Source organism: Prionailurus bengalensis, chromosome A2 (assembly GCF_016509475.1).
Source record: "Prionailurus bengalensis isolate Pbe53 chromosome A2, Fcat_Pben_1.1_paternal_pri, whole genome shotgun sequence".
NCBI classification, from domain to species: domain Eukaryota; kingdom Metazoa; phylum Chordata; class Mammalia; order Carnivora; family Felidae; genus Prionailurus; species Prionailurus bengalensis.
Window position 1 is genome coordinate 89579725 of NC_057348.1, and position 72089 is coordinate 89651813.

At 36.6% G+C, this 72089-nt stretch overlaps 1 pseudogene; it reads right to left on the minus strand.

The window, feature by feature from the left end:
- Positions 1 to 4389: 4389 nt before the first annotated feature.
- On the minus strand, positions 4390 to 30903 carry LOC122488250 (annotated as a pseudogene).
- Positions 30904 to 72089: the final 41186 nt, after the last annotated feature.

Genomic DNA, 72089 nt, shown 5'->3' on the forward strand with positions numbered 1-72089 from the left:
TTTAAAAAGCTTCAGGTCTATGGTATGAATTAAATTAATGGAAACCCTGTATTAAATCATCCAGTTTTTGGAATAAATCCTACTTGAACATGATGTATTTTTTAACGTGATTTTAGATTCTTCTGCAGTTATTTTACTCATGATTAAACAGGACTGATCTGTACTTTTTTTATTGTGTATCTCTTATGCCAGTATATCTTTAACATCCTTCTAAACTGAAATGACAATCTTGATTGGGTTTAATATCAACGTCTTCTTTCATAAGAAAAATGTGGAATGTTTTCCAGTACTTCTTAATCTTTGTAACGATTTAACTGGCATGAGAATTAACTGCTTTGGAATGTTTGATAGAATTTTCCAGTGAAATTCAATCTGATTCTTTTTGGAAGGTAGCACTTTGAAACTGTTTTTTTATTTGCTTTTTCTGACATGCATTTTTAAAATATGAAAGGCAGTAGGTATACGCATGTTTCGTTGATTCATTTTTTATTACAGAAGTTAAAAATAACATTTTTGAAATGGACATTATTCATTCTGCCACTGCTTTTTGTTTAGAAGGCATCTCTTTAATTCTCTTACCCAGAAATCAGCTGATGATGAACGGATATATTATTTTGCTGATTGCTTATAGAACTTAAAACAGAAGAGTGAAAAAAATAAAACGAAAAGAGTGAAAAACAGGTTAACTCAGATTTGTTAAATATCATTAATTTTCTTCTGCTTCTGATATCTGAAGGAAAAGTGATGACTAATGCCCAACTTGATAGCTATTTATTTTCTCTATTAATTCATAAGAACAAACTCAGTGATAGAATTGTCATATCTATATTCATGTATTGAACGTTGATATTTTAATTTTGAAAGAATTTTTGTTAGGAACTTTGTCTCCCACCTAACACAATAGCAAAGTGATCTTCCCTGTGACAACCACAGATGTGATGTGCCCATGGAATTCTAAGTGTTTTTTCTGAAGTATTTTTGTACAAAGCAACCAAAAGCTTTCAGTGCATTGTCCTTTGCTCACGGCCTACTTCTGATTGTCATATACCACCTACTTAAAGCAAACATTCTTTGTAATTTCTATTTGTCAAGGTCAAAGGGTATCTTAAAATCAGAGAATGTAGTATTTCCAATTTATGAACAATGCTCAGTACCCTAACAGATTATAAAAATTGTGTGTTATTACCTATAAAGTGGATAGAGAAATTAATTTTTTCTTTTATTGATAGGGTAGGAATATTCACAGGTCTGAGCAATTAAAATATCTGAGGGCTCTTTCTTTTAGAATTGCTGAATGTCTTACATATAATTCAAAAATTAAAATACAGGAAAAATGAGTGCTGTTTGAGCCCCAAACTTGTGTTCTCCTCTCTTTTCTTCAAGTTTTATTTAAATTCCAGTTAGTTAACATACAGTGTCGTACAGTTTCAGGTGGGGGCACCTGGGTGGCTCAGTTGGTTAAGCATCTGACTTCAGCTAAAGTCATGATCTCATGGTTTGTGAGTTCCCGCCCCGGGTTGAGCTCTGTGCTGACAGCTGTCTCTCTGCCCCTCCTCCACTCACTCTCTCTCACTCTCAAAAAAACAAAGTTAAAAAAAATAGTTTCAGGTGTACAATATTGTGATTCAACATTTCCGTACAGCACCCAGTGCTCATCTCAGCAAGTGTGCTGGTTAATCCTCATCACCTATTTGACCCATCCTCCCACCTTATCTCTCCTCTGGTAACCGTCAGTTTGTTCTCTATAGGCAAGAGTCTGTTTCTGGGTTTGCCTTCATCTCTCTTGTTTAACGCCTTTGTTGGTTTGTTTCGTTTCTTAAATTCCACCTAAGAGTGAAATCATATGGTCCTTGTCTTTCTCTGACCTATTTCACTTAGCATAATACTCCCTAGCTCCATCTATGTTATTGCAAATGGCAAGATTTCATTCTTTTCATGGCTGAATAATATTCCATTGTATATATATACACACCACTTCTTTATCCATTCACAACTTTCTGGGTGACCGGGCTGTTTCCATAATTTGGCTGTTGTCGATGATGCTCCTGTAAACACGGAGGGACATGTATGTTTGTATTCTTTGGGTAGGTACCTAGTGCAATTGCTGGATCCTAGGGTAGGTACTTCTATTTTTAACATTTTTAGGAACCTCCATACTGTTTTCCAGAGTGGCTACCCAGTTTGCATTCCCATCAATAGTGCAAAAGGGTTGCTTTTTCTCCACTTGGTTGCCAACACATGTTGTTTCTTGTGTTTTTTATTTTAGCCATTCTGATAGGTGTCACGTGATATCTGTGTTTTTGGTTTGCATTACCCTGAAGATGAGATAGTAAGCATATTTTCATGTGTCTGTTGGCCATCTGGATGTCCTCTTTGGAAAAATGTCTATTCATGTCTTCTGCCCATTTTAATTGGATTATTATTTGGGTATTGAGTTTTGTAAGGTCTTTATATATTTTTGATATAACCCTTTATCAGGTATGTCATTTGCAAATATCTTTTCCCATTCCATAGGCTGCCTTTTAGTTTTGTTCGTTATCTCCTTCACTGTGCAGAAGCTTTTAAAAAGCAAAAATAAACTATTGGGGCTTCATTTCCCCTTTTCGTTTTAAAAAATATTTCCATTCATTCAGTAAATATTTCATAAGCACATGTGAAATTTTACTTGGAAATATGCATACTTACATCTATGTAATTCATGATGTTTTTAGACTGTTGTGGATTTAATAGCTGTGACACAGTGAATCCTGGCTCAATTTTGTTACCTACTAACAAAGTAGCCTGCTAACCGTAATGAAACGCTCCCAGGTTCAGTGAGTTGAGTTCTTTCCACCTTGCTATTGGAAGTGTAAGTGACACAAGGAATAATTTAAAAATAATTTTTGAGATCTTCAAAATTTTATAATCTTTGACTTAGTAATTCTCATCCTAGAACTCTGAGTTAAGAAAGCAGAAACTCAGGTAATGATTTAAGTATAAAGAAGTTCAACATTATTTAATTTGAAATTGTGAGTAACAAATCTATCAAGAAATAGGTACTAAATTAATGCTATATATCTGAATTCCTGTACCATATATTCAGTTGTGCAAAGATCAGCACAACTATTTCCACTTGAGAGTCAAACTTTTCAAATCAGAAGCAAAAGCTTACAAGCTCAAAGAATGTCACAACAAAATGCATTTGCCACAACCCTGATAACCAAGTTCCAACCAAACTTTTTACTACCTAAGAACCATTACATTCCAATTACTATCATATTACCCATTTTCATTATGGCCATTATTTTATCATTACCCATTTTTTCACTGTTCTTTATGACTGACATCACACTTGAAATTACCTGATATTTTGTATTATTATTTGTCTCCTTGTAATGAAATACAAGCTGCATGAGAGTTTGGCCTATTGTCTTCAGGATTCCCTATTAACAAAAACATATTTCCTGTTTATTGTAGGCACTCAAATATATTTAATAAATAAGTGAAAAAATTAGTAATAGGATATCATGGAACTGTTAAAACACTTGTAATATTTCAGGCATATATTTATAAAAATGACTGTTCAGCAAAACTGTAGTTACCTCTTACACGTTTATTTATAAGCAGAAGGAAATGGAAATATTAATATGTTAAGAGTGATAACTCACAAAAGTATTAAAAGTAGAAATTTTTATTTCTACTCTTTCCTTGCTAAATTCTCTGAAATGGGCATTACTAATTTTCTAATCAGAAAAGTAAACACAGTATCTCAAGCTGATGATACATAATAGCAAATTCTATAGACACTTTTCTCTTTTAACTCCTTAATACATATCCCCTTGAATATACTACTAGAACAATTAAAAACCTTAGGAGAAAAAAATAACATATACATAACATGAAAAAAAAGATGTATACAGATACTAAAAGAAATCTCTCTTGATAAAATCAAAGATTATCAAATGTTTGGTAGTTGATAAATTTTCAAATATGTTAAAACTGATGATTTTCTAAAGAATCTTGTATGAGCATAAAAAATTGATTTTCTTTTAATATTTATAAAGGAGAAGTTTTTCATACCACTTTCTGAGTGAGAGAAAAATTACAAAAAATTACTTAATACCCTTTTGGAAAGTATCTTTATTACAAAATATCAGCTATCATTATATACCTCATATGCATTATATTTCTAGCATCCTTATAAAATGAAGTAATCATTGACTGTAATTTTCTTTACATGATTGTTTATAAAATACCATTAAGTTAGTCAAGGATCTATGAATAAGTCAAAATATTTTTCTCTCCCAGAGATCTAGCCACTTAAATATTTGTTATTTTAAAAATCATACTGAATATATAATTGTTAAAAATACTAAATGTTTTTATTTTTTATTTTTCATTTTAAAAAAATTTTTTGTGATAACAGATCAGTTTTAATTCTAGCACCTGAAGCTATACAAGGGTATGCTTTATCAACTTCACGGGGCTGTTGTACACATTCAATAAAGTGACAACCGTGCAATACCACTTAGTATCTCACCATCAGGAACATACTTCTGAACTGTTGAAACACATCCACCAAATTAAAAACAAAACTCAGAAGCCATCCACAGTTATACTAATCGTCAAAGAGAAGTTTTACACTTACTACTTGATAGAACAGTCAATACCTAGTACGGCACATCACGAGTGACTTCAGATTCTCACCCTGTTGTTGTCTACGGAGGAGGTTTCTCAAGCAGGTGTGTGACTGGCCAAAGGTGGGAGCCACCAGGACCAGGACCGGGATGGCAAGGACACCTCTACCACAGTTTCTATAGTTTTCACTGTTTTTTTTTCTTTGTCAGTTAAAAGTGAACAGTGAGAATTAAATAATTATCTTTACATATACACAAGGTATGCTGTGAAAGCATATTTGCTTACAAACATATAAAAATACTTGTTAACTAGTTTGATAAGAAAATAATGTATAAAACTACATAGCAAAAACATTAATCATCTCTGACCCCGGAAAGATCAATTCCGTATTCTATATTACAAACAAAAAAACAGTTTTAGTTTTTTTTTAATCCCATATCCAGAAATACTTGCAAAGGCAGACAGACAGAAATTATTTATTTTTACTCTCAACATGGCTATGAGAAGAGTTAACTTAAAAAGCCAAGAACGTTGAAATGCCTAAATCCAGAATGAGTCCAAATATTTTGCCACAAAGAACATTATTATCATCTTTAGGAATGGAGGTGTAATGAAGGCTTTATACACAGTTTTTAATCTATAAACATAACAGGCATTTTGGTATTTTGGCCACTGGAAAACAAAGGCTGTAGCGTCAGTAAAGGTCTGAGATGTATCACTTTTGTGGCTTCAATTCAGTGTACTTAAGGTTAACTAAAGTTGACATCAAAATTTTTAGAGATAGGCAAAAAATTCACATTTAAAAACAACTTATGTTTCTATTTAGAGTAACAATAGACAATATCATTCCAGAAGTTACAAGTTAATTTCACAACCTATGACTTCAGCTTGGTAAACAGCTTAGGTTCCAAAACTGATTCATCCCTATTAAAATGTAAGCCCTTAAAAAAGAATGTGTCTATGTATATAGATCATTGTTTTTAAGAAATCAGATAATCTTTGAAGCAGCCTTAGTGTTTCCTTTAAATGTGTCTCAAAATGACCATAGGATTAGCTTCACGGAAAGGATTAGCCAGCTTCTTGGTCTAAGGCTACTAGCCACGGTGATCATTTGTCCAAGGCTAGAAAGGTACCAACACGATGTGATGTAAACCATAAGGAGAAGAGGAAACGATGAGGGCTTTCCTGGCAGTTGGTAGCTAAAATTCAAGGGATTCTTAGAAAATGACACAATGGCAGCCTTTCTTGTCTTCTTCTTTCCGTGTTGGTTTTGGTGAAGGAGGACATTCCTGCTCTCGAAATTTCCTTATAACCCGGACACGTTCATGGAAAGCTTGATCTACATTCATCCCAATCTTTGCTGACGCCTCCATGTATGTTACCTTAAGCTGTCGTGTTAACTGTTGTCCTTCTTCCTGTGTTACCTGTCTTTGATGATCCAGATCTGCTTTATTACCAGTTAAAATCATTGGAAACTCATCACGATCCTTCACTCTGAGAATCGGTCTTTGAAACTTACAGATTTCTTCAAAACTGCCTCTATCTGTGGCTGAAAAGACCAACAGGAGACCCTAGCCAGCTCTCAAATACTGTTCTCTCAGAGCTCCAAACTCTTCTTGTTCTGCCGTATCCAGAAGATCTAGCTGGGCGCTCTCTCATCTATCACACACTGCTTTATGTAGGAATCCTCGATGGTTGGGTCATAATCCGTCACAAAATAGGACTGTTATAACGGTGTCCCTTCCTTCTCTCGCACCGTATGCCACACCTTTTAGGTTGACCAAAGCGGAGAGACATCTGGGTTTCTCGTTTTTAAAATCCCGAAAAAGATCTTTCAACCTTCTTAACCAGAGCAAATCCTAAGAATGAAGAATTCCATCGCTGTCTTTACCACAAGCCCTGACTTTTCCAATCCTAAATGTTTTTAAAACAATTCTTGCTGAAACTTCAACAGTAGCATTTTCGAATGACCTATATATATAGTTAATAGTTTTCCTGAGTGATATAATCCACGAATTCATTCAAATTAAATTATTCAACACTTTTAATATTCCATCAGCCAAGCTATTATGAGCTTATTAAATGATTAATCCCAGTGTGATTTTCAGAAAAAATGAGTGCACTCTATGTCAGCTTAGAAATATAATTGCACCATTATTGTGCTAAACTATTATCAAAGAGAATACAGTATTAGGTACATTAGCAATGACATTACTTTGCCTGCTGAATTTTTGCTTATAGAATTATTTTAAATAGAGGATTTGTACAGTCAATTAAAACCTAAGTATTTAAGGAATAATACGTTTAATTATTTGCAAGTTACCAGGTTGTTTGTATAGTTCTTTGACACAACAAATGTAGAAAATGTTTCATTGAGGAATGTCAAATTATTTAATACCATAAAATTCCAAGGTCTGTTTTAATAAAAATTAAAATCTCCTAAATGTTATACGAGTAAAATAGAGGAATGATTTCTAAGGCTGTCACTAATTACCTTAGTAATGAACTCTAGTTTTGTTCAAATCAGCAACATGCTCAAATAAAGTAATTGGCAATTTCCTTGGAAAGATGGATGCATTCATTCCCAATGATTCCTAACTGAGAATTAAGACACAATAGAGGTTAACTAAATAAGGAGGAAAGTTTTCTGCTGTAAATAAATGATACACAATGTAGTCAGCAGGACATGAGTATTAACTGGTGAATATTTTCCACTGCATACAGTTCATCTTTATCCTGCCCTTGCTTGAAATCACTTCTTTTAGATTTAATTACATTCCTTTTTCGTAAATTTTTTAAGTTCATTTTTCTTCAGCTTCGTTGAAATATTAACACATAATATATGTAAAGTTTAAGGTGTATAGTCTGGTGACTAGATACAAGCATATATTGTAAATAGCACAATAATCTTCATCCTCTCACCTTTAATATGGGGGAGGGATGGTAATATTTCAGATTTATTCTCTTAACAACTTATAAGTATCTAATACAGTATTGCTGATTATTGTCATGATATTATACACTAGATCCCCAGACTTAGTGATATTATAGCTGGGAGTTTGCACGCACTTTGAGCACATTCTCATTTTTGCCACCCACAGCCCCTGGCAACCACCATTTTACTCTGTGTGTATGAGGTTGGCTTTTTTAGATTCTGCACATAAATGACAACATAAAGAACCTACCGAGTATTATGTTAACTGAAATAGTCATAGACAAATGCCATATGATTTTACTCAGATGTGGAATTTAGGAAATAAAACAAATGAAGAAAGAAAGACATCAACAACGACAAAAAAAGATTCTTAAGTATAAAGAAATGGTGGCTGCCGGAGGGGAGGTGGGTATGGTCAAAGCGGAAATAGAAAAAGGGGATAAAAAGCGTACTTTTCTTGATAAGCACTGAGAAATATATAGACCTACTGAATCATTATATCATACACCTGAAATTAAACTGTCAATTATGTTTGATGGTAAAAAAAAAAAAAGTATCTGTCCTTCCCTGACTTTTTCCCCTTAGTATAATGTCCATCCATGTTGTCGTAAAGGGCAGAATTTCCTTCTTTCACAGGGTTAGATAATATTCCATTGTTTTGTATCTACACTACCTTTTCTTTATCCAGTCATCTTTTGATACACATATAGGTAAATTCGATATCTTGGCTGTTGTGCATGATACTGCAGTGAACATGAAACTACAAATACCTCTTCAAGATTCTGTTTTCATTTTCTTTATCTATTACCTAGTAGTGCAGTTGCTAAATCATATGGTAAAATTGTTTTTTATTTTTTTGAGGAAACTCCATACTGTTTTCCATGGTGGCCATACCAATTTATATTCCCAAAGTAATGCACAAGCGTTCCCCTTTTCCCGCATCCCCACCAACACTTGTTGTCTCTTGTCTGTTTGATAATAGCTATTCTAACAGGTGCGGAATAATATCTTATTATGGCTTTTATTGGCATTTCTCTGATGATTATGAGCAATGTTGAACACCTTTTCATGTACCTCTTAGCCATCTGTATGTATTACTTGGAAGAATGTCTATCATCCTCTGCCCACTTTTTAATTAGGTTGTTTGGTTGTTTGCTGTTGAGTTGTGTGTATCATTTCTGTATTTTTTATATTAACTCCTTATCTGATCGATGGTTTTGAAAGTATTTTCTACTATGTTGTCGATTGCCTTTTTTTCTGATTCTTTGTTTTGCAAAAGCTTTGTAATTCAACATAGTTCTACTTGTTCATTTTTGCTTTTGTTGCTTGTGATTTTGTTGTCACATCCAAAATAATCATTGCCGAGACCCATGTTAAGAAACATTTTCCCTGTGTTTCCTTCAGTGGTTTTACAGTTTGGGATCTTGAGTATAATAATTTAAGCCATTTCAAGTTAATTTTGGGGAGTGGTATAAGATAGGAGTCAAGTTTCATTCTTCTGCATGTTATAGTCTAGTTTTCCCAACACCATTTATCCAAGAAACTATCTTTCCTGCATTGATCCTACTTGATTCCCTTGTCAAATATTAGTTAACCATATATTCAAGGGCTTACTTCTGTGCTCTAGATTCTGTTCTACTCTTCTATGTGTCTATACTTATGTCAGTACTGTACTGTTTTGATCACAACAGCTTTGTAATAAAGTTTGAAATCAGGAAGTATAATGACTCCAGCTTTGTTCTTACTCAAGATTCCTTTGGTGATTCAGAGTCTTTTGTTGTTAAAAATTTTAGGATCATTTTTCTCTTATTACGAAAAATGTCATTAGAATTTTGATAGGGCTTGCATTGAGTCTTTAGATGGCTCTGTGTAGTATGGACATTTTAACACCATTAATGTTTCTGATGCAGAAACAGGATATCTTTTCATGTATTTGTGTCTTCAATTTTTTTCATTAGTGTCTTAAATTTTGTAAATGAAATATATTTGACATATTATAAATTTAAGTTTACAAAATGTTAACTTGATACATTTATATATTGTGATATAAATGCCATAGCAACAATCATTACCTTACATTATTACCTCTATCACCTTACATTATTATACTCCTTTTTAGTGATTAGAATAATCAAGTTCTAGTCTCTTAGCAAGTTTGTTATAATACCATTGAATAATGGTTATAATACCATTGTTTTCTGTATTTACTACACTTCCCATGAGATCTAAGAGCTTTTTTTACTACTCATATGTTTGTGACCTCAAACAATATTTGTCCTTCCCCTCCACACTCCCATCCCTTGGTAACCATTTTACTCCGTTTCTATGAATTTGGCTTTTTTAGATTCCACATATGACTGATACCATACATTTTGTCTCTCTCAGACAAATTTCCTCAAATTCCATTCATGTCTTCACAAATGGCAGGATGTTGTATATATCTTTCACTCCCGGATTAAAGATATTCCTATATATTTTGATGCTATTGTAAATGGAATTGTGTTTCTTTTTCAGATAGTTTTTTTTTTGTTAGTGTATAGACACAACTAATCTTTTTATATGAATTTCATATCCTGCAACTTTACTTTGTTGATTAGTTCCAGCGGTCTTTTGGTAGAGTCTTCAGGGATTTTCTCTGTATGAGATCTTATCTTGCATAAACAGAGATAGTTTGACTTCTCTCTTTCCAATCTGGATGTCTTGTACTTAGTTTCCTTGCCTGATTGCTCTGGTAGGACTTCCAGTGCTATACTGAATAGGAGTGGAGAGTGAGTACTTTCATCTTGTTCCTGATCTTAGGAGGAAAGTTTTCAATCTTACACCATTGAGTTCTTTATATATGGCCTTTGTTATGTTGACATGCATTCCTTTTTTACCCAATTTCTTGAGTGTTTTTAACATGCATGGATGTTGAATCTTTTGAAATGCTTCTTTTCCATCTCTTGAGATGATCACAAGATTTTTACCATTTTATTTACTACATTTAGTATTTTGCATCACTATATTGATCTACTCCGGTATCCCATTTGATCAGGGTGTATGATCCTTTTATGTACTGTAGAATTTGGTTTGCTAGTATTTTGTTGAGAATTTTTGCGTATATATTTATCTGTAGGGATATTCACCTGTAATTTTCTTACAGTGTCCTAATGTGGCTTTGGTATGAGGGTAATGCTGGCCTCACAAAGTAAAGTTTAGTTTTGGAGTATTACCTCCTATTTTTAAGAAGAGTTTGAGAAGGACTGGTATTAATTTTTTTTTTAATGTTTGGTAGAATTCACCTATGAAGTCATCTGCTCCTGGTGTATTCTATGTTGGAAAGCTTTCCATTACTGTTTCAATCCTGTCATTCATCATTGGTCTGTTCAGATTTTCTGTCTCTTGATGATTCAGTCTTGGTAGATTCTATGTTTCTAAGAATTTTAAGTTAAAATTGTTTATAGTAGTATATTGTCCTTGTGTTTCTGTGTTACTAGGAGTAATGTCTACTTTTTGACTTCTAAATTTTTTTAATGTTTATTTTTGAGAGACAGTGCACACATGGGAGGGGCAGAGAGAGGGAGACACAGAATCTGAAGCAGGCTGCAGGCTCTGAACAAGCCATGAGCACAGAGCCTAATGTGGGGCTCAAACTCACAAACCGCAAGATCATGACCTGAGCTGAAGTAGGTCACTTAACTGACTGAGCCCCCAGGCACCCCTTTCACTTCTGATTCTTCTTTTTCTTAGTCTAGTTAAGGATTTGTCAACCTTTTTATATATTAAAAAAAAATACCTTTTACTCGTAATGATCTTTCCTATTAACTTTTTAATCTCTATTTACTTTTGCTCTGATTTTTTCATGTTTTTTTCTTCTACTAACCTCGGACTTAAGTTCTTCTTTTTCTTACTCCTTGAGGTGTAAGTGTAGGGTGTTTATTCAAGAGTTTTCTTTTCTTTTAAGGTAGGGATTAATTTCTCTTTTAGAACTGTTAGTCTACACCACAGTAATTTTGATATATTCCGTTCCATTTTCACTTGTTTCAAGTATTTTTTATTTCTGTTTTTATTTCTTGGATTCATTGCTCAGGAGCTTCTTGTTTTATTTCCATACATTTGTGAATTTTCCTTTTTTTTCCTATTATTGATTTCACTTTTCATAACATTGTGGTCAGAAAAGGCAACTGGTATAATTTCAGTCTTCTTACATTTGCCAAGATGTGTTTTATGATTTAACATATGGTATATCATGGAAAATGCTCTGTGCATGCTTGAAAAGGATATGTATTTTGCTACTGTTGGGTACAATTATCTGAATGTGTTTAGGTCCATTTGGTATAGTTCAAGTCCTGTGTATCCATACTGATTTTCTGTCTGGATGATATAACCTTTGTTTAAAGTGGGGTATTCAAGTCCCTTACTGTTAATGTATTATGTTTCTCCCTAGAGATATATTAGTATTTGCTTAGTGTATTTACATGCTCCAGAATGGATGAATATTTATGATTATTATAGCCTATTGATAAATTGGCCTGTTTATTGAAAAATTGTTTTTTGTTACAATTTTCAACTTAATATCTATTTTTCTTATAAGTATACCTACCTCTGTTTTCTTTTCATTTCCAGTTGCATAGAATGTCTTTCTCCCCTATATTCACTTTGAGCCTAGGTGTGTCCTTAAAGCTAAGGCAAGTCACTTGTAGGCAGCATATAACTAAGTTATTTTTTAATCCATTTAGCCACAGTGTCTCTTGATTGGAGAATTTAGTCCTTTTACATTTAAAGTAATTTTTAATAGGTAAAGACTTATTAATGCCATGTTAATTTTTTCTGGCTGGAACCCTACCAAGGAAGCTACTTTGGACCATGGGATGGATATGCCTGGGTCCCCCAGAGCCTACAGAGAGTGACCCAGAGAGACATGTGTAAGCCTGGTATTGGGAAAGGCGGATTCTGGAGTCTTCCCTGAGATGAGTCACTTTACCATCCATTTCTCATGAGGGAATGTCTCTTTCATTCTTTTTCTCTGTGATAGGCTACTTAGACTTGTAGGATGTGTAATGGGGGATATGTGAATCTATTCTTCCTACTGTTACCAAACCCAAGTTTGGCTGTCCCTTGCTTGAGAGGCCAATACTCAAGAGATGAGTTTTGACTGGAAAGGAACTTGAGCTTTATTCAGGAGGCTGGCAACCTGGGGAGAAGGTGGATTCTTGTTCAAAAGCCCACTCCAACGTTTCTAAGTCTGGCCCAAGGGTTTTTAAAGGGTTTTAGGGTAATCAGCAAAGAGAGTGCAGTGGCCTGCAACATTTCTTAATGTGTAGACCTGATGTTGCCAGCTACAAACATTATCTCAGTGGGAGGAGGTTGTGGAGGGGGTCTGGTTCTTGCTTTTTGGTGTGCAGGAGTACTCTGTTATTTCTGCCAAAAAGGGCAAGGTCTACCGATCCCCAAAACCATTTGTGTAACCTAAAAAATAAACACATTGTGCTAAAAAATTGTGAAGCTAATCCAAAATCTGAGGCAGCTTCAAAGAGACTTGCTGAATTCTGTGGCCAGGAAAATTCCGGTATTTCAGTCCTCAAGGTCAGTGGTCTGCAAATCTCAAAGAAAGTAATTTCATTCTGTTACAGATCGGGGGTCTTAGGTCAGCAGGTGAGGAGTGTGTTATCTTGAAGCAACTTTACCCTTAAGACCAACTGGAGTGCTCTTCTACTACCCTCCTGAATGTATCTTTTTTTTTTTTTATTTCTGTACTTCCTGCATATGCTTCACCCATATAAGCCCTGATCTGGATCTTTGGTTCTGTGTGCAGAATAGTTGTTCAGATTGATGTTTATGTGTGTGGTGGTATGGAGGCATATTATTATGCCACCACTTTTTCTATTGGTTCATTTTAAGTTTAACATAAGATTTACATGTTCTATAGTCAGTTAGACATCTTTTATGTGTTGCTGGACCATATTATACAGTATTCATTTAAACTTTTCTCATATAATTGTATAAACGACTCAGCACCTGGTATTGACATTTAACTCACTAATCCATACATTCATTTCTTAAGTTTATTTAGGTGTTTTATATTTCAAATTTTTTTTCTTAATGTTTATTTATTTTTGAGACAGAGGGAGACACAGCACAAGTCGGGGAGGGGCAGAGAGAGAGGGAGACACAGAATCTGAAACAGGCTCCAGGCTCTGAGCTGTCAGCACAGAGCCCGATGCGAGGCTCGTACCGCGAGACCATGACCTGAGCCGAAGTCGGACGCTTAACCGACTGAGCCACCCGGGCGCCCTTAGGTGTTTTTTTTTTTTTTTTACTTTTGTGATTTTGGTATACATTTGAAGATATTCTAAGGACTTTCTGAATTTTAAAAGGACTATTTTTTATTCTAAACCATCTGATGAAATAGAATACCTGTAATTTGGCTACAAGTATTGCGAATTGGCAGTAATACGTGTTGTTCCAAGTCAGTCAAATAATTGCAAATACTGTTTGTTCATATATTACTATAATTTGAATCAATAATATTCCCAATTATTAACAATGATAATTAAACCAAAATGTAATTTGCTTTATATGTGTCCATGCGAGATGTTATATATATGAATATACTAAATACGCATCCCTTCTTTAAAGATATTCCTATGTTGTATGGAAACCAATTTGTCAATAAATTTCAGAAAAAAAAAAAAAAAAAAAAAAAAAAAAAAAAAACAAAGTTAAACAACAGGAGAATTAAAAATTAAAATGTAATCTTCCAAATTAGAGAAGAGAAGTAGGTTAATGTTAATTAAAACCTCTTCTTTAATAAAAAAAAAAAAAAAAAAAAAAAAAAAAAAGATATTCCTATATACATACAGTTCATGGTTCTTCAGGATTTCCACTGAACAAAAAAATCTAACTGTATTAAAATGCAAATAAGCATAATGATAGCCAATAAGTGAGTCGTAAAACTAAATTTCAAAAAAATATTTAATGGTTTCTAAACATTTTCCATTAGAAGTAACCATATCGTGGTAGTTCTTAAAAGTAAACTCATTTTTAAAGCCTGATTGTCAGTTGCTAAATTATGTTTTTGTGATTGCACCTTGTAAACCTTTGTCAGGTTTTTTTGCAAGAAATCCAGTTATCCAGTAGAGTAGCTACTGGATAGTTACCATTATCAGTAATGTAATAAATACTACTGGACTTGGAATGCAATTTAGGTTGAAAACAGAAATACTATTTCCACCAGCACTTATACTCTTGTATTCCAAGGTCAGTGAATTTGCAAAGTGTACACACATAAGAATATTGATAGATATAGATATATATAAATAGACATCCAGAAATGGCAGGGACCTGAAAACATTGGTGAATAGCAGTAAAATCAATGATTCAATCCACTAAACCAACTTAATGAACAGTCTAAGTTGTGTGACAAATTACCAATTTAAATTTTTTGCATTATAGTGTGAATACATGGGTAGTATTGGCAACAGCACTTAGAAAACTGTTTTGTTTTCTTGGACAATATATGCTTATTTTCTGAACATTTAAAAAAAATATTCTAAGACTTGAGGAACCTGGGTGGCTCTTTCGGTTAAGCGTCTCACTCTTGATTTCGGCTCAGGTCATTTCACAGTTTGTGGAATTAAGCTCTGTATCAAGCTCTGTACTAACAGTACAGAACCTGCTTAGGATTCCTGTTCCCTCTGTCTCTGCATCTCTATTGAAATAAAATAAATAAACTTAATTATAAGACTAAATTATTAAGTCTCTGTCTCTCTATATATATGATACACACACACACACACACACACACACACACACATATATATATATATATATATATATATATATATATATATAAAATACCAAACAGATGAACAAATCTATCTATATGGAGAGAGAGGAGAGGGGTAGAGGGAGAGAATCTTAATCATGCCCTAAGCTCAGCATGGAGCCTGACATGGGGCTTGATCCCATGACCCTGGGACCATGACCTGAGCCAAAATCAAGAGTCTGACGCTCAACCAGCTGAACCACCCACGCACCCCTAAGTCTGTATTTGATGAAGTTATTCTAATACTCTAAGCTCAGTAATATTTATCTATTTGAATGGTAACACACATGGTCATGGTCAAGTTTTATCTATTTCATTTTTATGAAAAATATGTATGAAAATATAGGGCAAATATTCTGTAAGCAATATTCATGTAAATGCATTTGGTTATTAATCTTCAGGACTTTCAGTTGTAACTTGGCAATCATAATTGTCTCATATCAATTTATTTCAGTGACAACAGCCTTTTCTACTCTTTTTTAAAATTATTTTTTTTAATTTAAATCCAAGTTAGTTAACATATAGTATAAACATATAGTGTAATAATAATTTCAGGAACAGAATTCACTGGTTCATCACTTACATATAATACCCAGTGTTTATCGCAACAAGTGTCCTCCTCCATGTCAGTCACCCCTTCAGCCCCTCCCCCCACCCAACGTCCAACAAGCAACCCTCAGTTTGTTCTCTGTCTTTCAGAGTCTCTTATGGTCTGTCTCCCTGTTTTTATATTATTTTTGCTTCCCTTCCTTTTTGGTCATCTATTTTGTATCTTAATTCCACGTGTGAGTGAAGTCATATGATATTTGTCTTTCTCCGACTAATTTCACTTAGCATAATACACTCTAGTTCTATCCATGTTGTTGCAAATGGCAAGATTTCATTCTTTTGATAGCTGAGTAATATTCCATTGTGTGTGTATGTGTATATGTATATATATATATATATAATATATATATATTATATATATATATAACATCTTCTTTAACCATTCATCAACCAGTGGACATTTGGCTGTTTCCATAACTTGGCTATTGTCAATAGTGCTGCTATCAACATTGGGGTGCCTGTGTCCCTTTGAATCAGCACTCCTGTATCCTTTGAATAAATACTGAGTAGTGCACTTGCTGGGTTGTAGGGTAGTTCTGTTTTTAATTTTTGAGGAACCTCCATACTGTTTTCCAGAGTGGCTTCACCAGCTTGCATTCCCACCAACAATGCAAAAGAGATCTTTCTCTGCATCCTTGCCAACATCTGTTGTTGCCTGAGTTGTTCATGTTAGCTATTCTGACAGGTGTGAGGTGGTATCTCATTGTGGTTTTGATTTGTATTTCCCTGACGATGAGTGATGTTGAGCATCTTTTCATATGTCTGTTAGCCATCTGGATGTCTTTGGAAAAGTGTCTATTCCTGTCTTTTGCCTCTTTCTTCACTGGATTACTTTTTTTGGGGGGTGGGGTTATTGAGCTTGATAAATTCTTTATAGACTTTGGATACTAACCCTTTATCAGGTATGTCATTTGCAGATATCTTCTCCCATTCCGTCACTTGCCTTTTAGTTTTGCTAATTGTTTCCTTCACTGTGCAGAAGATTTTTATTTTGACGAGGTCCAAATAGTTCATTTTTCCTTTTCTTTCCCTTGCCTCTGGTGATATGTCAAGTAAGAACTTGCTATGGCCGAGGTCAAAGAGATTTTTGCCTGCTTTCTTTTCTAGGATTTTGATGGCTTCCTGTCTTATGTTTAGGGCTTTCATCCATTTTGAGTTTCTTTTTGTGTATCATGTAAGAAAGTGGTCCAGGTTCATTCTTCTGCATGTCACTGTCCAGTTATCCCAATGCAATTTGTTGAAGATACTGTCTTTTTTCCATTGAATACTCTTTCCTACTTTGTCAAAGATTAGTTGGCCATATGTTTGTGGGTCCATTTCTGGGTTCTCTAGTCTGTTCCATTGATCTCAGATGAGGTTGTGTTTCAAAACCCCATGCTTCAGCGGCACCTGAGTGGCTCAGTCAGTTAAGCGTTCCACTTAGGCTCAGGTCATGATCTCTCAGTTCCTGAGTTCAAGCCTCACGTGGGGCTCTGTGCTGACAGCTCGGAGCCTGCTTCAGATTCTGTGTCTCCCTCTCTCTCTGCACCCCCCCCACTCACACTCTGTCTCTCTGAAGAAATAAATAAAAATAAAAACCCCATGCTTCAGTAATAACCCTGTGACTAGGACCTGCACCAGCTCTACGGGGAAGGGTCTCGCTGAGCAATGGCCAGTTTCTGGCTTGCCCCAGAAAACATTTTGTGTGATCGCCCAGCAGCAGAGGTTCAGAGATTCTGGCAAACCACAACACATAGCTGGCACAAGGTTTCATTATGGCGTGTTTGTCCCATCACCAGAAAACATGGCTGCTCTTTAGGGTCTGCTGGACCTTTGCGTGTGGGGAGGCCATACGGCCTCTACCCAATGCCCTCCTGGCAGGGGAACCACTTCTCCCTGCCTGGCACACAGTGTCTGCCTCTGGGGATTCTCCCCACTTCCCCACAGGGCACCGCCAGGCACTGAGCTCCAGAACTTCAGGCTCTGGGCTCCACTGATTAGTATTGAAACCCTCTCCTCTCTTCCTGTCCGTGGTTTTGGGGAATAGACTTCTCACACTCTCCTGTGGGGGTTTTCACTCTTCCTCTCCGGCCTCTTTCGGGGGAACGCCTTTCTTGCACAGTCCTCTTACACTGCATTCTCCTTCTTTCCCTTTTGCTGTCGTCTGTCTGCCAAAACAGCTCCTTACTCTCTGCGGCTTTTCTCCCCCCCCCCCCCCCCCCCGCCCCCAGTTCCCCTCTCCCCACCGATTGCCTGCAAGTCCTGTGGCTCACGTTATGCAGATTGTTGTGTTCATCCTCAGGTCAGTTTCCTAGGTGTTCAAAATGGGTTTGGTGCTGATCTAGCGGCGATTCAGGGACGAGACGAGCTCAGGGTCTCCGTGCTGCTCCAAAATCTTAACTCCTCTCTGCAGCCTTTTCCACTCTGAAATGTCCTAATAGGATGCTTGATTTCCACACCAATATCTGCTCTGTTTTCTCGATATAAGTGACAAACCCATCCTTTCAGGTGCTCTCATTTATTATTTCTTTTTTTTATTTTCAGTAGACTTTAATTTTAGAGCAGTTTTAGGTTGACAGCAAACCTGAGTTGAAAGGACAGAGATTTTTCTGTGTACTTGCCGCCCTCATTTTATGAATCTCTCCTATTATCAAAATCCTATGCCAAAGTGCTTTGATATAACTGATGAACCTACATTGACACATCATTGTACCCAAGGTGTATAGTTTACCATAAAATCACTCTTGGTGTTGTGCCATCTGTGGGTTTGGATAAATGTATAATGACATGTATTCACCATTATATCATCATATGGAGTGATTTCACTGCCTTAAAATTTCACCATGCTTGACCTATTCGCTCTCCCACCTCCCCAATCGCAGGCAACCAATGATTTTTTTTTTCCTGTCTCCAAACTTTTGCCTTTTTCACAATGCCATACACTGATAATCATGTAGTATAGAGCCTTTTTGGATTGGGCTTTCATTTAGTAACTTGTATTTAAGTTTCCTCCCTCTTTTTGTGCCTTGATCGCTCTGTTTTATTTACCACTGAATTCTATTCCATTGTCGAGAGATACCACAGTTTGTTTATAAATTGAATTACTGAAAGATATCTGGGATGCTCCCAAGTTTTTGCAATTATGAGTAAAGCTATTAAAAACATCCCTGTACAGGTTATTGTATGGACGTAAGTGTTCATTGCCCGTGGATAAATAGGCAGCAACATGATTGCTGGATTACATGGTAAGAATGTGTTTTGTATTTTAACAAACTACCAAAATGTTTTCTAAAGTATCCGTATCGTTGTGCATTTTAACCAGTGACAAATGACAGTTCCTGTTGTTTCTCCTCACCCCTGCACTTGGTGTTGTGTTCTAGATTTTGACCAGTCTAATAGGTGGCTGGTGGTACCTCACTGGGGTTTTGTTTTTGTTTTTGTTTTTTTAAGGTTTATTTAATTTTTTGAGAGAGACAGAGACAGAGAGAGATAGCATGAGCAGGGGAGGGGCAGAGAAAGAGACATACACAGAATCTGAAGCGGGCTCCAGGCTCTGGTCTGCCAGCATAGAGCCTGATGCGGGACTTGAACTCAAGAATCGCGAGATCATGAGCTGAGCTGAAGTCAGACGCTTAACTCCATAAACCACCCAGGTGCCCCCCTCACTGCTGTTTTAATTTGCCTTTCCCCGATGATGTAAGATGTGGACCATCTTGATATGTGCTTATTTGCCATCCGTATATCTTCTTTGGTCAAGCATCCGTTTAAGTCTTTGGCTCGTTTTCTGATTAGGTTTTCTTACTCTTGAGTTTTAAGGTTTCTTTTTATAATTGAAGAACACTCCCGTATCAGATGTGTCATTTGCAAGTATCTTTTTTCTCATTCAGTGGAATGTCTTGTCATTCTTTTCACATTGTCTTTCATGGAGTAGATGTTTTTAACTTTAATGATATCCTGCTTATCAGTTACGTCTTTCATGGCTAGTGCCTTTGGTGTTGTATCCAAACACGTCATCACGATACACAAGGCCTTCCAGGTTTTTTTCCCTGTTGCCTTCTAGGAGTTTTATGTTTTATGTCTTCTTCAATTTCTTATGTCATTGTCTTAGAGTTTTCAGTGTTCAGTTCTTTTACCTCCTTTGTTCAATTTATTTCTGGATATTTTATTCTTTCTGATGCAACGATAAATGGGATTGCTTCCTTAATTTCTCTTTATACTCGTTATTAGTGCCCAGAAATCCAACAGATTTTTATACATTAATTCCTTATCCTGCCACTTTATTGAATTCATCTATTAGCTCTCACAGTGGTGTTGGCAGAGTCTTTAGGGTTTTTTATATATGTCACCTCCAAATAATGACAGTTTTATACTTCTCCATTTCTGATTCGCTAGTTGCTCCAGCTAGGGTTACCAACACTATGTTGAATAAAAGTGGGTAGCATGGGATCCTTGTCTTCTTCCTAATCGTAGAGCAAATGCTTTTAGCTTTTCACCATCAAGTATGATATTAGCTGTGGGTTTGTGATATACGACCTTTAATATGTTGAAGTATGTTCTTTCCAAATCCACTTTGTTGAGAGTTTTTATCATAAATCAATGTGTAACTTTCAAAATGGCTTTCGTACATTTACTGGGACGAACATAAGATTTTAGCCTTTCATTGTGTTAATGTGGCATTTCACACGGATAGACTGACAGATGTGGAAACATTCTTACACCCATGGAATGAATCCTACTTGTTCATACTGTGTGTTCTCTCTAATGTATTACTGAATTCTAAATTTATCGTGTTAACATTTTGTTGAGGATTTTTGCATCTGTGTTCATCAGGGGTATTGGCCTCTACGTTTGTTTTCTTGTACTGTCCTTTTCCTGGTTTTAATAGAACATTTTATGATTCCACGTTCTTTCCTTTTTTGAGCATATTGTCACAATTGTTTTGGGGTTTTTGTTCTAAATTTTTTTAGTGATTGCTTAGCGTTTGCAGTATGTGTGACTAATCCATGTCTACTTTTAAATAATACTCTAACACTTCACAGGTAAGGCAAGTACCTTATAATTACAAGTAATCATAATTCCTCCCATTCATTCCTTGTATTATTTCTGTCATTCATTTCATATTTGTATCAGCAAACATAACATTTGAGAATGTTTATATTTGTGTGCATAACACTGTCTTTTGAAGAGGGGAAGTTTTTAATTTTGATGATATCCAGTTTATAGATTTTTTTCATTTATGAATCATACTTTTGGTATAATGGTTAGAAAATGTTTTCTTCTAGAAGTTTTATAATTTTAACTTTATATCAGGTCTATAATCCATTATAATTTAATTTTTAATATGATGTGAGGTATGAAAGTTTTTTTTTTTTTTGCAGGGGGGAGAACTAGGGATACAGAATTGTCCTAGTATATGTAAATATCTACAAAGTGGCTTAGTTAATATCTACAAACTGCCTAAGCTAAGATTTTGTTAAATCTATTCATAAATTTTTACAAAATTCCTATCAACAACATCGAATCTTCTAAATCATAGACATATACTCTGAGGACTACAAAATAGCTAAGAGATAAAATATGTGAAAAGTTAACTCATGTTTATCACATTTTTTGTTGGGTGTACCCTTATAGATTTCTTAATTGTATATAGTTTTAAATGGTATTGTAAAATTTCATTTTCCATTGCTTTTGTATAGAAATACAATGATTTCATATCATAATTTATAATACACAATGTTGATAGACTAGCTTATTAACTTCTAGTAGTAATTTTGTAGATTCATCAAATTTTCTGCATAGATCTTCACATCATCGATGAATAAAGATATTTTTACTTCTTCCTTTCCCATGTGGATGCCTTTTAATTCTTACTCTTTTATTTCCATGCCTAAATCTTCCTTGTAATGTGGAAATAAAAGTGCTAAGAGCCAACACCTTGACATTTTTCCTGATTTTTTTTTTTAGGGAGAGCATACATCTCTTTGGCATTAAGAATATTATTAGCTGTTTGTTTTGTAGAGGTAGTTCCCTTCTGTTCTTAGTTTCATAAGAAGAATGTATTTTGGATTATGTAAAACACATTTTGTCATGCATCAACTGAGATAATAGGATTTTTTAGTTTATTAATATTATGAATTACTTCACTGACATTACAAAGTTAAACCAACTTTGCAATCTCGGGGTAAACTTCATGTAGTCATGATGTATTACTATCTTTTTAATATTGTTGAATTAGCTTTGTTAATTTCCATTTAGAATTTTTGCATCTATATTTATGAAGAATATGGTCTTGATGTTGTTTTATATTCTATTGTCATTCTTTAGTTAGTATTGGTATCACTAAAATGCTAATTTCACAAAATTATTTTGAAAACATTCACCTTTTTCAGTTTTCTGAGGAAGTTTTTATACATATGGCATTATTTCTTCTTTCAATGTTCAGTGTGATTCCTCAGTGAAGCCATTTAGCTCTAGGGTTTAATTTGTTGGCAGTTTTAAAACTACAAATTAATTTTTTTTTAAGAATAGGTCTATTCAAGTTATCTACTTCTTTTTGAGAATACTTTGATAGTTTGTTTTTTTTTTAATTTTTTTTTTTCAACGTTTATTTATTTTTGGGACAGAGAGAGAGACAGAGCATGAATGGGGGAGGGGCAGATAGAGAGGGAGACACAGAATCGGAAACAGGCTCCAGGCTCTGAGCCATCAGCCCAGAGCCTGACGCGGGGCTCAAACTCACGGACCGTGAGATCGTGACCTGGCTGAAGTCGGACGCTTAACCGACTGCGCCACCCAGGCGCCCCGATAGTTTGTTTTTTGATGTTTTTTCCCATTTCAGTTGATTCATTTTTTCATGAATATATTTCAATACTCTGTGTCTTTCATGAACTATGTCCATGTCAGCTAACTTCTTGACAAAATGGCATAAACTTGTTCATAATATTATGATTTTCCTTGAAATAATTATAGATTGGGGAGCATCTGACTTTGGCTCAGGTCATGATCTCATAGTTCGTGGGTTCGAGCCCTGCATCAGGCTCTGTGCTGACAGCTCAGAGCCTGGAGCCTGCTTCAGATTCTGTGTCTCCCTCTCTCTCTGCCCCTCCCCTGCTCATGCTCTCTCTCTCTCTCAAAAATGAATAAATGTTAAAAACTTTTAAGTAAATAAATATTTATAGATTATGTCATGTAACATCATGTGTCTCATCCTGATACTGCTTAATTTGTGACTTTTCTTTTTTATCCTGAACAGTTTAGAGTGTTACGAATTTTATTCATCTCAAACAACTAGGTTTTGAGTTACTCGTTAAGTACTTTCTATCAAGTGCAAAAATATTTAGCATTTTTATGTACTTTTTAAATTAATTAGCCAATGTATCATTATGAAATCACCTTATTTAGCCCTGTCAATATCTTTTGCTTTGAAACCAACTTTGTCTGTTACCAGCTTTGGTTTGATTAGTGTTAATATCATATGTATTTTACTACCCTTTTACTTTACCCCGTTTCTTTATGTTTACAGTACGTTTCTTGTAGGCGTCATATGGTTCTCATTTTTTATACAGTCCTGTAATGGTTTCTCTTTAATGGTGGTGTTTAGACCATTTCCACATAATGTCATTATTATTAAGGTTACGTTTAACCATACAACTTTCTATTTGTGTTGTACTGGTTCAATCTGTTCTTTGCTACCTTTTTTGTCTCTTTTCTCCTTTGTTCAGATCTAATAGAATTTTTTTTAAGTTTATTTATTTTTTTAAAGAGAGAGAACATGGACACAAGTCAGGGAGGGGCAAAGAGGGGGAGAGAATCCCAAATAGGCTCTGTGCTGTCAGCTCAGAGCCCGATGTGGGGCTCCATCTCACGAACTGTGACATCATGACCTGAACTGAAATAGAGAGTCGTATACTTAACCAGTTGAGCCACCTAGGTGTCCCAAGATCTAGTATAATTTTTTAATGATCCACTTTATGAGTTTTGTTGACATATGGACAGCAATTTTTATTGTTGAAATTTTAGGGTTATTTTAGTTACAGTAAAAATATTTAATATATCACAATATAACTTAAAATGGATATACCAACTTAGAAATTTTGTTTCATTTTTGTTATACAACTTCCAAATACTATATAAACACCAGGTTGTATCACTCTTGTTATTAAAGAGTCAGTAACGTGTTAACAAATTTTTTAACATTTTTTTAATGTTTATTTTTGAGACAGAGCATGAGTGGGGGGGGGCGGGGGGGAGCAGAGAGAGAGAGGGAGACACAGAATCTGAAGCAGGCTCCAGACTCCGAGCTGTCAGCACAGAGCCCTGACACAGGGCTCGAACTCACGGACTGTAAGATCATGACCTGAGCCAAAGTCAGATGCTTAGCCGAATGAGCCACCCAGGCACCCCTGTCTTAACAAATTTTAAATGATGCCAAAAAATGTCATTTTTACCCATGTATTTACCCTGTCTAGTGCTTTCCCTTCCTTTGTGTGGATTCATGTTTATATTGAATATCATTTTTTCCATCTTAGAAAGTACTTTTTTATTGAAATACAGTGAATACACAATTTTACATTAATTTTAAGTATACAGCATGTTTTGATAACTCTGTAATTTATGCTGTATTCACCTAGGTATAGCTAACCTGTCACCATGCAGTGCCATTACAATACCATTGACTGTATTCCCTATGCTGTAGCTTTTATCCCCATGAGTTAACATTCCCATAACTGGAAAGCTGTACCTTACATTGCCCTTCACTCATTTTGCCCATCCCCCAACCTTACTCCGTTCTGGGAACCCTAAGTTTGTTCTCTGTATTTATGGGTCTGTTTCTGCTTTTTGTTTGTTCATTTATTCCTTTGTTTTGCTTTCTAGAGTCTATATAAAAGTGAAATCATATGACATTTGCCTTTTTCAAAGTCTTATTTCATTTAGTGGTCACAAATGCCCAGACCTCATTATTTTTAATTGCTGAGTAATATTCCTGTGTGTGTGAGAGAGAGAATGTGTATGTTCCACATCTTTATTCATCTATTGATGAATACTTGGATTGCTTCCCTGTCATGGCTATTGTACATAATTGCAGCAAAAAAAAAAATAGGGATGCACAGATCTTTTCAAATTAGTATTTTCCTTTTCTCTGAGTAACTACTCAGTAGTGGATCATATGATATTTCTATTTTTAATTTTTTAAGGACTCTCCATCCTGTGTTCACTAATGGCTGCACCAGTTTGCATTCCCACCAGCAGTGCAGGAAGGTTCCTTTTTCTCCACATCCTTGCCAGGACTTGTTATTTCTTGTCTTTTTTACTCTAGCCATTCTGGTAAGTGTAATATCTCCTTGTGGTTTTGATGTACATTTCTCTGATGATGTGGTAACACATCATTTCATGTGTCTGTTTGCCATATATATTTCTTCTTTGGAAAAATGTCTATCAGGTCATTTTTAATCAGATTATTTCTCTTTTTTTAGGGCTTTTTGGTATAAGTTCTTTATTTCAGATATTACCTCCTAATCAGATGGATTATGTGAAAATACCCTCTCCTACTCACAGGGTTGCCTTTTCATTTTGTTGCTGGTTTTTTCACTATGCAAAAATGTTTATATTGCTGTAGTCCCAGTATTTATTTTTACTTTTGTTTCTGTTGCCTGAGGAAACCTATCTGGAGAAATATTGCTAAGACTGATGTCAAATACATTCCTGCCTATGTTTTATCCTAGAAGTTGTAAGGTTTTAGGCTTCAAATTTAGGTCTTTAGCCCATTTTGAGTTTACTTTGCATGTAATTGTCCAGTTTTTTCAGTGAAATTTATCTTTTCCTCATTTTTTTTTGTTCGCTTCCTTTGTCATAGATTAATTGACCATATAAGCATGTGTGTTTTTTCCTGGCCTCCCTATTCTGTCCTTTTTCTCTGTGTATCTGCTTTTGTGCCAAGATCAGACTGATTTGATTACTACAGTCTCTTAGTACCTTTTGAAATCTGGGATTGAGACATCTCTAGCTTTGTTCCTATTTCTCAGGATCGCCTTGACTATTAAGGTTCTGTGTGCGTGCGTGTGTGTGTGACTTCATACAAATTTTCACATTACTTGTTCTACTTCTGTGAAAAATTCTGTTGGTATTTGGATAGAGATTGCATCGAATCTGTTGATTTTCTGGGCAGTATGAACATGTTAACAAACATTGATCTTCCCATCCACAAACATGAAATCATTTTACGTTTATGTCATATTCACTTTCTTTATTCTTTGGCATGTAATCTTTTTGGTGCAGTTGTAAATGGAATTGTTTTCTGAATTTCTCTTTCTGCTGCTTCATTATTAGTGTAAAGAAACTCGGTTTCTATGTATTAATTGTGTATCTTGCAACTTTAGTGAATTCATTTTTTTACTTCTAATTGACACTTTAGAGTTTTTTAATGTAATGTGTCATCTGCAAACAGTGGTGGTTTAAATTCTTCCTTACCAATTTGGATGTCTTCTATTTGTTTCTGGGGTTGCTGCAGCTAGGACACACAGTACCATATTGAATGTAAGTGATAAAAGTAAACCTCTTTTCCTTGTTTGGGATTTTGGAGGAAAAACTCTCAGTTCTAACCATTGAGTATGATGTTCACTGTGGGTTTTTCATCTGTGGTCTTTATTATGATGAGGTATACAACCTCTACACCTGCTTCTTTGAGAGTTTTTATCATACGTGGAGCAGATTTCACCATAAATGGATCAAGTATTTCATCAAATGCTTTATCTCCATCTATTAAGGTAATCAAGTAAGTTTTATCCTTCATTTTGTTAATAGAGTTTATCAGGTTGATGGACTTGTAAATTACAAAACCATCCTTGTATTTCCAGAGTAAATCCCACATGATTGTGAGCGACCCTTCTAATGTATTGTTGAATGTTTTTTGGTAATATGTTGTTGAGGATTTTTGTATCTATGTTCATCATGTGTATTTTCTTTTTGTAGAATTTTTGGGTTTGGTATCAGGGTAATGCTGACCTCATAGAATGAATTTGGAAGCTTCCCTTCCTCTTACATTTTTTGGAATAGTTTGAGGAGAATAAGTATTAACTCTTCTATAAGTGTTTGGTAGAATAGACCTGTGACTCCATCTGGTTCTAAAATTTTGTATTATGGGAGCTTTTGGTTGCTGATTGAATTAGATTACTAGTAATTGGTTTATTCAAATTTTCTATTCTTTCTGATTTAGTTTTGAAATATTATGTATTTCTAGGACTTTATCCACTTCTCCTAGGTGATCTAATATGTTGGCATAAATTTTTTCATATGCTTCTTATAAGGGCTTTTATAATCCTTTGTATTTCTGTGGTATTGGTTGTTCTTTCCCTTTCAGTTCTGATTTTGTGTCTTGTCTCTCTCTTGATGAGTTTGGCTAAATGTTTATAAATGAATCAGTTGTTGGTTTCATTGCTCTTCTATTTTTGTCTCTATTTATCTCTTCTCTGAACTTTATTGTTTCCTTCCATCAACTTGGCCTTTTTTTGTTTTACTTTTCCTAGTTCCCTTATATGTAATGTCAGATATTTATTTTTTGAGGTTTCTCTTGTGTCTTGAAGTAGGCCCATATCAATTTACATTTCCCTCTTAGAACTTCTTTCACTGAGTCCCTATTTTGGACTGTTGTATTTTCATTTTTCATCCGTATCCATGTGTTTTTTAATTTCCTCTTTGAGTTCTTTGTTGAATAACCCACTGGTTATTCAGAACTCTGAAGGACCATTTTTAACGGTTCTTATCGTACAGATCTCGTACATCAATTCTCTCAGGTTGCATTTTGGAAAAACAGTGTTTATTTTGCCTTCATTTCTAGAAGACCCTTTCTCTACTCATCAAATTTGCAGTTGACAACTTTCTGCTCAGTACTTTCAAGATGTTAATCAACCATCTTCTCACGTGCTTTGATCTGACAAAAAAATCTGCTTTCATCCTTATCTTTCTCTTTACATATGTATATTTTTCCTCGGGACGCCTTTAATATTTTATATTTGTAACTGATTTAGAGCTATGTAATTAAGATACTCCTTGGTACAGCTTTCCTCATGTTATTAGGGCTTGATGTTCCTTGAGTATCTTGAATACCTGGGTTTAGTTTTTATCAGATTGCCAAACTGCTGGCTATTTCTTCAAATATTTTTCCCTTTCTCTTTCAGGACTCTAATTATATGTAAAATAGACTGCTTAAATTTGTACCACAAATCATACATTCTTGTGCTTTGTGTTTTGAACAGTTACTATTGTTAAGCACCCATGTTTATTGATTTTTTCCTGCAGTCTCTAAAAGTAATTATATCCAATGTATTTATTTTATGCGAAACATAATTTTTTGCTTCAAGAAGATCACATGGATTCTTGGGGCACCTGGGTGGCTCATTCTGTGGGGCATCTGACTCTTGATTTCAGCTCAGGTCATGATCTGTTTGGTTTGTGAGGTTAAGCCCCAGTGGGCTCTGCACTGAGATTCTCTTTCCCTCTCTGCCCTCCTCACATTTGCTCTCTCTCTCTCTCTCAGGATAAATAAATTTATTTTATTATTAAAGAATCAAATAGATTCTCTCCATATCTTTATGCTTAAAAGGTTCAAATTCTGTTTAGCTTTATGAACATGTAAACTATAGCTTTAGTAACTTCTCAGGAGCTACTTTGAGCATCTCTGTCACTACTGAGTCAGGTTTGTTTCATTTCGTTTCCGCATTTGGAGGATGTTTTTCTGCTCCTTTGAACGGTTGGTAATGTTGGGAGAAAACAGACTGTGAATTTTACTTTTTTAGAAGTTAGATCATTTTCTATCCCTTCAGTTTTCTAAGTTTTTTGAGCTTTATGTGAGGCCATATTTAAGTTACTTGCAAACAGTTTGGTTTATTGTTGGAGTATGTGTTTTAAGAGTTTTTTAGGCAACATCAGAATGATGTTTAGTCTAAGGAGAACTACTCCAAACACTAAGGCAAGACCTTTTGACGTTCCCTACCAATGGCTTTTCCACTCTGGCTGGTGCCAACAGGCAATAGCATGGCCCTGTGGGAACCTTGGACACTGTTTCTCCAAACTCTTTGGTTTGTGTTTTTTTTTTCTCCCCACCCTTGGGTAGTTTCTTCATGTGTGTGCACCAGTTCATATGCTACGATTTTTCTAGGACAGACGTCAGTGAGTTTTCTCTCTGTTCTGCAAACCCTATCTTTTAATTTTTTTTAATTTTAATTCCAGTGTAGTTAATACACAGTGTTATGTTTCCAGTGTACCTTACAGATATTCAACAATTCTATACATTACTTAGTGCTTTTCATGGTAAGTATACCCTTAATCCTCCTTCATCTATTTTACCCATCCCCCTCTCACTCCTCCTCTGCTGTTTTTTATAGTTAAGAGTCTGTTTTTTGGTTTTCCTCTTTTTCTCACCTGTGTGCATTTTGTGTGTGTTTGTTTCTTAAGTTCCACACATGAGTGAAATCATATGGTATTTACCTTTCCCTACCTTATTTCACTCAGGATTATATGCTACACTCTCTAGATCCAACCATGCTGTGGCAAATGGGAAGATTTCATTCTTTTTAATGGCTGATTGAGATTTCACTATATATGTATACACACACACATCACGTCTTCTTTATCCATTCAGTTATCAGTGGACACTTGGACTCCTTCCATAATTTGTCGATTTTAAGTAATGCAGCACTAACCATAGGTGTGCACATATCTTTTCAAATTAGTGTTTTTGTATTCTTTGGGTAAAGAAAGATATTCCATGCTCATGGATTGGAAAGGTAAATATTGTTAAAGTATACATACTACACAAAGCAAACGACAGATTAAATGCAATCCCTATCAAAATACCAACAGCATTTTTTTTTTACTGAACTAGAACAAATGATCCTAAAATTTGTACGGAACCGGAAATGAACCTGAATAGCCAAAACAATCTTGAAACAGAAGAGCATAGCAGGAGGTATTACAATTCTGGACTTTAAGTTATATTACAAAGCTGTAGTAATCAAAACAGTTTGGACCTGGCACAAAATTACACACAAAGATATCTGGAACGGAATAGAAAGCCCAGAAATAAACCTACGATTATATGGTCAATTAACCTTTGACGAAGGGGGTAAGAATATATAATGGGAAAAAAACAATCTCTTCAACAAATGATGTTGGGCAAACAGGAGAAACCGGAGCACTTTCTTACATCATACACAAAAAATAGCTCAAAATGGATTAAGAACCTAAATGTAAGACCTGAAACCATAAAAATAGAAGATGAGAGCACAGGTAATAATTTCTCTTACATCAGTTGTGGTAACATTTTTCTAGATATGTCTTCTAGGACAAGGGAAATAAAAGCAAGACTAAAGTATTGGAACTACAACAAAATAAAAAGCTTCTGCACAGCAGAAGAAACAACAAAACTAAAAGATAACCTACCGAATGAGATATTTGCAGATGACTTATCTGATAGTGGGTTAGTACCAAAATATACAGAGAATTTACACAACACCCCCCCCAAAAAAAAACCCAAATAATCCAATTAACAAATGGACAGAATACATGAACAGACATTTCTCCAAAGAAGATCTACAAATGGTCATGGGACACATGAAAAGATGCTCAACAGCCCTCATCATCAGGGAAATAAAAATCAAAACCATAAGAGACAAGTGTTGGTGAGGATGTGGAGAAAAAGGAACCCCCATGCATTGTTGGTGGGAATGTACTGGTGCAGCCACTGTGGAAATAGTATGAAGGGTCCTCAAAAAATTGAAAATAGAAGTACCAAAATGTCCAGTAATCTGACCACCAGCTTTCTAGATCTGCGTAGACTTTCAGCTACATCTGCTCCACTCTGGGAGTCCACACCCTCTGCCTGAGTTACTCTTTCTGCATTAGGCCTGGAAAGTTTCATTGCAGTAAGCTGGGTGATTGTGGGGCTCACTTTGTTTTCCATCTCTCAAGGATTATTTTCCTTCTTTGTAGGATTTCCAATTTCTTGAAATTAAGTGGAACATAAATCTACTCCCTGTTATTCCATTGTTAGAAGCAGAAGTCTCCTTTTTTTTTTATCATCATTAAACATTAACAAAATGTTCTCATCATCTTTTCACTAGTGTTTCTGGTGGGTTTTTTTTTAACCAAATACAAATGTTTTACTATAGTTTCAGTAACATTTTCTACTTATTATTCTAAAAACATATTCCCTCATTTAATTCTCCTTCATTGTGTTAAACTATGCTATCTCCTTCACCCTTTAGTGCTTTTAAACTCTACAGTTAGCCTTTCTCCTCTCAATTCTCCCTTAATTTCCTGACTTAGTGTCCAACACCTTTTCTCAAAGTTGTTTTGAAGTCACATCATTTTTTTCTGTACATGAAATGACATCTGCAGGTATTTTTTTTAAATCACATTCCTATATTCTTAAGTTGGCAAATACCCAAAACTTCTGGGGCATATTTGGATGAAACATTGGCTTTTTGTTCCACCCACGCTCATGGGTGCAGAGAATCAATTGAATTATTCAACATGCAAATCAGATATTTTAGATAGGTTACTATGCCTCTAGCACTAAAAAAAAAAATGAAATCCTAGCACAGGAAAGAAAAAAAGAAAACAACATTCACGTCAGGGTAAGTAGGACACTAAAGCTGTTAATTCTCTGTTTGTGGGGATGGGAGAAAAAAGAATGAGCAATTGTCAGGATTTGGGAGTATTGATAGCCATGCCTTATTTTTGGAAAAAGTCCACAGTTATCCCTCCAAGACCCAATAGACTTTGCTGTGGTTCAAAATCTGTCTAAAAATGTATTAGTGCTTTGTTAGCTGAAATAGCTTTGCAGTGATAAATGTTTGTTTTTCACGTTGTACCCATAGAAGAAACATTAAATGTCTGTCAGTGATAAATAAACACACTCCTGAACCTTGCAGAATATTTCACTGATCTGAGCTATTTCTACTCATTGTTACTCTCTTCTCTAAAGCATGAACAAATGGCTTTACTTACACTCCATTTATAAAACTGCTACAGACAAAAAATTAAAAATGACAGCCCTAGATACCACTGATGGCATCTGTATTCCAACAAAGTGGTCTTAGGATGCTAGTGAAAATCTAGTAAGTATATTTAACTGGCCTAAGCACTATTCACAATGGATTAGTAAAGTATGAAACTATATACATTGTGCAATGCAATTTTAAAACACATTATCAAATAAGTGAGTATATTTAAAGAGCTGAAATAATTTTTTTACCCTGAGATCATCTCCTTTACTTATTTTTTTTCTCTCTTTCCTCCTCTCCTTATCATTTTCTGCATTTCCTTCCGTGCTATTTTCTTCTTCTTCAATTCCTACAAATAGTATTGTATGGCTTTGAAATTCAAGGATTAAAATTTTAACTGTTTTGTCTAGTTGTTCATAACTTTCTTGAACTCCAGTTTCCCTTTGTAATTAATTTGAATATCAGTTAAAGTTGGAGTTGTCTTTCATATTGTTCATTCACACTTGTAAGATTCCATGAAAAATGTCTAATAAACTTTCCTGAGTTCCTTAAAGTAGCATTTTCACATTAAGACAATCAACATTTAGTAGCTGCACAAAGTAAACCTCACCAACTGCTAACTCATTTTATTTTCAGAGACCATAGAGAAGAAAAATCATTATCCTATGATACTGTGTAAAAAATAAAAAAAAATAGATTCCAGTAAAGTTAAATAAATATGTATATATCTAAACTGCTCCAGGAAAGAGTAGATTCTAGACATATCTTTCCCACCCTACGTACATGTCTGTCTTTATGCAGTATATGTTTCATGCATTATTTATCTGGTTCTAAAGGTAGAGTATAAATTTAGGGATCTGGGGACAAGTGAGGCAAGGAAGAAAGAATCCAGATGTCTAGTTAACACAAAACGATGTAAGAAAAGTACATAGCAGAAAGTGAGGCACAGGTCGATTGATGATAAAAATAATACATAAACTGACAAAAATAACAGACTCCATTAAGTGGCAAGTACCCAAGACCTTATATGACTGACAGAATACGCATACTTGCTTCGGAAGCCAATTGAGGTCTGAAACAAGATTTTAATTTGAGTGCCAAACTCAGTAAGACTAAGAATCCCAAGGAACTCAATATTCCTGAAGGGAATTGAGAATCAAACACCCATCATTTGGCACCTCGTAGGATATTGTATGTATCAGTGAAGTTAGTTAGAGACGGCAGAAGAGCAAAAAATATTAATGGCGCCTAAATGCAAGAGAGTGAGGGCCCTAGAATTCCTGGAGGCCAAGATTAGAGCCGAAACAGGGGTGGAAGTAATAGGATTTTTAAAAATCTGTTACACTACTGCCTCATTTTCTGAAGACAAGAGTTGAAATGTTAATACTTCAGACAATTGAAAATAAATAGTAGGCTATAATTAATTTGCTGAGAGAGGTGAGAAGTACAATTTAGGTGATTTGTGAACTCACAAGTTGAAATACGAACGTTTCAAGTCATTTTGACTATTTTGTTTCCAAGTATGGATAAAACCTTTGGATATTCATGTTCCTTCAAGCATAACACTTAAACGACAACATCGTATTCGGTGAATTTGTTGCATGCAATATGATGCTATTTATAGTGAGTAAATTGACCCTTGAAATAATTTTAAAGCTAATTTATAATTTAAAAAAACTAAGCTTTTGCCTTCAAGTCCAACTTGTAAAGGTGTCATAAGTTGGCACTCTTTCCCTACAATAAAAAAAGCTCGGGGCGCCTGGGTGGCGCAGTCGGTTAAGCGTCCGACTTCAGCCAGGTCACGATCTCACGGTCCGTGAGTTCGAGCCCCGCGTCGGGCTCTGGGCTGATGGCTCAGAGCCTGGAGCCTGTTTCCGATTCTGTGTCTCCCTCTCTCTCTGCCCCTCCCCCGTTCATGCTCTGTCACTCTCTGTCCCAAAAATAAACGTTGAAAAAAAAAAATTAAAAAAAAAAAAAAAGCTCAGCAATCTTCAAACAAACAAACAAACATTCTTAGAACCATCAGAAAACTAGGGTTACAGGGCATTTGGTTGTCCCCACATCTAGAGAGGCAGGAACAACAGCAGCTGGAAGACGGAAGTGCTATTAAGACTCACTTTACTGAAAAATCAGATATTGCTGCCAGCTGAGTGTGGACAGGAGTGAGAAACATTCGAGGGTCACTATTCCTTCCAGAAACTACACCAGGCTTGCACAGAGAAAATCTAAGAAAAACATCCTCATGACTCTTTCAGGAATAAAGGAAGAGAAACAAACCACTGTAATACCTTTCATAAACCCTCATCGTAAAGCCCAACTCTCAGGGAAACCCTAAGCCTGAGTTTATTTTCCATGGCGGAAAAGAATTACACAACACTGTACCCTCTCCAAACTTCCTATCTCATAAAGAGAAGGAAAAACTAACTGATAACAAGGGACAAGGCTTCAAAAAAATGAGGGGACAAAGAAAATAAAAGTTGTATTACTGGAAAAGAACCAAAAAACTGGAGAAATGCAAACCCCATGAGAGGGGAGAACTATTAGCCTGAGATTTATTTCAAAGAATATGGCATGCTTCCCTCTGTCACACCCAACTAGCATCCCAATAAACCCCAAGTAACATAACAGTGGAATACAGTTGAAAGTGGTCCCAAGATGACGTCTTTCTGAGGAACAGTGTAAAGACAACCCCAATGCCAAGAGAAAATGTAAAAACAAGAACAGTAGAGGTGTTTGAAGCCAATCACTGAAGAACGCCCAAATCCTGAGCAGAATGGAATAAATTCTCACATTACAACAGGGATAACTCAGCACCTGTTACAGATACAATGTCCAACTTTGTACAAAAATTATACATTCTACAGAGACAAAACAATCATCAGAAACAAATTCAGGTGTGACACAAATGTAGGACTTAGCAGACAAGTGTTTTAAAATATCCTGTCAGTCCAGAGATGACAACAATGGAAAAGAATCAAAAGCAAATTCTAGAAATCAAGAAGCAAATAACAGAAATGAAGACTGCCTTTGATCACCTCATCACATTTAACACACTAAGGAAATAGTGAACTTCAAGAGAGTCAGTAGAAACTTTCCAAACTGAAATGAGAACATGAAAAGAAAATGAAAAAGACATCAGCACATCTAAGAACTGTTGAACGATACTGAAAGTTTCAATGTAAGCATAATCGGAAAACTGAAGAAAGAGAATGGGGCAGAAGAACGATTTAAAATACTAATAGCTGGGAACCTTCAATATTATTGAGACAAAAAAAAATCGCAGACTTAAGAATTTCAAAGATCATCAACAACCACTTGTAATTAGGGAAATGAAAATTAAAACAACAAAATACTACATGCCTTTTAGTAGAGGTACAAAATTAAAAAATCGAATCCTAAGAATAGCAATTTTGGCAAGGACTTGGAGAAACAGGAAATAATTTCCATTTACTGGAAATAAAAATGGAACAGCTCCTTTGGAAGATTCGTTGACAGTTTCTTACAAAGCTAAACAGAGGTTTATCTTTGATCTGGCAATCGCATTCTTAGCATCTGTCCACCTCTTATGAAAACTCAGGTCCACACATCCATGTGAACTTTTATAGCAGCACTATTTATAATCGCCCAAACCTGGAAGCACTTGAGATACCCTTCAATATTTTGAAGGACACACTGTGACACATGCCTACTATTTACTATTAAGGGGTAACAGAAAATGAGCTATTAATACAGATGAATGTTAATTGCATCTGTTAAGTGAAAGCCATCCTGAACAGGTTACATATTGAATTATTAAATTTATATGACATTCACGAGAAGTAAAAACTGTAGGACAGAAGGCAGAGGAGTACTAACCTTGGGTGCTAGGGGAGATGAAAGTTTAATAGGTGAAATACAGAGGATTTTTTAGGAGATAAACATTTCTCTAAAATAGAGTAGTGGTGAGTACATTGGATCATGAACTTGTCAAAACCGTTACAACTTTACAGCACAAAGACTGAAACTGAATGTAAAAAAAAATGTTTAATCAATTAGGAGGTTAGGGGTTCCAAGGACATAGAAGCAAACTAGAAGAAAAGAATCTAATTGTATTAAAATGTAGGACAGAACCTCACTAAAGGGAAAAGTACAAGGTACTCATCTAAAGAACTTTGGAAATGAGTAAAGAGTCGAAGGCAATAGATAAAAGAAACTGTATAAAACACTGAATTAGTTGGTAAAGCTATTTTTGATCAGAGTACATTAACAATCATGAAAGCAGTATACTTGTATACTCGAACTATTATGTGTAAATGGATGAAAGATAGTGGAATTCAGGTTCTCGCTGTAGGAGTAGGAGATTAGAGGTAAGCAAATAGGGAAAGAACTAACATGAACATGCGATAGTACATTAGAGGTGGAGGCATGAGGGTGAACTGTTTAGCTTAGAAAAGACGTCGATGGATAAATACAGAAATAATTTTAGGAGCGACATCATCATAATGGCAAATTAAGTGTTTTATGCCATATTTTCCCTAGAGAACACGGAGACAACCATCCGTGGATAAGGAACCCTTTCTAGAAGTCCAGGGATCCAGTGGGGAAGTTCCAGCACATTGTTAGACCAAATAAAATCCAAGATGGAAGCATGGAAATGGGTAACAGCTCACTTTACCCACAGCACCCGTTTTCTAAGCCCACACAGCTCAGTGTGAAGAGAAATGTTTTTGGCCCATGATTTCTCCCCTGGGGAAAAGTAAGAGTATATGAGTAAGTGCAGAGCTTCTCCATGAGGGCAGGACATTGCCAAAGAGTCTGATTTCTCTTTAGCCCTATCCAGAACACTGAGTACTGAACTTCATGACTTGGGAGGGGTGAGTGATAAAGAGGACGACAGCCAAGGTATGGGCGATGTACCAGAGGGATGGAGGTTCTACTCACCATGTCACAGACACCATCAGGAAGCCTGAGTGAGGACAGGGGACACCTAGAATGCAAATCCCCAAGCGGCCCATGGGCACTCCCAACAGCAGCAAAAGGGTTTCACAGAGGGCTACTGAGCATCTTCATGAAACCAGCCCAAATCTGTGGACCTGGAAGAGTACCACAAACTTGAGTACTAGCACATTGTAGGGAAAGCAAAATGAAAGCTGTCAACATCAGGGCTGGCTTTACAGTATTGAGAAATATCTTTACAAGAAGATTGAGGGAAGACACATGTAAGAATTCTGTCACAGGAGTGGCCAGGTGTCTCAGATGGTTAAGTGTTCAACTCTTGGTCTCAGCTCAGGTTATGATCTCACGGTTCCTGAGTCCAAACCCTGCATCAGGCTCTGGGCTGATGGTGAAACACCTGCTTGGGATTCTGTCTCTCTGCCCCTCCCCCACTTGTGTGCACTCTCTCCCTCTCAAAATAAATAAACATAAAAAAAAAATTTAAAGAATTCTGTCACAAAAGTTACCAAGATGTATTCAGCAGATGTATGCATAGAAAGGCATCGCTAGCAGGGCTTACAAGATCCTTCTCTTAGCTAGTTACTGAGGAACAGAGGAGGTGACTTCTTCAGCTGTGAAGACAGAAATTCAAGACTACAAGGAAAATTACAAATTAAAGAAACATGATGACTCCAGAAGAACACAATTTTTCAGGAATCAACCACAGAGATATGAAAATCAGTGATTGACCTGATAAAGAATTCAAAATAGCTGTTCTAAGGAATCTCAATGAGCTACAAGAAAACATTTAAAGATATCTCAGTGAATTGAATCGGTTATCAAAAATCTCCCAACAAATAAGAGTCCACGACCAGATGGCTTCCCAGGGGAGTTCTACCAGACGTTTAAAGCAGAGATAATACCTATCCTTCTCAAGCTATTCCAAGAAATAGAAAGGGAAGGAAAACTTCCAGACTCATTCTATGAAGCCAGTATTACTTTGATTCCTAAACCAGACAGAGACCCAGTAAAAAAAGAGAACTATAGGCCAATATCCCTGATGAATATGGATGCAAAAATTCTCAATAAGATACTAGCAAATCGGGGACGCCTGGGTGGCGCAGTCGGTTAAGCGTCCGACTTCAACCAGGTCACGATCTCGCGGTCCGTGAGTTCGAGCCCCGCGTCAGGCTCTGGGCTGATGGCTCAGAGCCTGGAGCCTGTTTCCGATTCTGTGTCTCCCTCTCTCTCTGCCCCTCCCCCATTCATGCTCTGTCTCTCTCTGTCCCAAAAATAAATAAACGTTGAAAAAAAAATTAAAAAAAAAAAAAGACACTAGCAAATCGAATTCAACGGCATATAAAAAGAATTATTCACCATGATCAAGTGGGATTCATTCCTGGGATGCAGGGCTGGTTCAACATTTGCAAATCAATCAACGTGATACATCACATTAACAAAAAAAAGAGAAGAACCATATGATCCTGTCAATCGATGCAGAAAAGGCCTTTGACAAAATCCAGCACCCTTTCTTAATAAAAACCCTTGAGAAAGTCGGGATAGAAGGAACATACTTAAAGATCATAAAAGCCATTTATGAAAAGCCCACAGCTAACATCATCCTCAACGGGGAAAAACTGAGAGCTTTTTCCCTGAGATCAGGAACACGACAGGGATGCCCACTCTCACCGCTGTTATTTAACATAGTGCTGGAAGTTCTAGCATCAGCAATCAGACAACAAAAGGAAATCAAAGGCATCAACATTGGCAAAGATGAAGTCAAGCTTTCGCTCTTTGCAGATGACATGATATTATACATGGAAAATCCGATAGACTCCACCAAAAGTCTGCTAGAACTGATACAGGAATTCAGCAAAGTTGCAGGATACAAAATCAATGTACAGAAATCAGTTGCATTCTTATACACTAACAATGAAGCAACAGAAAGACAAATAAAGAAACTGATCCCATTCACAATTGCACCAAGAAGCATAAAATACCTAGGAATAAATCTAACCAAAGATGTAAAGGATCTGTATGCTGAAAACTATAGAAAGCTTATGAAGGTAATTGAAGAAGATTTAAAGAAATGGAAAGACATTCCCTGCTCATGGATTGAAAGAATAAATATTGTCAAAATGTCAATACTACCCAAAGCTATCTACACATTCAATGCAATCCCAATCAAAATTGCACCAGCATTCTTCTCAAAACTAGAACAAGCAATCCTAAAATTCATATGGAACCACAAAAGGCCCCGAATAGCCAAAGGAATTTTGAAGAAGAAGACCAAAGCAGGAGGCATCACAATCCCAGACTTTAGCCTCTACTACAAAGCTGTCATCATCAAGACAGCGTGGTACTGGCACAAAAACAGACACATAGACCAATGGAATAGAATAGAAACCCCAGAACTAGACCCACAAACGTATGGCCAACTCATCTTTGACAAAGCAGGAAAGAACATCCAATGGAAAAAAGACAGTCTCTTTACAAATGGTGCTGGGAGAACTGGACAGCAACATGCAGAAGGTTGAAACTAGATCACTTTCTCACACCATTCACAAAAATAAACTCAAAATGGATAAAGGACCTGAATGTGAGACAGGAAACCATCAAAACCTTAGAGGAGAAAGCAGGAAAAGACCTCTCTGACCTCAGCCGTAGCAATCTCTTACTCGACACATCCCCAAAGGCAAGGGAATTAAAAGCAAGAGTGAATTACTGGGACCTTATGAAGATAAAAAGCTTCTGCACAACAAAGGAAACAACCAACAAAACTAAAAGGCAACCAACGGAATGGGAAAAGATATTTGCAAATGACCTATCAGACAAAGGGCTAGTATCCAAAATCTATAAAGAGCTCACCAAACTCCACACCCGAAAAACAAATAACCCAGTGAAGAAATGGGCAGAAAACATGAATAGACACTTCTCTAAAGAAGACATCCGGATGGCCAACAGGCACATGAAAAGATGTTCAGCGTCACTCCTTATCAGGGAAATACAAATCAAAACCACACTCAGGTATCACCTCATGCCAGTCAGAGTGGCCAAAATGAACAAATCAGGAGACTATAGATGCTGGAGAGGATGTGGAGAAATGGGAACCCTCTTGCACTGTTGGTGGGAATGCAAACTGGTGCAGCCACTCTGGAAAGCAGTGTGGAGGTTCCTCAAAAAATTAAAAATAGACCTACCCTATGACCCAGCAATAGCACTGCTAGGAATTTATCCAAGGGATACAGGAGTACTGATGCATAGGGCCACTTGTACCCCAATGTTCGTAGCAGCACTCTCAACAATAGCCAAATTATGGAAAGAACCTAAATGTCCATCAACTGATGAATGGATAAAGAAATTGTGGTTTATATACACAATGGAGTACTACGTGGCAATGAGAAAAAATGAAATATGGCCTTTTGTAGCAACGTGGATGGAACTGGAGAGTGTGATGCTAAGTGAAATAAGCCATACAGAGAAAGACAGATACCATATGGTTTCACTCTTATGTGGATCCTGAGAAACTTAACAGGAACCCATGGGGGAGGGGAAGGGAAAAAAAAAAAAGAGGTTAGAGTGGGAGACAGCCAAAGCATAAGAGACTGTTAAAAACTGAGAACAAACTGAGGGTTGATAGGGGGTGGGAGGGAGGAGAGGGTGGGTGATGGATATTGAGGAGGGCACCTTTTGGGATGAGCACTGGGTGTTGTATGGAAACCAATTTGACAATAAATTTCATATACTTAAAAAAAAAAAGATACCTCAGTGAAATCAGGAAAACAATACACAAAATGCAAAGCTTAACAGAAATAATTTCAAAACAACCAATCAGAAATTCTGGGACTAACGGAAATAGTGAATTAAATGAAAAAATACAATAGAGAGTATCAAAAACATAATGGAGCAAGGGGGAAAAAAAAAAGATTCTGTGAAGTAGAAGACAAAGCCTTCGTAATTATTCAGAGGAAATCAAAAAAAGAATGAAAAAGGGTGAAGAAAAGCAGCATGAACAACCATGGAATATCATTAAAGAAAAGTTGGAATCTCAGAAGGAAGAGTGGGAGAAAGGAGCAGAAGGCTTAATTAATGGCTGAGGACTTCTCAAATGTGGGGAGAGACTTGGACATCCAAATTCATTACGATAACAGATCTCCCCCAAATTTCAGTCTAAAATGACTGTCTCCAAAACACATTCTAGTACAACTGTCTAAAATCAAAGACAGAGAGAGTACTTTAAAAACATCAAGGGGGCCTGGGTGGCTTGGTCAGTTAAGCGTCCGACTTCAGCTCAGGTCATGATCTCACAGTCCGTGAGTTCGAGTCTCGCGTCGGACTCTGTGCTGACAGCTCAGAGCCTGGAGCCTGTTTCGGATTCTGTGTCTCCCTCTCTCTCTGCTCCTCCCCTGTTCATGCTCTGTCTCTCTGTGTCTCAAAAATAAATAAACGTTAAAAAAAATTAAAAAAAAAAAACATCAAGGAAAAAAATCTCTCCTAGAAAGGAATCCCCATAAGGCTACCAGTGGCCTCCTCAGTAGGAACCTTGCAGGTCAAGAGAGAGTGGGATGATATATTCAAAGTACTGGGGCAGGGCATGTGGGGGACCCTGGCAACCAGAATACTTGACCCTGCAAAGTTGTCCTTCAGGAATGAAGGGAAGGTAAAGATATTCCCAAACAATAGCTGAGGGAGATAATCACCACTGGACCTACCTTACAAGAAATGCTGAAAGAAATGTGTCAAGTTAAAATGAGAGGACATTAATCAGAAATACGAAGACATACGAATATATAAAACACACTGGTCAAGTATACAATCAATTCAGAATGCCCTAATAATGCCATATGTTGACTTGTGATGTGTCTATCAGGTAACCCTAGTATAAAAGTTAAAGGAAAAAATGGGACAAATTATAGCTACAATAATTTTAATAGATAAACAATATAAAGATATATAAATTACAACATTAAAAACATAAAACACGTGAGGAGTAAATGACTAGAATTTTTAAATGTAATTGAGGTTGTTAGCCTAACATAAACTATTAAATCTATGTTTTCTAGTAACCACAAAGCTAAAACTTAGATTTTTCAAAGATTAAGAGAAGTGAATCAAAGCATATCCCTATGGAAAATCCTAAATTCTCAAAGGAGGACAATAAGAGAGGAAGAAAGGAAAAAGAGAGTTACACAACCACCAGAAAATGATTAATAACATAGCGCTAGAAGTCCTTACCTGCTAATAATTACTTGAATATAAATGGATTAAATTCTCCAATCAAAAGGCAAAGAGTGATTGAATGCTTTAAAAAACAAGGCCAAAATATGTGCTGCCTAAAAGAAATGCACTTCAGCTTTCAGGAGCCATAGAGGCTCAAAGTGAAGTTATGGAGAAAGATATTCCTTGCAGATGGAAAGCAAAAGAGAGCAGGAATAGCTGTACTTATTTGAGAAAAAAAAAATGACTTTAAGTCAAAACCTGTAACAGGAGAAAAAAAAAACTTTAACAAGAGATAAGGAAGAACATATTTTAAATAAAGAGATCAGTGATCAAGGGTATATGCCAATCATAAATTTACCTGAACTCAACATCAGAGTACCAAAATATATTTAAAAACTACTAAAGACAGAAATAGACAATACAATCATGGTAGAAGACTTGATTGCCTCACTTTCAAAATGGATAGATTAGCCTAAAAAATAAGGAAGGAAATCTGTTTGCCCTATGCTTTCCAACAAATGAACCTAACGGATCTATAGAAAACATTTCTACAGAGAGTTGATACATAATCTTCTCAAGTGAACAGAACATTATCCAGGCTAATGGATACAATGTATGTTTTCTGACCACAGTGCTATGAAACTAGAAATCAATTGCAAGAGAAAAGCTGGAAAATTCACAAATGTGTGGAAATTAAACACACTACTGAGCATCCAATGAGTCCAAGAAAAAAATCAAGACTAATTAAAAAATATCTTGAGACAAAAGAAAAGAGAAACGCAACAAACCATAACTTAGGGGAGGCAGCAAAACTATTTTTATAAGGGAAGTTTATAGAGATAAAGATCTCCAAGAGACAACCTGTACGCTTCAAAGAGCTCGACAAAGAACAAGATAAGCCCAAAGTTAATAGAAGGAAGGAAATAATAAAATCAGAGCAGAAATAAATAAGGACCAAAAAAAACCAGTAGAATACAGAGTTGTGAAAAGATAAAATTGATAAGCATTTACTCTAGACTTATTTATTTAAAAAAAGGGAAACTCAAATTCAGAAATAAAAGAGGAGATATTAGAACTGACACACCGCAAATACAAAAGATCATGAGAGCTTGCCATCAGCAATTATAGGCTAACCAATATACAACCTATGAAGATTAAGTCATTAAGAAATAGAAAATCTGAACAGACCAGTAAAGAGACTAAAGCAGTTATCAAAAACCTGTCAACAATGAAAGCCCAGGGCCAGATGGTTTATTTGGTGAATTCCTCTAACAATTGAAGAATTACCACCAACCGTTTAAATTCTTATAAAATGAGTTTGGGAGTGTTCCCTAGTTCTCAGTTTTTTTCAGGCCAGCATTATTACCCTGATACCAAAGCCAAATAAGGACACTACGAGTAACTAGAGATCAGTATCCTTGCTAAATATAAATGCAAAATGTTAACAAAATACTGGGAAATAAAAGTTAACAGCACACTAAAAGGATTATACCCCACAATAGAGTAAGATTTACCATTGGGAGGCAAAGGTGACTCAGCACATGCAAATCAATAAATATGATAGGGGCGCCTGGGTGGCTCAGTCAGTTAAGCATCCAACTTTGGCTCAGGTCATGATCTCACGGTTCGTGGGTTCGAGCCCCGCATCAGGCTCTGTGCTGACAACTCAGAGACTGGAGCCTGCTTCGGATTCTGTGTCTCCCTCTCTTTCTGCCCCTCCCCTGCTCACGCTCTCTCTCTCTCTCTGTCTCTCAAAAATAAATAAATGCAAAAAAAAAATTTTTTTAATAAATAAATATGATAAACCATTTGACAAAATACAACATCCTTTCATAATAACAATGCTAAACATATTGAATGTAGAAGGAACATATCATCATAAAGACCATAAAAGACAAGGCCACAGCTAACATAGACCCACATGAAAATTTGAAAGCTTGTCTTCTGAGATCATGAACAAGACAAGGCTACTCATTCTCATCATTCCTATTCAGCACAGTACTGAAAGTTCTAGCAAGAATATCCAGGCAAGAAAAAGAAATCAGAATGGGTGAAGTAAAAGTGTTTCTATCTGCAGATGACGTTATCTTATATACCGGAAATTCTGAAGACTCCACTGAGAATTGTTAGAATAATGTATTCAGTAAAGTTCCAGGATATAAAACACATAGAAATGAGCTACCTTTCTATACTCTAACAACAAAATATCTGAAGAAAAAAAAGAGAATGGTCTCTTTCATAATTGCATCAACAACAGAAGAAAAAAAAGAAATACACAACCAAGGGGATGAGAGATCTGTATACCGAGGGGAAAAAAAAGAAAACACTTTGGTGAAAGAAATTGACAAAGATACAAATGAATGGAAAGATATCCTGGGTTCCTGGATAGAAAGAACTCATGCTAAAATGTGCACTCCCCAAAGCCATTTATAGATTTCATAGAATTCCTAACTTAATTCTAATGACATTTTCACAGACATAAAGTTCTAAAATTTGTATGGAACCATAAATGACCCTGAATAGCCAAAGAAATCCTAAGAAAAAACAAAGCGGGAGGCATCATACTTCCTGTTTTCAAGCTGTATTCGAGTCATATAAATAAACACATAGATCCAGAAAACAGAATTTTCTCAATAAATAAAACATAAATCAACCCTTGTATATATAGCCAACTCATATTTAACAAGAAACTCACGAATATCCACTGGGGCAAGAATAGTCTCTTCCATAAACGGTGTTTGGAAAATTAATCACATTCTTACACCACTCACAAAAAATAACTTGAAATGGATTCAAGTTAGAAGATTTAAGTCTAAGACCTGAAAGTGTGAAACTCCTAGAAGAAAGCAAAAGAAAAATTCCTTGAGACTGATCTTAGCAATGATTTTTTTAATGTGACATCAAAAGCACAAGCAATAAAGACTTAGTTTGACAAATGGAAAAAGTTTCTGTACAGCCAAAAATAAAAATAATTAAAGACACTATAATAAGGGGTGCGTGGGTGGCTCAATCGGTTAAACATGACTTCGGTTCAGGTCATGACCTCCTGGTTCATGGGTTTGAGCCCTGTGTCGTGCTCTGTATTAACAGCTGGGATCCTGGAGCCTGCTTCGGATTCTGTGTCTCCCCCTCTCTGCCCCTCCCCAGCTCATACGCTGTCTCTCTCTCAAAATAAACATTAAAACATAATAAAAAGGCAACCAATGGATGGAATGGGAGAAAATATTTGCAATCATCTATTGGATAAGGGGTAAATATCCAAAATATATAAACAACTCCTACAACTCAAGAGCCAAAAAACAAAAAACCAAAAACCAAAAAAGCTGATTTAAAAATGAGCAGAAGAGCTGAGTAGACATTTTGCCAAAGAAGACACACCCATGGCCAACAAGTACATGAAACCTGATGCTCAACATCACTAATCATCAGGGAAGGGCAAGTCAAAACCACAATGAGAAATCAAATCCCACCTGTTGGGATGGCTTTTATCCAAAACACATTAGTGAAGATGTGTTGGCAAGAAACGTGAAAGAAAGGGAATTCTGTGTACTATTAGAATGCAAATTGATACAGCGACTATGGAAACTAGTATGGGTTTGTCAAAAAAATTTAAAAATAGAACTACTCTATAATCCAGCAGTCTCACTTCTGGGTATACATCATAAGGAAATGAAATCAGTATGTGAAGAAGATACCTGTATCCCCATGTTCATCCAAACATTATTCACAAGAGGTAAGACATGGTAAGGACCTAAGTGTCCGCTGATGGATAGTCATTGATGAATAAAGAAAATGTGGTATGTCTATATCTCTAATCTCTCTATTGTTTCTTCCATACATAGATAATATGAATATGATTCAGCTATGGGAAGTACCTTCTGCTATTTGTAACAACATGGGTGGAATATGAGGACATAATGCTAAGTGAAGTCAGTCAGACAGATGAAGACAAATACTATGTGATCTATTTTAAATGTGGAATTTTAAATATGTTAAATATTTAAGTAAAAAAAATGTAAATATCCAAACTCCTAGAAACAGAGATTGGACTAGTGGTAGCCAGGGGCTGGATAGGTTGGGGAGAGTAAGGACGAGTCCGTTAAAGATGTAAACTTCCAGTTACGAGGAAGTTCCTTGAATTGAATGTATAGGATGGCGACTGTAGTGAACAATACTGTATTATGTGTTTGAATGTTGCTGAGAGAATAGAGCTTAAATAGTCTCACCACAAAAAGAAATGCTAGTTACATAAGGGAATAAAAGTGTTAACGAACGCTATTGGGGTAATCGTTTTGCAATGTATACATGTATCAAATCATCACATTGTACAAATTTGATTTAGACAATTTTATATGTCAATTATGTGTTAATAAACTTGGAAAAAAGAATTATAGTTAAGTTTCATACACTTTTTTACTATAAATACATCTCTGTTTATTCTGTTAACGAAGTCCCTAGCAACAATACCTCCCCTTAACAACAAACCCTGTATTCTAATTTTTCCATCAAAAGGAACCTGGGATCCTTAGAGAAATGATAATGCAGGGAATACGCATGATGAGCCTGAAATATCTTTCAGTGTCAGAAATTAATGAAGTGTTTAAAAAAATAAAAACAACTGAAATATGCTAAAAGGGACATCGGAGCCAACTGATAGAACTCTCTATGGTCAAAAATGAAAAGCAACACAAAATAATATGTGATCGTAACCCAAGTTAGAAAATTAATATCCTTTAGCCCATAATGATTAATAGATTATAGATAGGTAAGAACAGACAAATATCCTAAACAAGAGAATTCCAATTAATGCAGGTAGTGTAGCATAATTCCCCACCACTTAAAACTGTGTTATACATAGTGACCTCCTTCAAAACAATACAATATGGAAAGGAGGAAAAAAAATAAATTAATATCTAAAAACCTGACAAACATGATCAAACTACACGATCAAACTTAACATCCACTGTGACAAATTGTGTTGACAATATGCATCTTTTAATATGATGTGATGAGAACTCTATATTACCTCTATGTTCTTCCTTCCAAAAACCCTCCATCCAAGTCTAAGCATAGTAACTTCATTAGAAAATTCTCAGTGAGGGAAACTATATAAAATACCTGACAAGTGGGGTTCCCGGATGGCTCCAGTGGTTAAGCATCCAACTCTTGGTTTGGGCTCAGGTCGTGTTCTCATACAGTTTCTGAGATCGAGCCCTATGTCAGGCTCTGTGCTCACAGCATGGAGCCCGCTTGGGATTCTCTCTCCCTCCCTCTTTCTCTGCCCCTCCCCTGCTCATGCTCTCTTTCTCTCAAAATAAACTTTTAAAAATGATGTAAGAAAACGGTAAAATAAAAGACCTGACCAGGACTCCTAAGAACTAACACAGTAGGTAAAAACTAAAGCCATCAAGGCCTCAATTTAGTTACTGACAGTGTTTACATACTGGTTCATCAGATGTGTCAGGTGTCCATAGTAGTGTCAGATCTTAACATCAAGGAAAACTAGGCATGCAGTATATAAAAACTATTAATTTTACACCCGTCTTTTCCTCTGAAACTATTCTTGAAAAGCTATTTAAGGGGCCTCTGGGTGGCTCAGTCGGTTAAGCGTCCGACTTCGGCTCAGGTCATGATCTCGCAGTCCGTGAGTTCGAGCCCCACGTCGGGCTCTGTGCTGACAGCTCAGAGCCTGGAGCCTGTTTCGGATTCTGTGTCTCCCTCTCTCTGACCCTCCCCCGTTCATGCTCTGTCTCTCCCTGTCTCAAAAATAAATAAACGTTAAAAAAAAAAGACACTTTAAAAACAAACAAAAAAAAGAAAAGCTATTTAAAAATATGTAGTGAGAAAACAAACACTATGAATAAAAGTCTAGGACGATGTAATCAAATTCCTGTTTGGGTGTTTCCTTGCAAAAATATACTCTGTGTAATGTGAACATTATTTTCTGTCATTAAGGCATCTGTATCTAGACATTCATTCTTATAGGTCTAGAGATAAAGAGGGACACATAATCACACACTGATACTGATAATCTTAGTATGGAAATGGTAGTGAAAGAAATATGCAGAGTGTACTATGGATATCCATAGGAGAGTCCATAAAACTCTGGGAGAAGGTAGCCCATGAATTATCTTTTAACTGGTAAATCAGAATTAACCACATGTAGAAAAGAGAAGGAAGTTACGCACTTTAAATAGACAGCATATTCAAATTTAAAATAGTAAGGAACACTAAGTTATGTATGGGGAACCTACGCACTATAGACTGGATAGGATAATGAGTGAAAGAGGCAGTATAGAGCAAGCATAATCAGTGGTCCCCCTGATAGTGTCCCATGTCATCTGGGAATAAATCTTACTCATTTGCTCACTCCTATCCCAGAGAAGCCATGGATACACTCCCATGCGAACAACCCAGACAGTAATCCTCTTCCTCTTACTAGTTCTCGGTTTCAAGACAGCAACCCTTTCCAATTTTTGCCAATGAGATTTGAGGCCTGTGGCCATGAGAATCGAGATTTCCACTCTACGGTTGAAGACTTCCTCACTCTTAAAAGTGACAGTCAAAAAGAACTGATCTCTTCTACTTTTGAACATTGCAAGGGATGCCTGTCATTATTGTAACCTTTTTGCAGCCATGAGAAAATAAAACCTGATGTCCATACAAACCCCCGTAGAGTAACAGAGTAAAAACAAGAGAGAATCAGCATTTTGGTGAGGCCACTAAACCACTAAAGTAATTTAAGTAATGCTTTACAGAGTCCTAGAGGTTCTTGTTAGGGAGACAGTAAATTTGACTGTTATTTAATCCAATTAAATTTCTAAATCATGCCCCTCAATTTGTGATTACGTCTGTCCCACCAGAATTGTAAGATCAACAAATTATGCATGTAAATGAAAGAATAACTGAGTGAATGGATGAATATCTTAATACAGGTTACATGCCCTGAGACTTAATGAATACAATTTAATGGAATAAGACGAAGCCCAAAGTAAAGACAGGTATCAGAGCACGGGAGCTGTAACATGCCTTAGGAAGAAACTTAAGCTTTATTATATAAACCAGTATTTCTAAAAATTTATGTCAGTACTAATTCCACTAATTCCATGAAATGATAATAGGTACTGCATAAAAATAATCTTTAAGTAAACAAGCATTAAGATTTCATCAACGGGGTTTCTTTCTTTCCAGGAACTTAATACAAAATTACACAAGATAGATACACTAAAACGGATGCTATAAAAGATATAGTTTCCCATCCTAAGTTTAGTGATCTTTGAAATGCATTCTGGGAGTTCTGGTCCAATGGCAACAGAGAAAGACCCTGAACTCACCTCCTCCACAGACACAGCAAAAGTACATCTGTATATAGAGAAATTCCTCCGGAAGAACTGAGGTCTTACTAAACAGCTTCTGCACATACAGAATGACCAAAAAGATGGAGACATAGTAACAGAGGGAATCGCCACCCCTGGCCCTGTGAATGCAATGGGGAGGAATACTACCTACAGACCATGAGCCGATTCCTCTGCCCTGGGGCACAAAAAGCTAAGGTTTAAAAAGGGCAGCTAGTCTATTAAAACCAGCCCTAGAAACCTGCTGGCGGTTGGGAAACTGCTGCAACTCTCTCTAGTCCAGGAGGCCGTGAGCACCGGTTTATACTACCCCACCACAGGAGCAGGGTTCCAGGAACCATCACCAACCTGCCACCTCCGTGAGCCCCAGGCCCCTAGCCTACTCCAGCCCCAGACATTCTGGGACACAGAAGAAAAAAAAAAAAAAAAAACTTTGGTTTAAAAGGACAACTAGAATGTCAAGAAATGAGCCCTAGAATCCTGACAAATAGCAGGGTTGTTGCTGGAACTCTGAGTCAAAGGGGCCAGTGAGCACCATGGTTGATGTTCTCCTTCCACCTTCATAGCACGTCTGGGGGCGGGGTCCAGGCACTAAGGCAAACCTACGACGTCACTGAGCCTCGGGCCTCTAGCCCACACCTGCCCCAGCCAAACAACCAAGACCTCCATTGTGGTGCACACTGCACACCCCGGTCAGCGCTCATTATAGCTCCAGCCATTGTCCCAAGCTGCCACAGAGACAAAGCGTCCTGAAACACTCTAGGTGCACGCAACTTTGACGCAAGATGACTTGCTAGGGTACCCCTGGCTCAGAGCACTTGGGGACCTCTGGGCTTCCATCTGCTTTGTTTCTAACACCCCACCAGGTGCCAGCTGCATAGGCTTTCCCTGGTCCCCTGGCCCACACCCTGCATCGCCTTGAGCCACCCTGCCAGGGTACCCCCTCTGAGTATCCAGGGACACCCCGGTTTTCTCTCACTAAAACTTCAGTTGTCTTGCCTTCTGTGTGGAGAGAACTAGGACACTCCCACTCCAAGCCTGTACCATGCCTCAGTTCTAGCAGCCCCACCGGGGTGGCCCTGTGTGGAACACCACAAGGATCTGAGGCCCATGCCCTGCCCCAGCTCTGGCCACTGCACCAAAGTGGGACCTGTGTTGAAGGCCCCAGGAGACACTGACTAGCACCCACTTTAGCTTTAGCTGTCCTCCCAGGGTTTTTTCCTGTGCTGAGAGCCTTGAGACAACACTACCACCACGATACACACACACACACACACACACACACACACACACACACAGCTTTTAGCTACTTGAGCTTTGGCTGCTCTGCCAGGGCACTCACGGCATGCAGAACCCTTAGACCACTCCCACCTATGCCCACTTCAGTTCAAGACATCTCGCCAGGGCAGCCCCAGCTCATGTGCCCTGGAATGCCCAGGCAAAACCAGACACAGCTCTGGCCTCCACCCAAAGTCACTAGGCACACAGAGCCTATACAGGGGATGACCATATGCAAGACCATTCCTTCAAGTTTAGGAGAGGTAGGTATTCTGTCAAATTCATAAAAAACAAACACAGAAAAGTCAAGCAAAATGAGGGGCCATTAACTTAATACAGACTGCTATATGCTTAGGATGTGATGTATGAACCTTGTGGTAACCACAAACCCAAAGCCTCTGACACACACACACACACACACACACACACACACACAATAGAAAGCCAAGCATAACAAACACTAGAAAGTATTCAATTTCAGGGAAGAGACCAAGAAAAGAAGTAAAAACCAGGTAAGAATTACAAAAGTACCAGAAAACTACCAAAATGGCAATAGTACATACCTCTCAACAATTACTTTAAATATAAATGGTCTAAATGCTCCAATCAAAAGATATAGGGTAGTAAAGTGCATTAAAAAAAACAAAAACAAAAAAACAAGACCTATCCCTATGTGGCCTACAGGAGACTCATTTCAGACCTAAGACCTATATAGGCTTAAAGTGCTCACTCACTCTCTCTCTCTCTCGCGCGCTCTCTCTCTCTCTCTCTAAAATAAACAAACACCTAAGTACATATAACAAAGACTATAAGAAGAGACCAAAAAAGGGCATTACATAATGACAAAAGGATCAATAAAACAACAGGATATAAAATTGTAATTCTTGTGCACCCAACATTGCAGCACCTAAATACATAAAGCAAGTATTAACAAATATAAAGGAAGAAACTGACCGTTATATGATAATAGTAGTGGACTTTAACATCTTACTTACATCAATGGATAGATCATGCAGGCAGAAAATCATCAAGAAAACAGTATCCTCTAATGACACATTAGACTAGATAGTTTAACAGCTACATACAGAACATTCTACCCCAAAATAACAGAATACACATTCTTTTCAAATGCGCATGGAATATTCTTTAGGGTAGATCATATGTTAGATCCTCATATATTTAAAGAGATGAAATCCTATCATGCATCTTTTCTGACAACAAAGGTATGGAACTAGAGGAAAAAAAAAGAAAAAAACAAAAGTAAATGGAAGCTAAATAATATCCTTCTAAGAAACCAATGGATCAATGATAAAAGAGAGGTAATTTAAAAATACATGCAGATGAATGAAAATGAAAACACAGTGGTTCAAAATCTGGGATAGCAAAAACAATTCTATGAGACAAACTTATAGAGATATAAGCCTACCTCAGAAATAAGAAAAATCTCAAATAATTCAAACGTATACCTAAAGAAACTAGAAAAAGAACAAAATTCAATGTTCATAGAAGGAAAGAAATAATAAAGATCAGAGCAGAAATAAATGAAACTGAGACAACAAAACAAAAGCCTAGAATAGCAAAGATCTAACCAAAAGCTGGTTCTTTGAATAGAAAACAAAACTGATAAAACTTTAGCCAGACTCAAAAGAAAAAGAGGACTCAAATAATATCAGAATGGAAACAGGAGAAGTACCAACTGACACCACAGAAATACACAAGAATTATAAAAATGCTACGAAAAATTACATCCCAACAAATTTGACAACTTCGAAGAAATCTGGATCATCCCCTAGATACAGACTGAATGTTCCAAACTTAATCAGGAAGAAAGAGAAAATCTGAACAGACCAATTACTAGTAATGAAATTCAATCAAGAATTTCCCAAAAAACAAAGGTAAAGGGCCAGATGTATTCACAGATCAATTATACCAAATATTTAAAGTGTTTATACTGGGGTGCCTATTGGCTCAGTTGGTTAAGCATCCGACATCAAGAACTCACGGTCCATGGGATCGAGCCCTGCGTAGGGCTCTGTGCTGAGAGCTCAGAGCTTGGATCCTGCCTCTGATTTTGTCTCTGTCTCTCTCTCTGCTCCTCCCCTGCTCACACTCTGTCTCTCTCTCAAATAAACATTAAAAAAATAATTTAGAAAATAAATATTTTATACTTATTCTCCTGAAACTGTTTCACAAAATAAAAGAGGAAAGGACTTCCAGGGAAGATAACAGAGTAGGAGGATCCTCGACTCACTTGTCCCAAGGATACAACTAGAGAACATTCAAAGCAATGCAAATAACTCAGAAAACATCCTGAAGACCGTCAGAATAAATTCCAAAACTAAATGTAGAGAAGAGGCCACATAGGAAAAGGATAGGAAGGACAGAGACATGAAGGACACAGGACTATCCCTGGTGGTGGGGAGGGGATGCCGTGGGTATGGAAAGGGGAGAGAAACAGATTTCCACACTGGGGGCACTTGCAAAGGAAAGATGGATCCCCATACCATAACATGTGGCTTTGAAAAGAAAAAAAAAACCAGAGAGGCCAAATTTTATGAATCCTTACCAACCAGCAGAACTTAAAACCTGAAATTAAAAAAAAAAAATGGGTTTGACTTTGGGAGAGCCAGGAGGGCTAGAAGACACTAAGCCCACCCCACCCCCTTCCTTAAAGAGACAGCACGACAGCCCATGCAGATAGAGCATATAAGCAGTAGTTTCCAAGGTCCCTGGGGCATATGGGAGGGAACATTATTTCCTCATCTCAGAGCCCATCCCAGAAAGACAGACATCTCCGGTGAACACCTCCAAGAACAAAACAACTCCTTGGCACCATTTCCCTCCCCCACCCCCAGCACATACACACAGGAACCTGCTGGGATTGGCTACCTAACTTGCTAACACTGCTGCCCAGCCTTCACATGCTGTGCTTCCCCTAATCTAGTCCCTTCAGATGGCCTACCTCAGTCCAGTGCAGGAGGGCCCCTCCTGCAGAGAACCTCAGTGCACAAACGTTGCTAGCATGCCACCTAGCTGCCCTGAACCCCCCACAGGGTACTTGCACAGAGCCAGAAAGGCCCCTTCAGTCATGGCAATGTCGGGTGTCTCCTGTAGAGGCCTTGGGCCTTGCAAACCTTGCCACACTCCCCCATGCTTTGCTTTCACAGAGCTGGAGGGAAGCACATAGTAATTAAAATTGCAAAAACTAGGGGTGAAGAAAAACATGTTTAAAGCAGCAAGAGAAAAAGAGCTAGTTACATACAAGGGAAATCCCGTGAGGTTATAAGCAGATTTTCAACAGAAACTTTGCAGGCCACGGGAATGGCAGGATATATTCTAAGTGCTAAGAGGGAAAAACCTACATCAAAAAATGCACCCAAAAATACTTTATCCAGCAAGGCTATCATACAGGATGGAAGGAGAGAGAAAGCATTTCTCAAACAAAAACTAGCGGGGCCATGACCACTAAGATGGCCCTGTAAGAAACATAAAAGGGACTCTTTGAGTGGAAGGGAAAGACCAAAAGTGACAAAGACAACAAACCATCAGAGAAAAATTCCAGGAACAATGACAAAACAAATAAAAAAAATAACAATAAATAAATTCACAGGTGAGTTCTCACAAACATTTAAAGAAAAGTTAATATCTATTCTTCTCAGACTATTCTAAAAAATAAAAAAAAAGAAAACTTCCAAATTCATCTATGAGGCCAGCATTATCTTGACTACCAAAACCAGATAAAGATACCCCTCCCAAAAAAATAGATAACTACAGGACAGTATCTCTACTGAACAAACATGGAAAAGTCATCAACAAAATACTAGCAAACCAAGTCCAACAATACATTAACAAATAAAATGGGACTTATTCCTGGGGTGTAAGGTTAGTTCAATATTCACAAATCAATCGACAGGAAACATCACATCAATAAGAATAAAAACCATATCATCATTTCAATAGGTGCAGAAAAAAAATTGACAAAATATATTCATTCACAATAAAAACCTTCAACAAAATAGGTTTAGAGGAAACACACATCAACATAATAAAGGCCTTATGTGAAAACCCCACAGTGAACATCATACTTAATGGGAAAAAACTGAGACCTTTCCCCCGAAGTTCAGGAACAAGGATGCCCATCTCACCACCTTTATTCAACACACTACTGTAAGTCCTAGACCCAGCAATCAGAAAATAGAAAGAAATAAAAAGTATCCAAGTTGATAAGTGAAACTTCCACTATTTGCAGATGACTTGATACTATATATAGAAAACTCTAAAGATTCCACCACCAAAATTATTAGAACTGATAAATGAATTCACTAAAGTCACAGGATAAAATCAACGTCTAGAAGTCTACTGCATATCTATATACTAATAATGAAGCAGCAAAAAGGGAAATTAACAGTCCCATTCACAATCGCACCAAAATGATAAAGTACCTAGTAATACAGCTAAGAAAGGGGTGAAAGACCTGTACTCTTTCACCACTGATGAAAGATATTGAAGAACACACAAAGAAATAGAAAGACATTCATGCACATGGATTGGAAGAAGAAAAAAAATTTAAATGTTTCTACTATCCATGGCAACCCACAGATTTAATGTAATCCCTATCAAAATACGAACAGCATTTTTAACAGAACTAGAACAAACAATCCTAAAATGTGTATGGCACAATAAAAGACCCCTAATATCCAAAGCAATCTTGATAAAGAAAAGCAAAGTTGGAAATACCACAATTCCAGACTTTAAGTTATACTAAAAAACTATAGTAATCAAAACAGTATGGTACCAACAGATACAAATAAAATAGACACTCAGATCAATAGAACACAATAGAAAACCCAGAAATAAACTCACAATAATATCAATGAGTCTTCAACAAAGGAGGAAAGAATATGCAATGTGAGAAAGAGTCTCTTCAACAAATGGTGTTGGAAAACTGGATAGCTACATACAAGAGAAAAACTGGACCACTTTTTTACACCATACACAAAAACAAACCCAAAGTGAATTAAGACCTCACTGGGAGACCTGAAACCATAAAAATCCTAGAGGAGAACACAAGACGTATTGTCTCCAATATTGGCCATAGCAACATTTTTCTATATAAGTCTCCTGAGGCAAGGGAAGTAAAAGCAAAAATAAACTATCGGGATTACATCAAAATAAAAACTTCTGTACGGCAAAGGAAACAATCAACAAAACTAAAAGATACCCTACTGAATAGGAGAAACTAGTTGCAAATGACACATCTGATAGAGTTTAGTATCCAAAATATATAAAGAACTTCTACAACTCCAAACCATCCAAAAAACAAATAATCCAATTAAAAATGGGCAGAAGTCATGAACAGACATTTCTCCAAAAAAGACATACAAATGGCCAACAGACATGTGAAAATGTACCCAACATCACCAATCATCAGGGTAATACAAACCAAAACTACAATGAGGTATCATCCCATACCTGTTGGAACAGCTAAAAGCAAAACTCAAGAAATGACAAGGGTTGGTGAGGATTTAGAGAAAAAGGAACTCTCTGACATGTTGGTGGGAATACAAAATGGTGCAGCCACTCTGGAAAACAGCATGCAGATTCTTAAAAAAGTGAAAAATAGAACTACCCCACAATCCAGTAATCTTATTACTGGCTATTTAACCAAAAAATACAAAAACACTAATTCAAAGGGATCTATGCACCCCTATGTTTGTTGCAGCATTATTTATAGTAGGCAAATTATGGATATCAGCCCAGTATTCATCAATAAATGGATGAGTGAAAAAGGTGTGGTATACATATAATGGAATATTACTCAGACACAAAAAAAGAATGAAAGTTTGCTATTTCCCAGATAATGGACAGAGCTGGAGAGTATTATGCTAAGTGAAATAAGTCAGTGAGAAAGACAAATACCATAGGATTTCATTCACATGTGGAATTTAAGAACCAAATAAGCTGGGGCGCCTGGGTGGCTCGGTCGGTTAAGCGTCCGACTTCGGCTCAGGTCATGATCTCACGGTCCGTGGGTTCGAGCCCCGCATCGGGCTCTGTGCTGACAGCTCAGAGCCTGGAGCCTGCTTCAGATTCTGTGTCTCCCTCTCTCTCTCTCTGACCCTCCCCCATTCATCCTCTGTCTCTCTCTGTCTCAAAAATAAATAAACGTTAAAAAAATTTTTTAAAAGAAACAAATAAGCAAAGGAAAGTAGAGAGAGAGACAAACCAAGAAACAGACTCCTAACTATAAAGTACAAACTGATGGTTATCGGAAGGGGGATGGATGGGGGCCATAGGGAAATGGGTGATGGGGATGAAGGACTATGTGTAATGAACACAGGGTGATGTATGAAATTGATAAACTGCTATATTGTACACCTGAAACAAGTATAACACCGTATGTTGATTATATAGGAATTATAATACAAATTTAACAAATAAAAATTTTTTAAAAAATAAACAAAGCAGAAGATGAAGGAAAGTTTTCAAACACATTCTACAAGGCCAGCATCACCCTGATTCCAAAACTATACAAAGACACTTCAAAAACAAAACCAAAATGAAAAACAAAACAAAAAGACGACAGGCCAATATCCCTGATGGACATACATGCAAAAATCCTCAATAATATATTAGCAGGTTCCATTCAACAATATAGTTAAAGGATCTTTCCACGTAGTCGAGTAAGATTTATTCCAGGGATGCAAGGATGATTCATAATTTGCAGGTCCATCAACCTGATAAACCGTAGTACTAAAACAAAGATTAAAAATAATATGATCATCTCAACAGACACAGAAGAAGCGTGTGACAAAATTCCACATGTGTTAATGATAAACACTCTCAACAGTGTACATTTAGAGGAATGTATCTCAACAGAATAAAAGCCATGTATGAAAAATCCACAGGAGAAAAAAGAGCTTTTCCTGTAAGATCAGAAATAAGAATGTCCACTCTAACCACTTTGATTCAACATTGTACTTTAAGTTCTAACTACAGCAATCAGACAAGAAATAAAAGGCATCCAGGCTGTTAAGAAGTTAAACTATCACTTTGCAGATGACATAATACTGAATACAGAAGACCCTAAAGACTCCACAAAAAAGCTTTTAGCAGAGTAACATGAACTCAGTGAAGTTGCACAATACCAAATTATTACACGTCAGTCAGTTGTGTATTTTTACACTAATAATGAAGTAGCAGAAAGACATATTAAGAAAACAATTTCTTACAATTGCACCAAAAGGAATAAAATGAAAAACATGTACTCTGAAAAATATAAAACATTGATAACCAAATTGAAAGTGGCACAAACAAATGAAAATATTCTTCTTGTTCATGGGTTAGAACAATTAACATTGTTAGTATGTCCATACTACCTAAACCAATCTACATATTCTACCAATCCCTATGACAATGCCATCAGCATTTGTCCTAACACTAGAAAAAATAATACTAAAATTTATGTGGAACTGCAGAAGATCACCTGAGCCAAAGTCATCTTAAGAAATAAGAACAAAACTAGGGACGCCTCAGTGGCTCACTCGGTTGAGCGTCCGACTCTAGCTCAGGCCATGATCTCATGGTCTGTGAGTTCGAGCCCTGCGTTGGGCTCTGTGCTGACAGCTCAGAGCCTGGAGCCTGCTTCAGATTCTGTGTCTCCCTCTCTCTCTGCCCCTCTCCTGGTCATGTTCTGTCTCTCTGTCAAAAATAAATAAAACATTTAAAAAATTTTAAGAAATAAGAACAAAACTTGGAGGTATCACAATTCCACATTTCAAAATAAATACAATGCTATACTAATCAAAACAGTATGGTACTAGCAAAAAAAAATAAACAAACACATAACTCAATGGAACAGAATAAAAAGCTCAGAAATAAACCCATGCTTCTATGGTCCATTAATTTATGGCAAAGGAAGCTAGAATATACAATGGGGAAAAGAGAGTCTCTTCAACAAATAGTGCTGAAAAACTGGGCAGATATCTAAATGTGAGATCTGAAATCTTAAAACTCCTAGAAGAAAATATAGAAAAATTTGACAAGAGCCTTACCAACATTTTTCTAGATGTCCCCATGGGCAAAGAAAACAAACACAAAAATAAGTTAATGGAACTACATGAAAATAAAAGTTTTTGGTCAGCAAAGGAAACCATCAACAAAACACAAAGGCAACCTACTGAAAAGGAAACCATATTTGCCAATTATGTTCAATAAGCAATTAATATCCAAAATCCATAAAGAACTTAAACAATTCAACCCCAAACAAAAACAAAACAAACCAACAAAAATCAATTAAAAAATGAGCAGAAGACGTGGGTAGACATTCAGATACCAACAGACACAATAAAGTTGTTCAATATTACTAATCATAAGGGAAATGCAAATCGAAACCAGGTGACATATCACCTTAAACCTGTCAGAATCAAAAAGACAAGATATAACAAATGTTGATGAGGGTATAGAGAAACGAAAGCCTTCCTGAACTGTTTATGTATTCTGTTTTTTTTTTTTTTTTTTTGAGGAAGCGGATATGAAAGCATGAGTGGGGAGGACAGGAGGAGAGGGAGAGAGATTCTTAACCAGGGTCCATGCTCAGCATGCAGCCCATAGCAGGGCTTGATCTCATGACTGTGGGATCGTGACCTGAGCAGAAAGCAAGAGTTGGATACAAACTGACTGAGTCACCCACGTGCCCCCTTTTTGTGGAAATTTAAATTGGTCTAGCAACTCTGGAAGACAGTGTGGAAGTTCCTCAAAAAATTAAAAATAGAAATACCATAGGATCCTGTAATTCTGCTACTGGATATTTAGCCAGGGAAAATGAAAATATTAATTTGAAAAGACACACGCACCCTTATGTTTACAGTCACATTATTCACAAGAGCCAAGATACGGGAGGAATGCAAGTCTCCATTGATAGATCAACGTATAAAGAAGATATTATTATATATATACACATACACACAATGGAATATTACTTAGTCATAAAAGGATAAAGTCTCATCTTTTGCAACAACATGGATGGATCCAGAGAGTATTACACTAAGTGAAATAAGTCAGGGAAAAACAAATATGTCTGATTTCACTTATATGTAGAATCTATAACACAAAACAAATAAAGAAACCAAAAGCAAAAACAGACCCATAAATACAGAAAACAAACTGATGGTTGCCAGAGGGGAGAGGATGGGGGGACAGGCAAAATGGGTGAAGAGGAATGGGAGATATAGTCCTCTAGTCTCAGGGATAAAAATACAGCATAGGGAATATGGTTAATGACAGTGTAATAGTGTTAGATAGTGACAGATAGGTAGTTACACTTGTGATGAGCATAGCATAACATACAGAGTTGTCAAATTACTATGCTGTACATCTGAAACTAATAAACCATTGGTGTGTCACCTTTAATAAAAATAAATAAAATGAACTTTAGAAAACACTAACTAAACAAAGCAATGCATTGAGGAAGTTTTTTGTTTTTTTTTTTTTGTAAGATTTTATTTTTAAGTAATCTCTACACCCAATGCAATGCTTAAACTCACAACCTGGAGATAAAGAGTCACGTGTTCTATGGACTGAGCCAGCCAAGTGTCCCTGTACTGAAAACATAATCATTTTGCATTTCTGATTTTTAACTGTAACAGTGATATTGAAGATGAATTTTGGAGAAACAGGTCCATGGCAGAAAAATCATTTTGGAGTCTTTTGGAGTGGTCCAAGAGAAAAATTATATAAACCTTAAAATGATACTAGATATGAAGGCTCAGGAACACAGTGGAGACCTACTTACTTATTAATAATCAGTAATTAATAGGATTTGTTCAAGTGTGTACTCTTGGATTCAGTTTAAGAAGAAAATTATTAACTTGGAATGATACTGGTGCTCTCACAGAAGACATGAGAAAGTTGGAGTACCTGTCTCATTAAAAATTAAACACACACACACACACAAAAAAGACAGTTGAGAACACAGCCCAAGACTATCACAGATCAATCTAGCTAGCATGCTGTTGGTGGCACCACACCGTTCCTAGCATCTCATAACTACTGCTTTGGGTTCTACTCCACCTGAGTCCTAAGAACTAAGACTTGGTCATTTGTTAGGAGAAGGGAACTAACTCTAAGAGCTTCTTCTGGATCCATCCTATCATAGCAGCTTCTGGGACTCAAGAAAGAGATTATGTCAAAATGTGGCACAGATCTCTTTAGTCAGAAACTGGACAGATAACTAACTAGTAGATAAGTCCAAAGTTCCACAGAACCTTCCATGAGGAGCTATGGATAAAGTTTCGCTAATCCTATGACTGCTACGACCATCATAGTGATCTATAGGGACTTTCTAGCTCTCTAGAAATTACTGTTCCCTTGAAGCTTCCAACTCTTGAGGTCTAGGTTTTCTGTCTACCCTTACAAACAGCAGTAATGAATGACCCACTGGTTATTCTCAAAGGTTTAGAAAAAAATATTGCTATCAACTATTTAGGATAATCTTTCTTTTTAAAAAAAATTTTTTTAATGTTTATTTACTTTTGAGACAGAGAGAGCATGAACGGGAGAGGGTCAGAGAGAGGGAGACACAGAATCCGAAGCAGGCTCCAGGCTCCGAGCTGTCAGCACAGAGCCCGATGCGGGGCTCAAACTCACAGACTGTGAGATCATGACCTGAGCTGAAGTCGGATGCCCGACCAACTGAGCCACCCAGGCGCCCCAGGGTAATCTTTCTTAAGAGCACCCACTTTCCTATTCACACAAGGAACATTGGGTCTATGAATGGAATTACATCTGGAAATTGGATGCAAAGCCATGAATTTCTTTCCTTCTGTGGCTTATGTCAGGGTACTATCTACGAAAGAGGATATATATATATATGTGTATATGTATATATATATATATATATATATATATATAATTCTTATGGATTCCATGATTATTTATCATCTACAAGCTTTTCTGATGGTCAAAACCTTTCTGATAGCTACTCTGGCCCTGATAGTAACAGGAACCCATTCTACTCCTAAGACTTAAATGAAGCTTCTTGGTTTCTACAATCATTGAAGCTAGCAGGCCATTGAAACTGCAAAATATTCCATTAGTGTATCATAACTATGAAAACAAACAACAGGAACACATTTCAAGGAGCTGGCATTCCTCTCCATAGTATATTTCTTAGGGTGTTAGTAAAAGAGTATTCATTTCTTACAGATTGTGGTGAGCAGGTACCATATCATTATGCAGTTTTCATCCTAAATAGTTTTGGGAGTCCTCCTGTTACATCGAATAAGGTAACTAGGGGCATTTACCATGGGCCATATTTGAGTCCAAGTACAGCAAATTCCATCTACACAATTAAGAAAATTCATCTTTAAATACCAAGACCTCTTACAGTGATTATCAGTATTTCTGTCTGAAGACTTTTCTAGCTGCAGGAGGTAGGTAATTAATGTCCCAGAAATAGCACTCGACCAGTAATGGACAATCAGGCCCTGCATACAATATACTAGATTCCTTGCATCTTGGCTAGGATAATTTTGACATGGACTATAGTTTAGATCCCAGTGTTCCTGGAAGAATATAACCACAGTTGTTTATAATGGTGACCTGCTCAATTCTTCATCTATTGCACTGGAAATCCGAGCCAATCCATTATGGGGAAAAAATAGTTTAAGATTATAAAGATTTGAAATTAAAAATTAAGAATAAATGTATTGGGATATAATCCTGTAGGTAGAAAATTCTAGAATCTTAAAAAACGACGATAGAATAGAATGGAATAATAAAAAATACATTTAGCATGGTTGTATGTTACAAGATAAAATACAAATATTAATTGTGTCAAAAATCAAATGTACTGTTGCAAAAATAAAATATGTTGATAAATAAATAGAGTTTCATTCACAGGACACTGAAAAAGAGTAATAAAGTTTATTACACAAAAAATGAAGAGTGAAAACTACAAAAGGTCAGATGGGAGATTTTAAATCTCATAAAGAGAGATACACCATGTTTGTAGATTGGAAGATTCAATAGTGTTAAGATGGCATTTATTTCTGGGGAAGCCTTGAGGATCAACCTCTCAGATCCAACTTTATGAACCATAATTGATCTAGGGCCATAGCTGTGTGCTCTGACATCCATGATTGCATTTGTACTATGGCCATGCATCTTGCAGGTTGGTCACAGCCAGTACCTGAGCACAGCAGAGGAGCTAAGGCTGGATTATTCCTAGTAGACCCAGAATGCTCTTATGAATTAATGGGACTCAAACGCTCAACAAATGTCTTCCAAACTTCCCTCAGAACGGCCCCAAGTCAGGGCGCCTGGGTGGCTCAGCCAGTTAAGCATCTGACTTCAGCTAAGGTCCTGATCTCCCAGTTCATGAGTTCCAGCCCTGCATTGGGCTCTGTGCTGACAGCTCCGATCCTGGAGCCTGCTTTTGAGTTCAAGCCCTGCACCGAGATCTATGCTGACATCTTAGAACTTGGGGCCTGCTTGGGATCTTTTGTCTCCCTCTCTCTCTGCCCCTCCCGGGTTCACACTGTTTCTCTCAAAAATAAACATAAAAAAAAAAATAAGAAGAAGAAAAAAAGAACTGCTCAAAGTCTAAGATGCTTACATTCGTGTTTTCTTTCTTCTTTCTCTACCTCATTTGGCATTATACTTGCATCATGATCTGATGGCTTGCCCAATGTCTCCTGTGTCCGTCTTGACTTTTTCCTCACAAGCTTGTTTCTTAGTATATTTCTTACGTGTTTAATATTCTTGTGCTGTTTCTCAGAACTTAGACTAACAAACTCCCTAAATGTTTCCATACATTTAATATGATCCCCATTAAAATCTTGAGCTTTTTAAATTTAAATGGATAAACTTATTCTACAAGTAAAATGCAAATGCAAAAGCAATGGCAAACTAGAACAATATTTACAAACAACAATTCGAGTGACTTAAACTACGAGGTATAATAATGTGGTATTAATATAAGGACAGATATTATGGATAGATATAGTAGGTTAGAGAGCCCAAAAATAAACTCACACACATTCAATCAATTTTTAACAAAGGTGCCAAGGCAATTCGATAGGGCAAAGATAGCCTTTTCAACAAATAATGCTATAACATATGTAGGAAGAAAAAAAAAAACTTTAATTCTCATCTCACACCATATGTAAAAATTAACTTTAGGGGTACCTGGGTGGCTCAGTCAGTTAAGCACCTGACTTTGCTTCAAGTCATGATCTCATGTTTCCTCAGTTTGAGCCCCAGATTGGCCCTCGCTGTCAGCACAGAGCACTCTTAGGATCCCCAGTCTCCCTCTCTCTCTGCCCCTCCCACCCTCTCAAAAATAAATAAACTTAAAAAAATAATAAATAAAAATTAACTGTAAATGCATCATAGAACTAAACATAAAAGCAAATACTGGTAAAACTTAGAGTAAATAGGCTCTTTCCATAATTTGGCTATTGTTGAGAGTGCTGCTATAAACATTGGGGTACAAGTGCCCCTATGCATCAGCACTCTTGTATCCCTTGGGTAAATTCCTAGCAGTGCTATTGCTAGGTCATAGGGTAGGTCTATTTTTAATTTTCTGAGGAACCTCGACACTGTTTTCCAGAGTGGCTGCACCAATTTGCATTCCCACCAACAGTGCAAGAGGGTTCCTGTTTCTCAACTGATGAATGGATAAAGAAATTGTGGTTTATATACACAATGGAGTACTACATGGCAATGAGAAAAAATGAAATATGGCCTTTTGTAGCAACGTGGATGGAACTGGAGAGTGTGATGCTAAGTGAAATAAGCCATACAGAGAAAGACAGATACCATATGGTTTCACTCTTATGTGGATCCTGAGAAACTTAACAGAAACCCATGGGGGAAGGGAAGGAAACAAAAAAAAGAGGTTAGAATGGGAGAGAGCCAAAGCATAAGAGACTGTTAAAAACTGAGAACAAACTGAGGGTTGATGGGGAGTGGGAGGGAGGGGAGGGTGGATGATGGGTATTGAGGAGGGCACCTTTTGGGATGAGCACTGGGTGTTGTATGGAAACCAATTTGACAATAAATTTCATATATTGAAAAAATAAAATAAAATAAAATAAAACCAAATGAGAAAAAACAAAACAAAACAAAACTTAAAGTAAATAGAAGAAAATTTGTGACATTTGCTAGGCAAATATTTTTAAACAAAATGATGCAAAAAGCATAAGCTGTAACATAAAAAATTATAAAAATTGGACTACATCACAATTAAAATTATCTGCTCTTCAAAAGAAACGCTTCAAAATGTGTGGAAAAGATCACCTTTTTCCACTGTTGTTTCTGTGGAAATGAATATTGGTTCAGCCACTATGCAAATGAGCATGGAAGGTACACATAAAATTTAAATTAGAATCCGCGTATGATCCAAAAATCCCACTTCTGGTTCTATAGCCAAAGAAAATTAAAACATGATATTAAAAAAAATAATAAATGAACAGTCAAGCGATGTACAGAAAATATTTCCAAAATATGTATTTTACAAATGACTGGTCCAGAATATATAATGAACTCTTGCACCTCAACAATAAGAGAAGAGAAACCTCCTTCAAAAAATAGGGGCAAATTTTTTAATAGTCATTTCACTAAAAAGAAAAAGAGTCAAAGAGCTGAATATCTAATAAAGCACACTTGAAGATACTCAATATCATTACTGAGTGACTGAATATACAAAAATATCCACCATACCAGGTATAAAAAATAGAACTCTGACCCACTACCTGCAGAAACCAGTCCAGAAGTCAAATAATCATCTCTGTAACAATCAGCCCAAAGGGTCAGGGTTTAATGAGTAACTGCCAGCTTCCCTAATTTTTGCCTCCATTTCCAACTTACAACCAACAGAGAATGCCAAATGCACTTTCCTAATCAATCACATAGAATGCTCTGCCAAATATGCCGTCTCTAGCTTCCCCATGCCAACAAACCCCACTCAGGCACTACCTGAAGCCTCTCCTTTCTTCCACCTCCGTCTGCCCTTGAGTCTGCCAAATTCAAGTGATGGTGGCTTACTCCCTTGCTATAGCAAGCCCTGAACACACAACCTTTGCTTGTGCTCATTTGTGTGTCTTTGTTTATTTCTACAGGAGTCTTTAGGGAAATACAAATTAGCATCATAATGAGATACTAACCCCCCCTCCCCCCCACACACACAAAAACAATAAGGTTAGATGGCTGACAATTCCAAGTTTAGAATATAAAGCAGTGTTTTTCAACAGGAGGTGATTTTTGCCCCCAGGGAACATTTGGCAGTATCTAGTTTGGGTTATCACCTGGGGGGGGGGGGGGGGGATAGTATGCTACCAGGGTCAACTGTAGGTCTTGTCCAGGATGCTATTAAACATCTAAAACGCATAGGAATATCCCCCAAAACAAATAATTATTCAGCCCCAAATGTGTAGTGCTTCTGTTGAGAAATCCTGATGTAGAGCTATCCATATATATGTATATTATCATACGACCCAGCAATCCAACTTATATTTACCCAAGAAAAATGAAAACATCTGTTCGCACAGACACTTACAGAAGAATATTTATAGCAGCATTATTTTCAATGAGTCAATAAACAGGAGACAACAAAAAGATGTACAGATAAACAAATTTTTCTATCTTTCCTATGGAATTCTACTCAGCAATGAAAAGGAACAAGATGTTAATATATCCACAGCACGGTGAACCTCAAAAACATTACACTAGATAAAACAAATGAACACAAAAAACTCATAGTATCTGACCCAGTTTATATAAAATTCTACAAAAAGCAAAACTATAGTGACAGAACTTAGATCAGTAGTTGCCTGGGGCCAAGGTCAGGAAAGTGCAAGGAATGTAAAAGGGACAGATCCCTTAGAGGGTAATGTAATTTCCTCTATTCATTTGTGGTTTTGGTTAACTGTACAGAATTACTAAAATTCATCAAACTGTTCGTTAGAAGGTACACACGATCAGTGGAAGGAATGCTCTGAGGCAGAGTCCCAAGTCACTGAAGAGGAATTATAGAGACAGGAGCAAGAGGCAAGGACGATGATAAATAGGTTACACATTAAAGACCAAGGGCACAACATCCTGACCTTGTGGCTTTCAAGACCTTGGGGACAACAAAGCAAGAGCCGCAGATGCAGAACATGCACTCTCTTCTACCACCTGTGCCCCCAGGGTAACCCCTAGACTCATGAAATGAATTTTACGTTGCTGTTACAATCCCACCAGGGAGAAAGGCTGCCATGAATGTTCCAGTAAAAACCCTAAAGGAACAAAAACTCTCCCTCCCAACCTGTGGGAGGAGTCTCCCACATGATTTGAAGTAGCTTCCATTAGTGACCACCCCACCGGAGACGGAAGCTCCTCCCAGCCCACGGAGACACAACAAATCTCCCTCCAAACCGAAATCAACCTAAAGGCAGGTCCCACCTCCCAGAACCTGCCTGCTGTCCTGCTTGAGAGTATACTTTAGTTTGATAAACTGCTTTGTGCTTGCTGCTTTCCTTCTCGCTGCCTTCGTGGATCCTCATGCAAATCTTTTCACGGGGAGGCCAAGAACCAAGACCTCCCTTCACACAATGCCAATGCTCCCGCAGAAAACAAAACTGTACCCCTACAATGGGTGAAAACTATTCTATGAACACTTACCCATAAATATATTATTTTTAATTCAAACAAAGCACTAGAAACTGTGCACTTGAGAATCATTAACCGTTGAATGCTCCCAGGGAGATCAGTAAGATAGGAATGAAAACATGAGGTGACCACTGATGACCTCATCAAGAGCAGTTTGAATGAAGTGCTGAGTTCAAAAGCCAGATTTCAGGAGGCTCTCCATAAACGGGAAGTAAAGAAAGAGAATGGTAAGTACACACTACATTTTTGAGAAGCATGAATTGGATGACCGGAGAAACAAACACAAAGGCTATGGGGAGACTATTTTAGTAGAACATACTCAGACCCAGTGAAGATACAAAGAGAAAAAAAAAAAAAAACCGATGGGAAGGGATTAGCCCGAAAACTATACTGACGTGGTGGTCCTGGGTCAGGATAGAGGAGCCCCCTCACCCAGACTAGACAAAAAGAATTCAAGCCATATGTGGTCATAAATACATTTGTAGGAAAGGCAGGAGGCTCAGAGAAAGGGTGGTTTTCTCCATTTTCTCAGTCAACGAGGAAACAAGAAAATCTGCTTAAACTGAGGGAGAACAGTGACTTGAAGGAAAGAAGTCATGGTTTGTGGCCAGAACAGAGGAAATCAGTATGATCTATCACTAATAAAGGTCAAGAAAAGGATTTGCCAGTGGTATTTGTGCTGATGAAGTAGACCATTGACTGATTGTTTATATTTAAAAAGGTGACTGATGCCTTCAGCAAACACAGACTTGGGTGTTAATTTGACTCCTTGTGGTGATCATTTTGCAGTATATGTAAATAGCAAACCATTATGTTAGACACCTGAAACTACTATGTTTTCTTCTCTTATACCTCGATTTTTAAAAATTATAGTCTTACACATTTTTTAGATGCAAGCAAGTTTAATTTTAGCATTGATGTATTGATGTTTTGCTTGGCAGGTGTGGCTGAAAGGAAAGAGATATAAAAGTTTCAAGGATGTTGGTGAAAATATTGTTTCAGATGATCAATTGTGGAATCCAGAACAAGTTAGGGAACTGAGTTCAAGAAATAATTATTCACTTTGTGAGGATTACTTGGCCTTCAGCAATACATCCCTATGTGTGTAAAACACATATACACACACACTGTTAGGCCAAAACAGTTCTAAAGGAAACACCTTCTTCAGCATATGCTAAAGGAGGCAAATACTTAAAGACATTGTTGTGTTTTTTTTTTCAAAGACTATCACTGATGGTTTTGTTTTTTTATTACATAATCCATTATATAAGTCAGAAGTAAAAATGTTTCAAGTCTTATACCCAATTTTTAGCTGGATTTCAGTGAAAGCTGTAAATAACAATTTGCAAATGATAGATCCCTTAGGTGATTGGGTTTATATAATTTATCATCACCTTGACATAACAACTAATATAATTCATCTGGCTTCATAATTACGCATAATTCTTTCATGTTTGACATGAAAATTATCTGTTAGGAGTAGGAAAATATTATGATCAAGTTTTTTGTGTACATCTTAGTATTTGTACATCTTAACAATTTAAACCGAAAGCCAGGAAACAAAAAAATACCCCCATTCTGTCAAATCAAGTCTTCATCATTTCATCTACATGCAAAATAAAATTGTATACCTTGCTTGGTTTTTAGTTATATAAAGCAGTTTATGTATTGTGGTTTTGAACACATATATTTACATATTAATATATATCTTTTATATCGAAGATACCTAAAGTATAAATATACCGATAAGAATTTTAAAAGTTATAATTTTGAAATTTTCATGGAACAAACAAAAAAAAGCCTCAAAAGACATATTTCTTATCCATGTCAATCTTTAAACATTATCCACAGGCCAGTCACAGTTCACTTTGCAGTTGAGATTACTAAGCCTATGAACCAGTGTGTCTGTGTATATGTGTGAGAGCCACGTGTAACAATGACTTCGAATACACACCTTGGAAACCCATTTAGCAATTTATGGAACTTTAGGAGTCTTTTTTTTTTTCTTAGGATGTGCTTCATTTTGGATGTGTTGTGATCTTTGATAATGAAACCTTCCAAGTGAAGCCCAAGGTCGTTTACAAGAAAGTATTGATTATTTTAGAAAATAAGCAGTTAGAGAAAAGCCTCCACATCTATACAAGCTAGGTTAAGTACCACTTTTGAAGGCAAGGAGAATTGCATTTGTCTGGACTGTAAAACCTAAGTTTAGATAAAGAATCTGGCAATAAAGCTGAAAGGCAGAAGGGATAAAAGGAACAGGGTATTATTAATGCTTATCACTCCTTGGGTTCATGCAGTTCAGTGACAGTTTCAAAGGGATGTACTGATAAAGGATTTGCCTGTAGTTTGACACAGTGTGAGGTGGTTCCAGTAAGCCTCTTGCAGAACAAAGAAAGCTAAGACACTTCTGAAGCTTGAATAGATGAATGACAGTTCTGAACCCAAGTGGCAACCAGACTTTCCCTCAGGCTTTGTTTTATATATATATATATATATATATATATATATATATATACACACACACACACACACACGTATATATACATATATACATATGTATATATACATACATATACATATACACATATACAATATATATGTATATATACATATATACATATACATATATACATATACAATATATATGTATATATACATATACATATATACATATACACATATGTGTATATATATACATATACATATGTATATATATATGACTGTTACTTATGATATATAACAGTTGATATATATATATTTCTCATCTTACTGTGCTAGTACTAAAATAGTAACTGAAATTTCTACCTTAGTCCCAGAAATTCTTAGGAGAGCATATTGCAAAACCCTAAATGTTCAGGAAAATAGCATTGTTTTCACTTTATTACAAATCTTAAATTTGCTGGACGTTTCTAAACACTATCACTGAAAATGCCGTGGCATGAGTAGCAATGACAAAAAACAAGCCAGAAAATATCAAATATATGAATTTCTTTATTCTACCAAATGAAACACATTTTAAATTTCAAGTCTGATTCCACCTAAATGTTAGCTCATCATCTAGATAGATATATATAAGGTGTATTCGAGAAAATATGTAAATAATAGTTTGAAATTGAATATGTTACTCATAGTGTTTGAGAATCAAATTTACGTACTGATTGCTAAATGTCCTATACACAAGCCTTAACCTGTATATGACAGGATAAAAGTTCTGAAAATAAGTCAAATGAAGACTTTTAGTTCCTTTATCTTTGTAGAAACTGAGTACTTTGTTTTATAAAATATAAAAATGACATGAGTTTGCTTTATATAATATGGAAAACATTAAAAGTATAAATCTTCCATAATAAAAATATAATCACCATTGATACTGTGATATACTTAATTTTATTTTTTCCTGCACAATTTATTTGAAATTGTTCATAATATGCATTCTGAGACTTTCTCATTTGTATTTTCATGAGGAGGAGTCAAAAACTCATGAGGAAAAAATGGTCTAGTACGTATTTATATTTTCTCATAGAAAAAATTTACTGGATCGTCTCAAAAACGAGGACTGCTTTTGAAATTGATGTTTAAATGTCAAAATAGTAAAGTTAAGCAGGTCAAATAGTCCTATGTATTTGTGGATGAAAAAAGTTAAAACGAGTCGTCTTCCTCTCCACAAAACCGTAATAATCCACCTGAGAGGCAACCAATGTATCTTTTTTTCCCCCTTTTCTATTCTTCTGGATATGTGACTTCAGGAAAAAGCCCTCTTTCCCTGCTCCACACCCCCTCTCCTTTCTACCCCTCCCCACTTCTCTCCATCCTCTTCTCTCCCACCTCTACCTACATGTCTCCTCTTTCTCCCTTTTCCTCTGCGTACGTGTGTTAGTGTCTGCAAGATACGTGCTTGGTAACATTTCCGTATCTGGATACAGGGACCTAAATGCAGTGTGAAGGCAGGTATTTCCCACTTTTCTAAAATTCATGTGTCACCACTTTACTTTTATGAAAGACCTACATTAGTATCTGTTTTCAGTAACCAAAAGAAATCTGTATTGGATTTTCACTCTTAAAAAAAAAAGACAAAAGTGAAAACAGTGTTTTGCAGAGAGCCGTTACAGAGGCATCATGCACCAGGAGTGGGGGAGTGACCCCACCAAGCTCCTTCCCCTGGAACTATACTCGGCATCTCAACGTCAAGCCACCAGAGCTCTGAACTGTATCTATGGGTATCTGTGCGTTAGTCCTATTTATTTTGTGCATCTGGCAACAAGATATGTCCTACAGTATCAGAAAGGCCACAGAGGTTATTTTGAGGGGTCTGAGAACTCTCCCCAGTTCCCACGTAAATGAATGATAATTCCTTCTTTGCCTTACATCATTTCAGCTTATAAAAGGCTTCATAGGAACGCCCTACTTTCCGAGCAGAGGAAGCCTATAGTAGTAAAGTGATCTAGTACGTATAACCACAATTGTTATACTTGTTACCTTTGAAGTCCCTGAAGTTGATTTCAGTCCTTTAGTTTTAAAACAATGGTGCATAGGACTATATAGATGTGTAGGACTATATCTGTAGGAAAGACCCCTCGAGGCGGAGAGTCTGATCAAACTTATGCCCATTTTTATTTCGGTATGTGTTGCTAAATGGTCTTCCAATGAAGTTACACAAATTCTAATTCCAATGATGTCTTCATATCCTATCGATCCATGTTCTGGCCCACTGCCCAAAT